A 61142-nucleotide genomic window follows, 5' to 3' on the forward strand; every position below is an offset into this window, starting at 1 on the left:
AAACACTGTAAAAGTAAGCTACAGTTGCTCCAGAAACATGGGCAGCATAATCAAAAGCCACAACAACCAACTACCGCATAAAGAAAAAGAACAAGAAAAGTTGCGCAACTGCCGCAAAAGAGACGACTGCCCACTCTCAGGAAACTGCCTCACCTCTTCAATAATATACAAAGCCACTGTCACCACAAACGATGATCAGGAACACTATATCGGACTCACAGACTCAACTTTCAAACAAAGATACAGGTACCACAAGTATACACTCAAAACAGCCAAGCACAGAAACAGCACAGAACTTTCAAAATTCATATGGAAACTCAAAGATAACAACAGAAGCTACGATATCAAATGGTCAATCATTGACAGGGCTCCCCCTATTCGAATAAAACTAAACGCTGTAACCTGTGCATAACAGAACAACTCCATATAATCTATTTAGACAGCAAATCAACCTTTAGACAGCAAATCAACCCTCAACAAGCGAACAAAATTCCTCTCAAAATGCAGACACAGCAGCAAATTCCTCCTCATTAATAACTGACCTGGCATTGGCCGCAACCGCTCATTTGCATATGCATACCCACCTGCTACGAAAAAACAGCCCTATTCCCGCCAAATCCTCACTCCTGATGATTGCTTAGCGCATGAATAAGCCTGTAGAGTGATAACTACAAGTTCCTTGATTCTCTGTATTACCGCCCTGCAGAAATGCATTGAGCACTATTCTTTGCCTGCATTGAGAAGCAATTCGCTTTTCGTATATTATATATATATATATATATATTATATATATATATATATATTTGTATATATAAAATATATATAATATATATATAATATATATATATATATATATATATATATTATATATATATATATATATATATATATATATATATATATTGGGAATTTCTGTCAATATTATATTATATTTGAAGTTTTACTTTGCATATCACTTTTTCTTTCACATGTTATGCCATGCCCTTGATTATGATCTGACATTCAGTAGCCGAACTGCCTTGAATATCGTCCGTACGGTTTACGTTACTTCTCGTTATTGTATTCAAATAAAAGTCACGAAACACTTACGATAATAAGCGTTTGTATCGCTTGAACAAACTACATAAACTTACCTCTTGTACTAAGTTGAACTTATGTTGTGGTTGTTAATTCTTCAACCTGTTGGTATTGGAATGACGGTCTGAGCAATGAAACGGCACTTTATGAAACTTGCCTGTCAACTGCGCCATGAAAATGCAAATAACCTAAGAATTATTGGCTCTTTTGAAGTAAATTCATTAATCTTAAAATAGAGAATTTTTGTTGGCCATATGGCCAGTACTTTTGGACGAATAAATTGGTTTTATAATTAGTGCAAACAAAAAGTTATGTCCTGGAGAAGATTATCTCATTTCGCGAGCAAAAATAACTGTTGTAATTTTTCGTACATGGCTTGAAAACGCCAAAACACAAATAAAGCATTTTTAGAGTATATCAGGATGTTCGGTCACATATCCGTCGACAAGCGGTCCGTGGTTTTTAGTTTTAAGACGAAAAATCGCAAGTTTTCCACTTTATTTGCTTTTAAATGAAATAATTTTCTTGCTTATCCTATGTTGTAGTGTGAAAGACAGACTCAAGTATATCTCATCGGATAGGCAGTACATTACGTCAACGTTCAACACAAACAAAGACCTTATACATATGGCCTAATCACTTTTTTCAAATCTCAACTGATACATGCAGTCAACCCCCTACGAATTACACCTCGACCATGAGAAAATCGGCCATATTTGATTCTGCAAAACGTTAACTTTCACTACCTAATACGGATAATGGTCTAACCAAGCTTGCACATTGATTAAAGTAACTACAGCCCTGATACACCTACGTAGCTCCCCGATTGCTTGATCATTATAGAATTACTGGTGATAGCAATGAAACTGGCTTAAACTGATGGACGTGGTTTCGTCCAACCTTCGCACTAGCAACACATTCTGCAGCCCCAAATTAGTTATTGGAACAAAAATTGTGGTTATTTCTTTTTCACAGGTTTTACTGCTTTATGTTTTCGAGTTTGGTGTCGCGCCTCCATAAATTTCAAAGTAGCAAAGCATTAGACACTAACTCATTCCTCGTCTGACAGATAGTTAATGAATACATCGTTTATCCCGTGTAACATAGTGACTTAAATTGCCGGGTGTAGTATTTTGCGACGTTGATTAAATATTATCAAATATAACTTTGTACCGGCAAGTGTAACAGTGAAACGAATTTCATCAAGTGGATAATTTCTGTTTGGTCGATCTTCAAAACAATTGCCCAAAAAGTAGATTAATTTGCAATTGATCGAAATATTTTTAAATATTCTTTGCTTATATATGCTATGTTTGTTTGTATTGATAAGTCAGCATGTAGGCTACAATATCGGAGATACATCAGTGTAGCTGAGACTCAGCCGACGTATAAGAGTTAGAAGAAGAAGAAGAAGAAGAAGAAGAAGAAGAAGAAGAAGAAGAATATGGGCTAAGGCGACAGAAAGAATCCGAGTCATGTATTGACGTGGCCTCCGTTTTCCTCACGGAAGCAGGTACTCACAGTTAACTCGGCAAAAAACAAAGGCAACCAGAAGCGCCATCTCTGCCAAAAACACATTTGGAACTAATTCGGGATAATTATATAGTTAAGTAATGTCGTTTTAATCTGCAAATGTAAGGTCATGTGCTTTTTCTTTTGTTTTTATGAGTAATTTGTAATATTGCAACAATTAGCTACAGTGCACTTAACACTATTGAGAAATTTGGACAATATCAAGATCCAATTCTCCCAAGTCAGTTCCAATCGCGTTCAAAGTGAACTCAATCCCCATTGAAAAGACTACAAAGCAGACTTGGCTAAGTTATAGATTCAATCATTGACGCTTACGCGAAAATTAGCCTTTGAAATTCAGGCAAAATAATGAAGTTGAGTCACCAGTCTGATTAACTGACCCTAAAATTAATACATTTGTGATATTTGTGTGACTTCGATTACGTGTTGCCTGAGTTTGCATCATGTAGCATATAGTAAGTACAAGGGATTAGAGTCAGCAGGTGGACTTATGAGGGACTCCGTTAATAGCTTGTACCTGTTCCAACCAAAGTACGTGCATCAGTTAATCCGAACCCCCGCAACCACTACACACAAGCTGATGTAAAGAAACAGCAGTAGATCGTGTTAAAATGAAAAGAGTAGTTTTTATTCTATTTTTACAGCGCTTAACACTTTATGTTTTGCCGATTTAATTTGGGCGAATCGAAATTTTGACAGGGCTTGTTTGGAATGAGTTACTTTATAAATTGCATGAGGAGAGTAGCCATGCATTATAACTCATTTGTCACCCAGCAGATATTATAATTAAGATATTCTGCTTGCCTGACAAAAGTAGAGTCTAAAAAGTCTGGTGGCTTATGGCTTAATATCATTCAATAAACATCAAATAGAAATTCTCAACCAGTAAGTGTAACCGTGGAACTAATTTTTGTTGTACAGAGTGACTAGTTTTTGCATCTGCATTTTACCATGGTCGATCTCAGTACAATGACCGTGATGTATCTTCAATTTTCACTTGACCGCGATAGTTGTTATTATTTTGCTACTTTTGTGCCAATGTATCTATGATCATCTTTACGTGAATCTGGAACAGGGAAGACAGCCTATCTTTGGTGTGAAACAACCGGTCTTTACTGTTCGTTTTTGGGACCTGAGCAATTTTGACTCCACTAGTGTAAAATTAGTGTTTATAAAATCTGGAGGTTATCTATTTCTCAAACTTGGAAGCTGTTGTAATTTTGCTGTAATAAACGTCCAGGTAACAGTGTCAGAGATATAAGTGGCGATGACCGAAGGGGTACAGATGTTTCCGTCATCCATTTGTTAGTTTCCTATAGACCAAGTCTTCTTTAAATTGGTGTTAAAAACAGAATTGTGAGCTATAGGTTACCGTATACCCTGTTATGCTTCTGAAAGTATAGGACTCCTAAACTTCGGAGATATGTCGTGTCTAACGCCATCTGAACATCGGTAGTGTTGCTGCCTAAAGGAGGAAATATTTCAGATAGTTATAGAATCTGGTTGTACGTTTACTAAATTATCAATGTCAGGAACTGAGCATCGAACCGACGATTGACAAGCAATTTGATACTGTAACACTATTACATCACTCAAGTTTCCCCGACTTCAACAAATAATTGTACTCTTCTGGAGATTATTTCCATCAGTGGGAGCTAACTGGCTTTCTGTTTTGTGTGAGCTAAAAATTAGGCTCATTTCAATTACGCTGAAAAATGTACAACTGTCATTGTGACAGATGGGAGTGGCAACTTTATTGATGACGATGCCGTAAAGGTTATCCGACCATCGTCATTCTGATAGCTCTTGTCAACTGTTTGACCTTTTCATTCTACACTGAAATAAAAACTCAGTAATTGATAGAGAACGGACCGTGGTAAGCAGTTGATGAGATCTTGAAGATTCATTTTTTAGAAATCATTGTAGCTGCAGTTCTTTTCACTTCATATACTCCTAGTACAAATAATGGTTGATATCTTATGAGAGAAGAGGACTGGTGCAAACGATATTTTGCTATTACTGTCGATTTGCAAACAATCGTTGATCATCTACTTATTTTAAACCACTATGTGATAGTAACATTTATCTATTAAATGTAATTCTTTTACGTGTCTACTTAACTTCGTTTTGTAAATGTAACATGGAAACATTGAAAATGACAAACTACCACAAAAGAGGGATAAAACTGCAGCAATTAAAAATCAATAAAATACTGACCGGCCAGCGGAGATAAAATACTTTCAAACACTGAGGATAAAACTACTCGCGTTAGGGTTCAACCCTTCACCAGCACTAAAATAGAAAAGCGTGGAAATACAAGGGGTAAAAATAACCATTAAATGAGAGACACATCATACACATTGAATAGAATATTCATCCAAGCTTGTGCTAGTTTGCCAAGTTTAAAAATTGTGACCTGTTCCAGTTTATGGCGGGTACAGTCACAAATGGAAATAATTGCAGAGACTGCCATATCGGACCGACCGCGGTGGGTTGGTGTGCAGAAATGTTTGGCCATCGGGTTTGCGAGTTTTTTGTCGGTCACGGTGCGGAGCTGTTCAACAAACCTAGATCGTGGACGACGTTTTGTTTCGCCAGTGTATAACATGTCGCGCCGTTTACATTCAATACAATAGACAATATTGCCCGACATGCAAGTAAAACGACGGAAAGATTGAGTCTTTCACGAGGGCCCTGAATAGAATGACAATGTAGTAGTGAAAGTGTAAGGGCATTGCTACAACGTCTGCGGCCACATGATATGTGTCAGTTCCGTTGCTTGCTACCAAAATACCAGGCGTTAATCAGGTTCGTTTATCACAAAAAACATCCTTAACGGGGAATTATCATTTCACGCCCTGGGGAATTATCATATCGACAGTAGTTCTCAATGGTGCATCAGATTGTAACTTAACTCTATTTGCAGACAGCTCTATAACTCTTCAAAAAATCAAGCCCCAAAATTAAATCAGGAGTGAGAGTATCAATACGATGGTTTCAAACGGGTACGAATTCAAGTAAGTTTTACTTAATGTTCAACATAACACGCTTACAGTGGTTTGCTTTGAAGCATTGGCATTACACGAAGTAGACGTATTGTCTAAATTGAGGTGTTGCCGACACTGTCAGGTGTAATTATCGGCTGAGCAGTAATTCAAGTCGATCACAGTGAAATCAACTCTGCCAAAGTTGAAACATTGTCTTACAGCATGTCAGATGTAGTCAAAACAACACCTGAAAGTAAGTAATAAGACTTGGTAAGTGCTTGGACACATGCGGTGGTGTTGTCTAGACTATACGTCTGACTTCCTGCTAGACAATATTTTAACTTTTGCAGAGTAGGTTTTTTTATGATCGACTCATGTTACCTCTTAGCTGTTAATTGCACCCAACAATGTTGGCAACACCTCGATTTAGACAATATGTCTAGTTCGTCTAATGCCAATGCTACAAAGCAAACAACTGTATTTCCAACATAAGCAGTATCTTCATAAACCCAACAAATTAATTTTTCCTTCTCCGCCGTTTGTACACAACTATATCTGGATGCCAAAATCAGATATTTCTGCATCTAATAATCGCATGGAAACCATTGTAATACTAGCCCCTGTATCAATCAAAGAATTTACCTTTCTGTTACAGATAGACATAGGAATGAAATTTTCTTCAAAACTATTGTCTTTCCTTGAGAAACAATCTTTATCGGAAAATTTTGAGTTTCACCTTCAGTAAATGACATCCCATAAAGTAAATTTGCTCCAACGAGTATAACATATTCTACTATCGAAATAGTCTCTTGAATTTCTAAAACATTTCGAAATATTATGTAAAATACCTTGACGGCGATTAGACCGTATTCGTCGCAGTCAGCCTTTCGTCTTCAATATTTCTGTACTTTCCGTCGTCTCTTGCCGATCTGTTGTGAATCATTGTGTCGCGATTGTTCGTGCAAGTTCAATTTAATGACACTTCTAATACTTCCTTCACTAGTTCTCTTAATTGTAGGATTCTTTCTTTGATCTTCTCTGTTGATTCCTCTGGCTCCTCCTCTGGCTCCTGTTGTAGTTTGTTGACGACTTCGGTCGTCTTCATAGGCGCTTGCAAAATCGGCGGGGTTCATTCCTTCGACGAATGTTTGTAGTGGAGGTTTCAGTCCATCCATAAAGTACGACAAGATTTCTTTGTCGCTTTTTCGGGCTTTCTCTGCCTTCTGCTGTAACAGTGATGCGTATTGGTCGACTGTCTAATTGGACTGCTGTTTTAATTTGAAAAGCATTTTATCGTACAACCATGCAGGGCCACACTTATCAAATAGCTCCAGGACAGTCACTCCTAAGATTTCCATGTCAGCCCGTTGATCGTCAGGTAAATTGCGGAACCCACTTCTTGGCTTCACCTGATAAGTAGAGGCCAAAGCCTTTGAGTCTTTTGCCCAGCATCGAAAGTCCGCAAAGTTAGTATATCACTGCCACCATCGTAGCGCATTCTCATTTTCATGACCACAGAAGATGCCCGGTCCTAAACAATCGCTGTTTCCTGAGACGATGTCGTGTAGCTCCGGCAACGTGGCCGTGACATCGTGATGCCATTCAAGCACATTTATATGTAGTATTTTTCGTTCGTTATTAACTTTTCCAACTAGAGCTTGCTCTGTATACCCGAATTCTCCATATGCATCATGTATTGCCATCGACAAAAGTTGACAAAACTTGCTATATCAATTGAAAATACCCTGATATAACATTAGTGAAAGTGGTTTAGCATTTGTACATAACTAATAACTAATTATAGTATTTAAGAGACTTTCCTACAAAGAAAATATATATATATATATATATATATATATATATATTATATATATATATATATATATATATATAGATAGATAGATAGATAGATAGATAGATAGATAGATAGATAGATAGATAGATAGATAGATAGATAGATAGATAGATAGATATTGCTAGTGATGTTCAACAAAGCATTTTAATCTAATGGCATAACGTTGGAGAAAAGTGTCAATTTACAGACAACAGCGACATATACGATAATACAGAAGCACTTTCATTTCATATCTAGTGTCAATATCATAAAAACAACACTGTGAATATGTCAGGAAGTTTCCCATGGCCAAGAACTTCAAAGAAATTCAGCAATCTTTCCAAAGTAAGTGTTTCATATTGATCATAACAGCGTGTTCATGTCTATTGTGTGACAACACACCTTCAATTACAAAAGAGTAATTGTCTAAACGTATGTTAACTGCCAATAATGGCATAAAACACTATTATTTATTATTGATTAGAATACCAAGAATATTGTCATTTTGCTAGAAATCACGTATGTTGCCGTTTAAATGGTGAAGACTAAAACATGACCAGAAAAATGGGCATTGCCATTTTGCGTTTTGAGATAATTTACATTCAATCGCCCATTACCCGATGATTTTGAGCACCACACACGACTCTATTGCAAAGTGGACCCTTTCATAGGCCAGGTATGAACTGAAAATGCTCACGTGTTTCATTATATATTGATAATGAACAATATTCACCACAGATCAATTCTAAAGGTCATTAAGTATCCAAATATGTAATTAGCTGAAATAAAAACAATTAATTTCTTTGATTTTTTGAGTAATTTCATTGAATCACCACTCAATATAGCGCGTGTAATTGCCTTTGGCCAAGTCCTTCAAGCTATATATGCCAAACTGTGAAGCTTATTAGATATGCTAAATTATAAATTAGCTGACAAGAAAATGCGAAATGACTTTCAATATTGTTATAATCTGGTATAGACCAAAGGAAATCAATGTACATAGCATGTTTTGCAAACTTTGATTATATAAATCTCGGTATATATTCCTAATTAGGAAAGTTACTTAAATATGCAAATTAGGAATTGGCTGAAATAAAAATGTTAAATGACTTTCAATAATGTTATATCATAATATTTTTAATGTACATAGCAAGTTTCATTTATTTTGGTCAAGTCAATTCAAATATAAATCTCTAATTTTAAAAGTTTATTTAATATGCAAATTGGGAGTTGGATGAAGTAAAAATGCTAAATGACTTTCAAGAATATTGTATCATTATAGTATCTTCAATATATAGCAAGTTTCATCAACTTTGGTCTAGTTAATTCAGATATATATCCCTAATTAGGAAAGTTCATTAAATATGTATATTAGCAATTGGCTGAAGTGACAATGCTTAATGACTTTCAATAATGTTAATTCATAGTACCCTAATATTCATACCAAGTTTCGTCAATTTTTATCTAGACAATTCAGATATATATCCCTAATTAGGAAAGTTCATTAAATATGCAAATTAGCAATTATCTTTCGTGTCCATAGTCCACTTGGGCTACCATTTTCTGAAGTTGGTAGCCCAGTGACAATGGTTGGTAGCCCATGCATATTTTAGTTCAGGAATATCTCTTTTTCTTTAGCCAGACAAGAAAAAGATCTTTTCCAGATTCTTCCATGAAGTGAATTCTCTAGTCATTTGATGTGAATATTACACACATTTAATACCCCAGGAAAAAGGTGTAATGGACGTAAGTGATACTCAAAAGTTTGGTGACCTTCTGACAACCGGTTTCACTGTCAGAGTTGTGTGCAAATTTTGATAGTCGTCATGGCAACGATACGACATTCTCAGCACTGAGACATACTGTAGCAGGGCTAAAAATAGACCATGGGCTTTCTGCAGGGAGGAGGCATATAATTTATGTGTAATTGTGATTGATATATCTTGATCAAAATGTAACAAAAATTCTTTTTCATTGGCTATCATTTCCTTGCCTGTCATTCAAGTACGGCAGTACAAATATAGAAACTTTGTTGCAAAGTTCCGCCGCACAGTCATCTTCATAATTTGCATAACAAAGTCATATTTTGGCCTTTCTGTGTCCAGCTGGGTTTGACTGCATTTAGCTGGTCCCAAAGTGACAGACTGGACATGGCATGCCAAGTACTGACTGAATTTCAGGTCCCAGGCTTTGGTAGTCCGTTTGGGTTACCATTTCATGGATTTTGGTAGCCCAGAAAAAAGTTGGTAGTCTGTGGACGCGGGACTACCGCTAATTTCGAGCCCTGTCCAGGGAGCATAGAAACGACAGTGGAAGATGCTCTGTCAGACCGACCAACTGTCAATTATTCCAAATTCACTTACTTTGACCTGATCATGTCATTGCTGCTACACAATTTGCAATGCATGACAGTCCAACAAAACAACCTATCTAGAATTATTCATGTCACGACACAATTAATTCCAAAGCTGCACTTCACGAATTTAAATTTCTCTAACTTTATGGTAGTTGTTGTGTACATTCCTCAGTTTGTTCTTTCTATGTCATTGTATAGTGATACTTGAAAAATACATGTTGTTTGTTCATTTTAAAACTAATTTGTCTTGCTTCGTTTACTCTCATAAATGAGTAATTAATACTTATGTGTCATGTAATTATTGTAAATAGAAATATTTTGGTCTTCCATTATTTATATAAGCCCGTGTAACTTCAGAGATCCCATGCTTGTTTTTATATCATAGGTATGCAAATCCTATTCTTTTCGTAAATTTTATGGTGACAAATTCTATTATTCAATTAATCTTGCATTTTCAACTATTGCCTCGTGGACAACTTCAGTTTTACTTTAATTCGATGTCGTATATGTTGCCCGGTACAATTTCAGCGTCCTGTGCTATGATTACTGCGTTTATGACTTTATTTTGCGGCATGTTTGTGTACATAGATACCACGTCTGGTGACACCAGAATAGAATTTTCTGATATTTTTATTGATTCCAGCTTGTTAATGAAGTACTTTTGTATCCTTGGCGTATGTTGGTTGCTTTTGATAATTGGTTTTATAAAATAGTCTATAAACTCCGAGATTTGGTTTGTAGGCCAGGATCAGCCACTGATAATCGAGGTCCAACAAATAATGTTCCTTCAGGTGGGCTTTTTGTATTTTTAGTAGGAGATACGGTCGTGGTGTGCGTATATGTTTGGTTTTAGGATTTGGTGAGCTGAAAGTCGCCTTGTTGATGTTAATGATTTTATCGTCGCACATGTTTTGCAGAGTTGATTTTATATGATCGACTCATGTTACCGTTTAGCTGATAATTGCACCTGACAGCGTTGGCAACATCTCGATTTAGACAATGTGTCTAATTCGTCTAATGCCAATACTTCAAAGTAATGCACTGTCATGATTTCGTAAGTTAAATCCACTGTACGGATATGTCGCCCTGTGTTGTTTTACAGTAATAGTTCGCATTCAGCAGCAGTCTATTACTTGCTTTAATGTAATCTGTCTTATTCACAATTGCTATGCCTCTCCCTTTATCGAAGGGCTTTATTGTGATTTGTTTGTCTTTGGACAGATTATTCAGAGCGTGTTTTTCTGCTAGAGTCATGTTGTTTCTGATGCGGGTTTCAAACGGAATTTCTGCTATCTCAATTTAAGCTGCTTAGAGATAGTTTCCAAGCTTAGGGTTATCGGTATCATAATGAAAATGAAATTTTAAACAGTAGGGAATTTTTAACAGTGTGGCAAAATTTCAAACAGTAGAGAGAAATTTTAAACAGTAGAGAGAAATTTCAAACAGTGCGGAGAATTTTCATTGTCAAACACGGTAGAAACGTCCGTGTATTTCTCCTCTCCATTTTAATAAGTGTTTAATCTCCTGCTCGTCGGTCAGTATTTTATTGTATCAATTTTCACTTGATGCAGTTTTTATCTCCTGCATTTTTTACAAGTGTTTTACCCCCGTCGGTCGGCTAGTATTTTATTGTAACATTGAAATCATACTGTGAGTTTGTGGTTCCCAAGAGGGTGAACTGAGTGCAACGTATATGCGTTTTATTGTATTTGCCCTGTGCACGCATCCTTTACAAAGCTATCAACCATTTAGCCACATGAACCAATTAGACGAGCGCATCGATATCGTGAGTAGCATGTATTTTTTGCATATCCATTTTCTCATATGTCATCGATTTGTCTAACCATGGTTACTGCTTGGACTCTAATTGCCTATTGCAAACGCTAATTTAAAAGCGCATATAGTGATTATATATATGATTATAGTCGCATATACTCATTGATCATACTTAATGAAGTGAAGACAGCGAAACGATGGCATTTATTTAGAAATACAAGACCACTAACGCTAACAAGTCTCTGGTGAGGGAACAGGATCAACTTCGTATGTATAGATGCTCTCTCGCTCTCTTAGTTCCACATGAACATCTTCAGATATTCTTTTTCAACATAATTCGACGCTTTGAAACGTTATGAACATAACATCCAACAACACCGAAGTGACAGCAGTTGAGAGTATTTCAGAGTGGGGCACAGAACCCGCAACTGGTGCTGAATTGTCGGATTTCCTAGGAAGTTCGCTGGCGAGCAGTACTTCAATTTACAACAGTTACGGTGGAGGCAAGTATAGAGATCCCATCAGTGAAACAACAGTTTTTAATCGGCCAGAGAATAGCTCTTTCGCCAGCAGTGTGTCGATATCTTTGGGATACCTACCTAATTGGTCTACGACTCATTTTAACATGGGAGGAGAAAGTTACAAAGACAGAAGAGAGATAATAGTTCTGGTATTAACAGTTCTGTTTTCTTCAATTGGCATACTGACAATTGTGTCCAACTTATCGATACTGGTCGCTTTTTGCAAAACTAAGAAACTCCGAAAGCCGACCAATTACTTCTATGTAAGCCTTGCAGTATCCGACTGCCTCCATGGTATAATCACACTACCTTTAGCTGTGTACAATTGGTACCAAGATGGGTATTGGCAGCTTGGTAAAGCTGTTTGTGTTTTATGGCTCGCCATAGACTACTTCTTATTTTCTGCCTCGGTGTACAACATAGCAGCAATCTGTCTTGATCGCTATCTCGCTGTATTTCACGCACTCTGGTATCGACGTGTACGGACCAATAGCTTCGTCATTAAGTTGATTGCCATTGCCTGGATATTGGGATTTGTCATCGAAGTGCCAGCTATCACTCTGTGGGAGTTCATCGCCGGCAATTCTACCATCGATTACGACAAATACTGCAATGTGGAATATGAAGATCACATTATGTTCACCACGATTATCAATTCTATTTCACCTCTAATTCCATGTGCCTGGATAACTTTCACTTACCTGCGAATATCTCTGATGATCCGTACACGGAAGACGAGATGTGAGGTAGGAAGAAATTCACCCTACGAAAATAAAACCCATCATCTCGGCGATGGTAATACGATAGCCACTGCCAACAGTAAGATCTGCATTGACATATCTGATGCTAAAAATTTCAATGACAGTGTTCGACCCTTAAACGCATCGATCACCAGAGATGTACATGTAACAAAGACTGCAATACCGAGGAAAGATGTCAATGATTCGTCTTCTTCCTCCCTTGGCAGTAAAGTATGCCTACAGGTAACAGACAGTTGTAATGCTCCTAGTGACAGTTTTCCGGTTAGGGGCAAGCCCAGTCTAGATGGCGAAGAGGACTTCAAGCAAAATAAAACTGATTCAAGACTAGGAAAAATAAATGATCTTTTTGAGCTGGAGGAAATAGCGCCCCGAGAGCCTGATGAAGGTTGCAGGGTAGCGAAGATTGTTGACAAACCAAGTTCAACAGAAAGTGTCATAGCCTCCACGTCAGACATTGATGTGCAATCTACAGACCAGAAAACACGTGTCGCCATTTCTAAAAGTTACGAGTCAAAGAAAAGCAGCAGTGACAACAAGGCTGCCGTACTTTTCAGCATGGTAGTAGCTTCATTTCTCGTATGCTACCTACCATTGGTTGTGATTTCTATAATAAACGCCTCTTGTGGTGGCGTATGCATCCCATACAATGTTATCAGCGTTGCAGTCTGGCTCGAGTATGCCAATTCTCTTGTAAACCCCTTTTTGTATGTGTTCCATGATTTGAATTTCAGACTTGCTGTTATTCAAATCTTTTGTCCTAAGAAAGCCCCGCTTTAAGACCATTGCCAATGTACTATTTACTTTAAAGTCGGCGGAATATTACCATGGCGACGAATCGTTTACTCATTAATCTTATCATAATTGTCTAGACATTGGGATTTGCCATCGATATACCAGTTAATTTGGAAAAAAAAAAGAAAATTGGTTACCATGGAGACGAATCGTTTATTTATCAATCTAATCAGAAATGTCTAGACATTGGAAATTGTCATCAAGGTACCAGCTAATTTGAAAAACAGAGAAAAAAATTCGCTGTCGATAGATTCGCTCAGTATGGTACAGTGACATTGATATGGCTGACATCTTGTAATTCTTGTAATATTTAGAAGCGAGCATAACACGCTAGGCTATATCCATTTTAAGTCGATATTAGGTCTCTACATCACTTCACGCATAGACTCTAGAGCTAGAGTCTATGCTTCATACCATGCTCTTGTAAAACTATTCCGTGCCGATTTTGTTTGCAAGGTGTTCGCTGACCTTGATACCGTGTGAGGCTTGTAATAGTTGTTTCAATTTCCAGGTACTGTACTAGGAAGTGCCACATACTAAAACAATGTTCCTCTCGACATAGTCAGCGTCCACTGTTGTGTTGTCCATCTGTCGTCAAGTATCAGTTGCTACATTTAGCTAGCATATACTAATTATCTGTTATGCTTCGGAGCTTCTGATAAGAAGTACATTAATTTATAGATGTCACTGACTTCCTATACCATTTTATTTATATAATTACCGTTTGTCCACATCAACTGTCTATGACACATATTGTACACCTTGACTCATCTATGGATTTTTATGGGAAAAAATATTTTTGCAAAAACATCTATCAAGCGACATTATTATTGTTCTATGAGCACTCTGTCTCAAAATGTTTCTCGGATTGTGTGGATAATCATGTGACATACAGTTTCACTAGTTGGAACGGGGCTTCTGAGCTTTATCAATATGTCACCAACCTCGTGACAACCATCAAACCTAATAATAGTGTCATGACAATTAATGCCAGCTTTCATACGACAAATGATAATTTTTAATCAGCCAAAATCATAAACATAGTTAGAGTTTTTAATTTCAATAAAGGGAAAGGTAGTGTCCCTGTCTATATTTTGTCCAGTGCGGGAACTAATTCAAAGATAACGGGAATGTAAATTTACTTTACTTGGCTTAAAGGGCCCTGTATTTTTAACTCTCGATTTTTAACTCAGAAAAATGTAACAACTTAGCCGGCTATTGAACCACTCTTTTTTGGGAGTGGAGATTTAGCAGAGCAGTTCTCTGTGGCCTCTCCGCTAGGCGACTGATGCCGTATGTTGTGGGTTGGAACCCGATTGAAAACTAGCCGTATTTTCTACTCTGGGTTGGTAGCTCTGCTGGTGGACAGAATTGTCCCCGAGGTTATCGGGTTCGCCCGGTTAAAGCGATGTATTCATTGCTTCGCTTCGATAAAGTTTGTATGTGCGATGTGTGATAGTGAGAATGCATGCGTGAGTGCTTCACGAACTCTACAACGTGTGGAGCGGTCTCAGTCAGAAAAATGTAACAACTTAGCCTATGGTGTCCAATCCATGCCAAAATTACTACTTTGATTTTACAACTTGACATGCAACTCCCTTTTCTATTTCACTACTCAACATGCTATTCCGCTGCTCTGTATCCTATTCCACAACTGTGTATGCTATTCCGAATTCTATTTCACAATTCAACATGCTGTTCTGAATTTCATTTGACAACACAACATGCCATTCCAAATTCTATTTCACAATTCAACATGCTCTTCTGAATTTCATTTGACAACACAACATGCCATTCCAAATTCTATTTCACAATTCAACATGCTCTTCTGAATTTCATTTGACAACACAACATGCCATTCCAAATTCTATTTCACAATTCAACATGCTCTTCTGAATTTCATTTGACAACACAATCCGTGGCATTATTAGGCCAACCATATTTCGATGTAGAAATCAGAGAAAGACATAATAAATTATGTCTAAATTGCATTTTGTCACAGATTTCAGACCCAAGGAACTGACGTTTACAAGTTAATTTTACATAAATCGCTGCGATTTTGAGAACAAATCCGCAAATTTAAATTGCGCGAGGTGCGCGATACATTTTGCGGCCAGGCATTTTTCTAGTTTGGAAAGAGAAAAACGTTTGTGTGGAATCGGCTTTTAATTAATATTTACGAGTATTGACTAGCAATATTGCGCATGAAGTAGTTGCTCTTGTGCGACGTGTTCTGTCTTATGCGTGCAACAAAATCGAATATTGCAATTTGATACACTGCTCCTTATTTCGGATATGCTATTTTCGATATTGGTTTGGACCCGACAATGTTACATTTTTAGTGATAATCCCGTCTCACTGAGACTGATACATTTTAGACAAACATCCATTCGCGCCTATACTGTCGACGGTTTCCTAAATAGCTGGTGTCTACATGTGAAAAGCGCGCTCCTTCCTGCCCTTGTGATACTTTCTGATAAAACTGCAAAGTTACTGTCTATGCTGAGCCGCTGTTAACTCAGCCTAGGGCTGATCTGAAAGTCTTGCACAAGGACTGCTATGGATCTAGAACGGCTGTCAGTCAATGATAGTTACATAAAGGCATTTCTTGATCCCGGAAAAAGTGAAAAAAGAAAGCGAGAAAAGACATCGAGCTGTAGAGAACTGCAAATTAATTACGTCTTTATCAACCCCCATCAATTATTTTATTCCTAATAAGGAACGCATCTAGCCGAAAAGTAGTTACCCTGAAACTTTGTCCACTCTGGCAAACGCAACTCAATAAACAGCTCTATTGGGATGGGGGGGGGGGGGCATGGTGACCATATGCCGTCTGTTTCGGGAAACAAATCAGAGTAACTCTTATATGTCTGACTGAAACTTTAAACTTATTATGTTTGGCATAGCCGTCCGACTTGTGACGCCAGGTCACGGTCATCATTAAAGCCGCAATTTTCATTCCAGGTTCTCGCATTAGTGGAGTTCTCCTTCCAGTCAAACACTTGGCCAGTACGATGTTTGATTTCTATTACATTAATAAAATTATACAAACTGATCTCAACCTTTTGGCACCTTTGCTAATCCTGCAAACAGAGTTTACACGAGATAAGCGTTTGATTGACGGTCGGTTCAAATCGCCAACGGTCATTGATTCCCCAACACCAACGCTCGAATTTCCTAAAAAATCGTCTTCCAGTTGCGTTAGAATTTGAATATAACCACATAGTTTGATCGGCAGCAGCTTCGCGCTGACTACTTGGTAGTTTTCTGCCCTGTTCCGGCCGGAAGAAAACCCTAAAAAGTGGCATTTTCTGGAGCGTGTGCCCGCGTGTTGCCTATTTGGTGTCCACTTACACAGTGAACGCAACCACGGCTTCAAGCCCTTTTAAAAGGAGGCTCCGCCTTTACAAATGAAACATTGACAAAACGCATTAACTTCCTGTTCTACACCAAATTTCTATATTCGATTTATTCCTAGCATATTGCAAAGCGATGGTCTTTACGTCTTCTCACTTGTTTCGTGCGAACATTGCATATGTGCTGGATTTCGAGCTAACGCGTTTCGTTCTCTAATACCATCATCATATATAAGCTGGCCGCGTAATGCACGGCGTTACATGTAAAATCCGATGTTGGAAATGCCAACTCCAAAACGACAATCACAGAAAGAAAAATGACGATATTTCAGAATTGCTTCTTCGATTTCGACATTCAAATTCGGTTGGCCTAATAATGCCACGGATTCAACACAACATGCCATTCCAAATTCTATTTCACAATTCAACATGCTCTTCTGAATTTCATTTGACAACACAACATGCCATTCCAAATTCTATTTTACAATTCAACATGCTCTTCTGAATTTCATTTGACAACACAACATGTCATTCCAAATTCTATTTTACAATTCAACATGCTCTTCTGAATTTCATTTGACAACACAACATGCCATTCCGAATCCTATTTTACAATTCAATATCCCATTCTAGACCTAGCTCTGCGGAGCAGGGCAGTGTTACTGGCTATCGAACAAGATTCAAAATGGCGGACGCGAAATGGTCCCCTCGCACAGAGAGAGAAATGCGAACTTTGCATAAGTCTAAAAACGCAGCTTAGCACATTGTGTATCTAAACAAGATGAGCGTGCTCGAAAAATAGGATCTATCACGATTTTCAATTAAAAATTGGCTGTTTTTGGAAAAGAAACTGCGCGTTAAAATCAGCAGTTTTGTCTATGGTGCACCGTGGGAGGCTTATCGTGTGAAAGACCAGGCAAGATTCACGTCTGATACGGATATGGTCCCATCGCATAAAGAGAGAAAAGTGGGCTTTGTGTAAGTTTAAAAGCACAGCGTAGCACATCGTGTAGCTCCACCGAAAACAATCTGTTTTTCATGCAAAATCGTGATCGATCTCCTATTTTGAGCACGCTCAACTTGTCTAGATACACGATGTGCTACGCTGTGCTTTTAAACTTACACAAAGCCCACTTTTCTCTCTCTATTCGAGGAAAGCTCGTGTCTGACGCCGTCATCGTTTATCTCATTCAACCAATGAGCACTCGGGGAAACACAGCCTTGCAAACAAAAGAGCATCGCGATGTCGAACCTCGACAGTCTACGTTCTGAGAGGAGTGAAACAAGAGAAAATTGTGAAATATGTAAAACTTCTGAAGAGAAAAAATGTCAACAGAAAATGATCATCGTAGATTGTTCATAGCTGAGTGGTGGTTAGAAATAATGTTCATGACAGAGTGCTACATCTCGACGCTCTTTTGTTTGCGAGGCTTGTTTTCGCCCGAGTGCTCATGGGTTGAATGATAAGGGACTGGTCAGTTTCTTCGGCCTGGGGGGTGGGCGGTGGATTATTTTTTGACAACGTCAAAAAGTGACTGACCCCCCCCCTATTCCAAATTTTGAAAACAGGGTGACCCCCCCGCACACGACAACTGTAAAACAAAAGGTGGACATAAAATATATATATATATATATATATATATATATATATATATATATATATATATATATATATATATATATATATATATATATATATATATATATATATATATATATATATATATATATATATATATATATTTTATATTTTACATACATTTATGTTTTAACAGTCATTCTGTGTTTTAATGAAATTGTTGACATGTCAGTTGTAAGATAGGAATTTCAAAGTGTCAATCTTGAAGTTTGAATACAGTACATTTTGAATGAGCTGTGAATGTATTTCACATTTTCTATGCTTAACCAGACGTCCTGAACAGAAATGGATGTCAATCATTAATATCAAAGAGGAAAAAGCAGTAAATCAAAAATTTCGATGGGTGTTAAGACTTGTCAGCCATCCAATTAAATTTCCTGAGGAGCCATAGAGAGGCATTTTAGCCAAATCTGATGTGTGCAGTGTCTGTGACCTTTTCTTGGAACATTGAAACCTTAAAAGCACAGCTATTAATGACAAAAACTGCCTTTTTTAACTGTTATTTTGGTCATAAAAAAGCATCATTTTACAGAAAACATGAGACACAAAGGAAAACAGTTGCATCAATGACAACGAAAGATATCTTGTCATTTTTCTATCTCTAAAATAAGTCACTGTATCAAATATATATTGTGAAATATGCTTTCTCATACTGAATTCTCATAGAGAGAACAGAAACGTATCAGGAATTTGCCATGCTTTTCATATGAAATGCAGATTTCATAACGGTACACTTTCACTTAGCAAACATCAAGATATATCTGGCATATATATCTCTGATTTATTAAAGTATGGCGCCCGAAGGGTGCGGAGAAAAATATGAAACATCCTGATATCTCTGATATATATGTCTTGTATATTAAAGTCATGCACAGGAAGGGCGTGCTGAAAAATGTCTGATATATTAAAGTAATGTGCTCGAAGAGCATGCTGAAAAATAGTGAACATACAGATATCTCTGATATATGTATGCCTGATATGTTAAAGTTGGGCGTGCTGAAAATATATCTGATTATTAAAGTTATGCGCCCAAAGGGCGCGCCGAAAAATGAAACTGAATGATGAAATTTGTGGCTGACACGATGCATTTTAGGCAATGATGAGCCTGTGTCGAAATTCAAAAACATACTGACCCCCCCCCCCTATTGGGCATTTCAAAGAAATGGTGACCCCCCTATCACTAAAGTCAAAAACAGGGTGATCCAACCCCCCATGAATCCACCGCCCCCCCGGCCGAAGAAACTGACCAGTCCCTAACAATGGCGGCGGATATACCAACGCTTCCCTCGCATAGAGAGAGAAAAGTAGGCTTTGCGTAAGTTTACAAGCGCGGCTGAGCACATCGTATACCTAGGCGAGATGGGTGTGCTCGAAAACGAAGATCAATGCAAGTTTTGGATTCAAAATCGGCTGTTTTCGGCGGAGAAACCGCGCCGTATTTCCGAGGAGCTACCATCTGCTGCGCTTTTGCCTATATAGCAGTCTGCAAGGGTGTGGTGGGAGGCGGTATAACGCCGTTAACACACAGCCCTGCCATGCAGAACTTGGTCTAGAATGGGATGTTGTGTTGTGAATTCGGAATGGCATGTTGTGTTGTCAAATGAAATTCAGAAGAGCATGTTGAATTGTAAAATAGAATTCGGAATGGCATGTTGTGTTGTGAAATGAAATTCAGAAGAGCATGTTGAATTGTAAAATAGAATTCGGAATAGCATGTTGTGTTGTCAAATGAAATTCAGAAGAGCATGTTGAATTGTAAAATAGAATTCAGAATAGCATGTTGAATTGTAAAAGAGAATTCGGAATGGCATGTTGTGTTGTGAAATGAAATTCAGAAGAGCATGTTGAATTGTAAAATAGAATTCGGAATAGCATGTTGTGTTGTCAAATGAAATTCAGAAGAGCATGTTGAATTGTAAAATAGAATTCAGAATAGCATGTTGAATTGTAAAATAGAATTCGGAATGGCATGTTGTGTTGTGAAATGATGTTGTATTGGAAAATCAAAGTAGTAATTTTGGCATGGATTGGACACCATACTTAGCCGGCTATTGAACACTCTTTTTTTGGGAGTGGAGATTTAGCAGAGCGGTTCTCTCTGGCCTCTCCGCTAGGCGACTGATGCTGTATGTTGTGGGTTCGAACCCGATTGAAAACTAGCCGTATTACTGGTTTTGCTTTACCTGTCAAAGATAGTTTTTATTTCTACTCCCAAAAGTATTTCGAGATACATAATATTCAGCTTGTTACCTCAGCTTGTACATTTTATTTTTACTCTTGACAAGGAAACTATTGTCCGGCCCATGATTCAAATGTAAATAATATGATTAAGAAAATAAAAGTATTTACCTCTACATTTAAGAGAAGTAGATAGTGTAGAAACTTTTTAAAAAGTTTGTCATAATTATTTATCACACTAACAAGCAAAATGTATCGTCTCTGAACAGAATACCCTGATTTATACTCTTCGTTTTACATCACGGACTCTCAAACTTTCATAATTCTTTTCTGATGTACCAGTGGTAGGGGCTGTTGGTGTAAGAAAATTTTTCACCGTCTTAAATTTTCGACGGAAAGATTTCATAAGAGATGGTAAGTTTACAAGTCCTTGACCTCCTTTGTGCACTGGCAAGTGTCTGTATTTTCTCTGCCGGAATCCAGTGCCTGCCTTGCCAAAGAAACCTAAGATGAGCACCAGAACGAGCAATACTGTGCTATTTGAGGGATAAAAGCAATATGTCAGTGACCGTGGACCGTAGCTTGCAACCTGTAGGTGAGAGGAACACCCAATTCTTTTACACCACACTGCCCGTGAAACACACATGACCACCTCTACTTGTTTTTCAACCTTTCAATTAGTCCTTGGCAACTTTTATGCGGATAATTTTCAAATAAACCGGAGACATTAGGATATTCTTGCATGGACAGCGTAAATATACACGATGTTGGCGCTGTTATATAGTGTACACACACACACACACACACACACACACACACACACACACACAGAGTTTGCAAGGGACACCAACCTGAAATCAATTGCAAAACACGACACAGCAACAAACTTTTTGAGGAAGGCTGATTTGTCGTTCTTTTCACTTTAAAGAAAGCATGAACTTTTTCTGTGGAATTTTCTGTTTTGAATTCATTTCAGTATCCAGATCAGGTCCCATCGTATGCACAGGGAACAGAGGCTATCAGTAACTATGGAAGAGCTATAAATAAGACATTACAGATGCAGCCAACGAACAATGCACTTTGAAGGGTCCTTACTATGATCAGATATATTGTGTATGACAAGCAATGTGAACTGACTAATTTTCAGTCAAGAGGGTAATTAATTAGCTGTTCATAATTTGCCCTCCCACTAAAAAATTTTCGACCTACCCTCCCGCACTCAAACTTCATTTTTACCCACTCCCCACTTATTTTTGCCGTTTTCCCCTCCCCACTGCGAAGTTTTGAAGCTCCCCTGCCCTGTGGCGAAAAAAAAACTTGCCGATTTCCCCTGCCCTTGAAAAAAATTCCCCTAAAAATTTTGTCATTCCATTTCCCCTGCAGATATAAAAAGTTATAAGTACTTGCCCTGTGTCCCCATCCCCGGAAACACCATGGCTCAACTTAAAAAAATAAGCTTCCCCCGTCCCTGTTTTAAAAGTAGCTTCCCCTCTCCTCGTTTTTCGCCAAGCCCTGTCCCCAGGACAACCAACCGATATCTGCCCTGCCCTACAAAAAAACTAAAATTTGCTCCCCTGTCACTTAAAAACATGTCTCCTGCCCGAGCAAAAATAAAATTTCCCCTGCCCTCAAAACTTGCTCCTGGACAGCTTTTTCGATGAATAGCTCCGTTGGCTGCACCTGACATAAAAGAACATCAGTGACTATGACTGGCACGTGCGTACGTTTATGTCACAAATCTACTGTTAATGTAAAGCGAACCTTACAGCACTGTTAGTTTTTCCCTGTGTAATCTGATCGCTGTCACGTACAAGCGTCTCCATTGGTCTACTCAAAAAGTATATCTTGACGTCATTTGCATGTACATCGGGGAACTCTGAGTCCATCAGTCAGCCCGATAGGAGATTTCTTTAACAGAGCTATTGCCAGGATACTTGTCGTTTCAAAGATGGCAGATGGTGAGCATTCAAGCTTGGCTGCACTGTCCGATGCGATCGGCCACGCGGGCACCATCATGAGTACAAACGAAGTGAGAGATTTCTATGACCAATGGTCCAGTAGCTACGATGAGGTAAATATTGACCGGGTTCCTTGCTGATAGTATTGATTTATTAAGCCTCGGCGTCTCTTTTTACTTTGCTGTGGAGGAAAGTATTTCAAAGTAGCATTCAGATTATGAATGCTTTCGTGTTTTTAGGAAGAAGCGCCAACCCGTGAGCAAAGCAAACTGAAAGTGCATCGGTATACTCGTAGTTGGAAGTGTTGCATCGTTTTCACTGTTCAAGGCTAATTTGCAGGATGGGGACGATACTGATACAACCTGTTTGGAAGTTTTTTAGCAGGGACCGTTACCATAGCACAACACTTGTCTACAGAGATTACAGAAAGAGACTGGACATAAATTACAGGCGTGAGGAGGCCCAGTGTTTATCAAAACGACGATGCACGAAAAAGGTGACCTCTTCAGTTTTCAAGTACAAAAAACAGTGATCCCTCCTGCGTGTCACAGTAAGCCGTGGCACATTTCGGCAAGCCAATAAACCAATTTTCACCTTCAAAAACGAAATGGAAATGGAGCTAATTTTTAATTTTCAAATAGTTTAATTATCTTGATTATTAACTTTTAGGCCCATCTTTAAATTTAAAATCTTTGGTCTGAGATTGATATATAGGAAACAGGTGTATACTGCCGCGGGGATGGCACTTTGCGGCCATTCAAATTTTCCTCAAACAAACTCTATTTCCCACAATGCATATTTCCGTTTTTCCAATTTTCAATTCACCAAATATCTTATTTTCCTATTTTATTTTGGGCGTGGCAGCTGATAGTATCTATCTTTGGCCTAGGAATGCATCAAATTGTGACAGTTATTTGCGCGGGTAACTCGTTCAATGGATCGAGTAACGAACATACAAAGAACAATAGTGTTGCGGCCGCCGGAAAGGAAAGTCCGATATAATCAGTTTGACCTGACCTGCTGAAGTTTTGCGCGCTTCCCGTCAATGTCGCAAACTTGAACGTTGTGGAAAATTGTGACAGCCATCAGCCAAATCAGAGTGCAGTATCCACATTTAATTTTATCTGATTAATTTATTCAGCTGTCGATCTTTGTATGCAATGATGTTCTCCGCATAATGATCTAAGTACCCCGTCATAGTTTTTAACCCATATGCCGGCTCACTTTATAAATTGCACCCGTTACAACCCGATCCAAATCTTGACCTTGAAGGCGTTTGATATCATGTTTGAGACAGTATCGTCTTACACTTCGTTCAGAGATACCACTTGCCCTGGGCAAAACATTTTGGAGATGAACACCTATTTCGCGGTGACTTCTTTATCAACCATTTCTTGAATTTCTTGGGGTTGAACGCACGAACTTAAGACTGTCAGATCACTGCAGTCTTTATCACCCGACACACCAAATTTTGTTTTGGGGATTTTAATTCCCGCAATCTCCGTTCAACGTTGCCATCTTTGAAACAGTACATTTCTCTGCCGACACGATTGAATAAAATTCTTGACCAGTGTTATGGAAATATCCCAGCTGCGTATAAACCAGTGCTGTGTCCTCCAATCGGCACCTCGGACCACAACACCATTCATCTTATTCCTGCATATCGACCCAAAATACGGACGGACAAAGTCGTTAAGAAAGAGGTGAAAAAATGGTCATCAGAAAGTATTGACGAGCTGAAAGGTTGTTTTGAATGTACTGATTGGGATTTGTTCATTAGCACCAGTGCTGATGTCAACGAAGCAGCAACTGTCATTTCTGATTACATTACTTTCTGTCAAGACATGATTATACCGAGGCGTAATGTGAAAATATTTCCAAACAATAAGCCATGGATTTCAAAATCCCTTAAAGTCACTCTCAACCAGAAAAAATAGCTTTCAAATCTAACGATCGCCTTGAACGTAAGCGCATTCAACAAAAACTTAGGAAAGAAATCAGAGAAGCTAAAAAGCAGTACAAGGATAAAGTAGAAGCACAGTTTACATCAGGAAATATGTGTGATGCGTGGAAGGGACTGAAGACATTATCTGGTCTGAATAAAGCCAAGTCAAATTGTGATAGTCTGACTTTTTTGGAACAGGTACAAATGGCCAATGAATTAAATCAGTTCTATTGCCGCTTTGATAAGCTCGATTTCAGTAATGAGATTGATAACACCAGATCTGATCTTCAGCAAAAGCTTGGAGATAAGGGTGATTTCGATGTTAGTGAGGAAATGGTCCTATCAGTTCTCAGAAAAATTAAAGTAAAAAAGCATCAGGCCCAGCCTGATAATATATGCGGTAGAACTTTAAAATCTTGTGCCCATCAACTTGCCGGAGTCTTCAGTAAATTGTATACCTGGTCTTTAAAAGTTCATTCAATACCCTCTATTTGGAAAACTTCAATTGTCTGTCCCGTTACTAAAAATCGTAATCCCAGCTGTCTGTATAGGATAATGCACGACTGGAGTGCAATCGTTCAGATATTGAACGGCACGAGGGCCGTAGGCCCGAGTGCCGTTCAATATCTGAACGATTGCACGACACGAGTGTATTATCCGGCTTACAACACGTCAACAACACCTGGTGCAAATATTAACCAATCGGGAACTACGTAGCGCTTGTGAGTAACTAATTAATGACCTTAACATGCACACATGTATTCGGCTATTTTTATTGGTTGAGAGTTGTCACGTGCTAGCCATTGAAGAGACACCTTGGAGATTTCTATACGCCACGTCATTCACTTCACGGCCTTCGAGGTTTCAACATCATGTCAGATAGCAACGACGTCGAGTTATTTATAACGAAAAACACATTCAAAATAGAACCTGACAAGCGGGAAGATGCAAGCGAGGATGACTGGCTTTTCCAGGACTTCGATGAACTTCTTGATGGGAAGAGCTTGCAAGAGTCTGCATTGGCAGAAACTGCAATTCCACCAGGTTTGCCAAGTCCGCCCCGCTCGCTCATACCGAGCCGACACTGTCTAATGTACCCAATAGTGTTTCTGATACCTCTCGTTTAAATATAAAAAGTGATGCTGAAATACAAGCAATGGCACTCGTAAGAATTCCCAAAATACCCTGTATAAAAACAAATGGGCTGTGAATACCTTTCGATTTTGGCAAAGTGAAAGAAATAAGCTGGCACAGAACCAGTCTTTAAATATAAGTGTAATCCAACCACAGTTAGAAGAAATGACCAAAGATGAGCTAAATTACGCGTTGTCGCGTTTTGTTTGTGAAATGAGAAAGAAGGATGGGAGTGATTATCCTGGCCAAACAATTTATGAATTAATAATGAGTCTGCAAAATCACTTATCTGTTGAAGGTAAATCCTACCGCTTTTTAAATGATTCGGCCTTTAAACAGCTCCAGGATAGTTTAGACTCTGTTATGAAAACTAGAAGTAGCATGGGCATTGGTATACAAAAACGTCAAGCCGAAGTCTTGACACTGGCTGACGAGGAAAATCTCTGGGAGCAGAAGTTGATCGGGGACAGTACACCCCAAACTTTATTGGATGCCCAAGTAGTCTTGTTTGGCATACATTTTGCCTTGCGAGGGGGGCAAGAACACAGAAATTTACGTCCCGGGCAAATAGTAAAAAGTTTTGCAAATCTGTCGGAAAAAATTATCTTGAGTACACAGAGGACGTGTCGAAAACAAACAGTGGCGGCTTGGCATGTAGGAAAGTGCAGCGAAAGATTACCACGGCATTTGAAAATACCGACAACAAAGAAAGATGCATCGTCCGTTTATACGATTTGTACAACAAACTTTGGTAAGTTCTTGTCCAATGTCATTTATATTCTCAAGTTCCTTAATCAAAAAAGTTAAAATGTAAGAAATTGGCGATTTGTTATCAAACATCGTCGGATTTTCTTGAAATTTGGTAAACATAATGAATTTGTCAATACAAAAAAATCAGCTATTTTTTTCACATGACCAAAACCGGCATTTTTTCCGCCAAATTGACATTTGAACATGAAATAAATATTCCACTCAAGCCTCAACTCAAGCCATAATTTTGTCTTCATTTTTTGTGATTATTTATAATGTACGGTTTTGGCGGGAAAATGAAAGTTGTAGATCACGTGACAATGCTATTTTCACATGTACCATAAAAGATCATCATTATGAACCAAGATGTACACGGTGGCGAAATTTCAATCCATTTTACACATAACTCATTGAAAATTACTGCAGTTATTGTGCTAATTCATTTTAATATCGAACAGATCTGGACCAGTGTATTAACTTTAACATGCGCAACTATTGCTGTTTTCGCCATGTAGTAAATAACTGTTTTGTGTAGTCCTCCAGATCGTCCACAAGACGTATACTACTTGCAGCCAGCCAGGAAGATACAGACAAATTGTTGGTATTCCACTACGCCAATTGGAAAAAATACACTTGCAAAAACAGTGGGGAGATTGTGCGAGAACGCTGGGATATCAGGTTTTTACAGCAACCACAGTTTGAGGGCAGCTGCCGCCACACGTCTTTACAGCGATGGAATAGACGAGCAGCTTATTGCTGAAAAAACTGGTCACCGGAGCGCTGCCATCAGGTCCTATAAGGTAAGCTGGTAGCTAGACAAAATTGAATACGAACCAACATGGAGTCGATAAGCCCGTAAGGCTGATACTGCGCAAGAACCAGTAACGTACGACTGCACAATTAGAGTACAAGACAACCTATAACTACTGCTAATTCAAATTGTATGCCAAACTATTATAATTTAATGTATTCAGTATCACTCAATAGAATCGAAAGGCTAAGTACTGTAATATTAGTATATTCCATTAAATGTCTATATTCTTTATACCATTACAGCGTACCAGCATTGAGCAGCAGTTTGAAGTTAGCAAGGTGCTTCAAGGAAACTCGAAAATACCGAAGACCTGGGACTTCAAACACAGCAAGCAAACTATGAAGAATGAAGCGGTTGAAAGCGAGAGTGGAGAAAATGAAACCATCGACACGAAACACGAAAGTCTACAAAATTACGTACACGTGGAAGCTGTTATCCCAGAAAATGGAAGCTTTTCTTTCAAAATGACTAAAAAATGATCGTGTTTAACGAATAAATTACATGTAATAAAGTCGCATGTCATGCACCTGTTACAAAATATTTGTTTACGCGTGCTTTTTAGTGTTTACTCTGGTGCAGGGCAATATCTAGATAATGCCCCCGTCAGGAGCATTATCTAGATATTGCCCTCCCGGGGATAAAATTTGCATAAAATGGATGCTATATTACACAGAATGCCCCTCTTGAACAAAGACAGTTGACGTGTGTAGTGTTGTAAGAACGACTATCGTCCGGTAGCACTTACCCCAATCGTAATGAAGTGTTTTGAGCGCATTGTCCTCAGGTATCTCATGAATTATACTGACCCACATCTTGACCCTTACCAATTTGCATACAGAAGTAACAGGAGTACAGACGATGCCACACTTGCCCTATTACATAACGCCTACAGTCATCTTGATAAACCAGGTTCATTTGTACGCATCTTATTTATTGACTTTTCTTCTGCATTTAACACCATACAACCTAATCTGATGGCTGAAAAATTGTTAAATCTCGATGTTCACCCTAGACTTATTCTTTGGATCATTGACTTTCTTGTAAACAGACCCCAGACCGTTCGTTATCAGAAAGCAGTCTCTGACTTTCGCACTACCTTTACAGGTGCTCCGCAAGGTACTGTTCTTTCACCCATTCTTTGAACCCTTTATACAAATGACTGCACTTGCAGTGAGTCAACTCCACTTATTAAATATTCTGATGATTCCGCCCTTGAAGACTTGTCTAATTCCGATGATGTATATTTTAGGGAAGTGGCCAAATTTGCATATTGGTGTAAGGCAAATCACCTAGATCTTAATGTTAAAAAGACAAAAGAGATGGTTATAGATTTCAGAAATAACCCTCCAGAAATTCCAAGCCTTTCCATTGATGGTACCAGGGTGGAACGTGTATCCGAGTACAAATATCTAGGTACTATTTTAGACGATAAACTTAATTTTAAAGCACACGTTGACTCAATAAATAATAAATGTCAGTCACGAGTATATTGTTTACAGAAACTGCGCTCACTTGGTGTAAGTCTGGAAAGTTTAAGAAATTTCTATCGCAGCTTTGTAGAATCTGTCCTAACTTTTACATTTGTAGAATCTGTCCTAACTTTTTCATTTTTATGTTGGTTCGAGGGTTTAAGTGTGAATTGTAAAAATGTTTTAGGCAGAGTTGTTCATGTGTGTAGTAAAGTTATGGCGCGTAATCAAGGCCAATATTCGAACTCCCAATTTTCAACTATACAACTCAACATTCAACATTCAACTCCACATTTTCAACTATACAACAGTACTCAACATTCAACATCCAAACTCCACATTTTCAACTATACAACTCAACATTCAACATTCAAACTCAACATTTTCAACTATACAACTCAACATTCAACATTCAAACTCCCAATTTTCAACTATACTACTCAACATTCAACATTCGAACTCCACATTTTCAACTATACAACTCAACATTCAAACTCAACATTTTCAACTATACAACTCACTCAACATTCAACATTCGAACGTAACTCCACATTTTCAACTATACAACTCAACATTCAACATTCGAACTCCCAATTTTCAACTATACAACTCAACATTCAACATTCGAACTCCCAATTTTCAACTATACAACTCAACATTCAACATTCGAACTCCCAATTTTCAACTATACAACTCAACATTCAACATTCAAACTCCACATTTTCAACTATACAACTCAACATTCAACATTCAAACTCCACATTTTCAACTATACAACTCAACATTCAACATTCAAACTCCCAATTTTCAACTATACAACTCAACATTCAACATTCAAACTCCACATTTTCAACTATACAACTCAACATTCAACATTCAAACTCCACATTTTCAACTATACAACTCAACATTCAACATTCAAACTCCCCATTTTCAACTATACAACTCAACCATTAACATTCGAACTCCACATTTTCAACTATACAACTCAACATTCAACATTCAAACTCCCAATTTTCAACTATACTACTCAACATTCAACATTCGAACTCCACATTTTCAACTATACAACTCAACATTCAAACTCAACATTTTCAACTATACAACTCACTCAACATTCAACATTCGAAACGTAACTCCACATTTTCAACTATACAACTCAACATTCAACATTCGAACTCCCAATTTTCAACTATACAACTCAACATTCAACATTCAAACTCCCAATTTTCAACTATACAACTCAACATTCAACATTCAAACTCCCAATTTTCAACTATACAACTCAACATTCAACATTCAACTCCAAATTTTCAACTATACAACTCAACATTCAACATTCAAACTCCCAATTTTCAACTATACAACTCAACATTCAACATTCAAACTCCCCATTTTCAACTATACAACTCAACATTCAACATTCAGACTCCCCATTTTCAACTATACAACTCAACATTCAACATTCAAACTCCCAATTTTCAACTATACAACTCAACATTCAACATTCAAACTCCCAATTTTCAACTATACAACTCAACATTCAACATTCAAACTCCACATTTTCAACTATACAACTCAACATTCAACATTCAAACTCCCAATTTTCAACTATACAACTCAACATTCAACATTCAAACTCTACATTTTCAACTGTACAACTCAACATTCAACATTCAAACTCCACATTTTCAACTATACAACTCAACATTCAACATTCAAACTCCCAATTTACAACTACACTACTCAACATTCAACATTCGAACTCCACATTTTCAACTATACAACTCAACATTCAAACTCAACATTTTCAACTATACAACTCACTCAACATTCAACATTCGAACGTAACTCCACATTTTCAACTATACAACTCAACATTCAACATTCGAACTCCCAATTTTCAACTATACAACTCAACATCCAACATTCAAACTCCCCATTTTCAACTATACAAAGCGACATTCAACATTAAAACTCCACATTTTCAACTATACAACTCAACATTCAACATTCAAACTCCCCATTTTCAACTATACAACTCAACATTCAACATTCGAACTCCCAATTTTCAACTATACAACTCAACATTCAACATTCAAACTCCCAATTTTCAACTATACAACTCAACATTCAACATTCAAACTCCACATTTTCAACTATACAACTCAACATTCAACATTCAAACTCCACATTTTCAACTATACAACTCAACATTCAACATTCAAACTCCACATTTTCAACTATACAACTCAACATTCAACATTCAAACTCCACATTTTCAACTATCGAACTCCACATTTTCAACTTTCGAACTCCACATTTTCAACTTTCGAACTCCGGGATTCGTATTCTCCCTAGGCATCCCTAACTTGCTTCATTGTAGTTACCCACGTTTTTCCTTCCTGGCTATACAGAACGCGTCATAGTACGTCACATGACGTTTCGGAGTTTTAGAGTTATTCGTATGTGATGTTCTAGAGGGTCCAAAAATATGAACCGGAAACACTTGTGATGCTATAACTTCAAGATTTACCGCCGACATCCGCCATCACTTAGGCCTAATTCGGTCGCTCTCATGTCGTCTAATGACAAGAGCATGCGTGCGTGGCTCGCCATGGCTTATTTTAAAATAAGGGTGGACCATTTGATATCCTGGGGGGGGGGGGCTTGGAAGATTGGTGGAGAGCCATTACTTTTTTTCCCACGTGCTTCACCATGAATTATTTTTTTTCTACAGGCATATGCTGGCAACTTTTTTTTTCACTTTCCTTCTTCGAGATATATTTTGTTTTACCAAATTTCGGTGCAATGTTTGTTTGCTTGGTTTTCACACCCAGTAACAAGATGCTGTTCTATCGCACACTGAGACTATATTCAAGAAACTAAATAAAGATATGTAAATACATGTACATTTTTGATTCACTTTACGCGAACATATTTGTAAAATTATGTACATTTATGGCATTTACTTATCAGTGTTGTCCTTACATTGAAAGTAGCTGGGTAATTTAAGAAAGTAGACGGGTGGACTGCGAGGGAGCGAAGCGACTGAGCGGCGAGTGAGTGTAGCGAACGAGGGGGGGGGGGAGGAGAGCGCGAGAGGGGGGTGTCCCCCCTCTCGCAAGGCGAAAAATGAAATTTTGGAGTGGAAATGGTTTTCTCTGGTGGCATCTTAGGTGACATTTACAGACTGAAACAGTACTTTTGTTGTGTGTCTTAGACGTGGCTCACATACAACAAAACAAACAAACATGATTTTGTTTTGTTTGTATTATTTATGACACACTTATGGTTTTATTTGCAGTGAAGATGTAACATTTAATCTTAAATCACCTGCTGTCTGCTCATTTCATTGCCCATTTCCCATTCTTCATTACCACATAGTAGTTTCCCCAAAACCATCAAACTCATTCAATTCTAATCAAAACACATTTGCTTTTGTTAAGAAAAACATTGGTAAGATAATTCACTATAACAGTGTTCGCATTTACGAATAAAACATGCGTATATAGAAAACTCATAACAATGAAAAAATGAGTAGAGAGTCGATCCAATGCGTAATAATATTACGCATTGGATTGTGTCTCTACGCATATTTTCATTGTTATGAGTTTTCTATACGCAAACGATAATAGTAAAATATTTGCAGGCTGTCGTCTCTCTTCTTGTGGTATTTTGACGAAATCCATACATTCAGATTTACACATTTCTGGAAAACACTGGTGAGCAATTTCAATTTCAGCATACTTCCTCTAATCAGAAGGTCATGTATACTGTACAATTGTTCATATTCAATTATTGTTCCTCAAGCTTGAAATGGTTTATGCTTTATAAAACTCCAGAGCTACTGCTTGATTTTTATTGATGCTGCAGTGTGCATCGAACAATTGCCAAGATTTTTTTTTTTCCGAGTCGCAATGGTCCATAATTTTTTTTCCATCAGCCACTTAAAGCCAGATTTTTTTTTTCGAGCAACTCCACCTGGCATCTTTTTTTCCCCCAAATCTTCCAAGCCCCCCCGGATATCAAATGGTCCACCCCTAACAACTCGCTTGTTAATTCCCACGCTATTACAGCCAAAACACATCTCAGACATCTAGACACTAAACACACCAAAGCACATACACGACGAGATGGCTGATGTGTGAAGCCACTTTCCCTTTATTACACCGTGACCACTATGTTCATCATCATGTATTTCCCGTTGAGCGGCTTGCACTAGCTGGACAATACGCTCACTACACATTCCAATGCCTCTTAACTGTGACAAAAGTCTAACAAGACTCTCACACCTACGTGACACATCTCCCCGTCTGTCGGCTGGTCAAGGTCAAGTAGCAGCCTAGACAAACTACCACTGACGTGGTCACGAACGAACTCGGTGTCGTCCATGTTCAAAATTAACTGCGAGGTCACCATGTGTTTGGGACTCCCTAACAAAGTGATGAGTAGTTTCATGTAAAATGACACCGACGATTTTTCAAAGTCGTATTTGACTATATGAATGCTCATTTTGGCTTGTGTTCGCTGGCTAGTGGTCTAGGCATAGGGAATTCAGGCTCCAATGATGATGATCATGATTAAACATTAAAAATGAAGGAAAATAAAAATATAATCGGAGTCAGTAAAGTTGTTGTTGTTGTTATTGTTGTTGTTGATAGTATTTGATGAATAGAACAAAGTATGGGTTGCAAATTCAATACAGCCAAACTATACACATGCACTGCAAAATTCAATACAGCCTTTATAGTATACTATACACATGCGCTGCAAAATTCAATACAGCCTAACTATACATGTGCGTTGCAGCCTAACTATACTATGCGTTGCAAATTCAATACAGCCTAACTATACATGTGCGTTGCAAATTCAATACAGCCTAACATTAGGCTGTATTGAATTTGCAACGCACATGTATAGTTAGGCTGTATTGAATTTGCAACGCATAGTATAGTTAGGCTGCAACGCACATGTGGGGATATGTATAGTTAGGCTGTATTGAATTTTGCAGCGCATAGTATAGTAAGGCTGTATTGAATTTCGCAGCGCATACTTTGTTCTTTTCTGCAAATACTATCAACAACAACAACAATAATAAAAAAAAACAACAACAAATTTACAGAGTCCCTTTTATTTTTCTCCATTTTTAAATATTTAATCATCATCATCATCATCATCAATATCGCTGTATTGAATTTTGCAGCGCATGTGTATAGCATGGAGGTAGCTTACCTCCATGTGTACAGTGAGGCTGTATTGAATTTTGCAGCGCATAATTTGTCCTTTTCTGCAAATACTATCAACTACAACAACAACAACAATAACAACAACAACAACTTTACTGAGTCCAAATATATTTTTATTTTTCTTCATTTTTAAATGTTTAATCATCATCATCATCGGAGCTCGAGGACCCTATGGTCTAGGGGGACCTATGACTTCGAGAGTCGAAAATGGGGAATACGAATCCAAAATGTTGAGTTCCATAGTTGAAAATGTGGAGTTCGAAAGTTGAAAATGTGGAGTTGTATAGTTGAAAATGGGGAGTTCGAATGTTGAATGTGGAGTTGTATAGTTGAAAATGGGGAGTTCGAAAGTTGAATGTGGAGTTGTATAGTTGAAAATGGGGAGTTCGAATGTTGAATATTGAGTTGTATAGTTGAAAATTGGGAGTTCGAATGTTGAATGTGTGGAGTTCGAAAGTTGAAAATTGGGAGTTCGAAAGTTGAAAATGTTGAGTTGTATAGTTGAAAATGTGGAGTTGTATAGTTGAAAATGGGGAGTTTGAATGTTGAATGTTGAGTTGTATAGTTGAAAATGTTGAGTTTGAATGTTGAATGTTGAGTTGTATAGTTGAAAATGGGAAGTTCGAATATTGGCCTTGATTACGCGCCATAGTAAAGTCGTCGGTGAAAAGCAAACAAGCCGAAATGAATTATACACCTGTAGGATCAGAAAGAAAGCCAACACAATAATAGATGACAAGCGTCATATTTTAATTGGATTTTTAGATACTATAGACTATAGTCTATAGAAGCTATTGGGATGGGTATCCGTCTGGCGTCCGTCGTCAGTCTGTATGTATGTATGTATGTATGTATGTATGTATGTATGTCTGTTTGTGAGGCGTTCGTCCACTCAAATATCTTGAGAACTGCAGTACTTACTGATTTGATATTTGTTGCGTAGATTAAAAATATGATTTTGAGAAACTGTTTTTTTTAATTTTTCGATATTGTTGAAAATAGGCAAATTAATGCCAAAAAAGGTGTTTTTAATAAAAAATCTTCTTCTTCATAACCGCTGGTCAGACAGCTTTGTTATTTGGTATACAGGTCCCTAGGGGTAACCCAACTTAGATTTGTTCAAATTGTGATGAAATATGCAAATGTGTATTTTTAAGGAATTTTTTTGTCAGTTTTGGTCAAAATTTGACTTACATTGTACCGGTATGTAATTCTTCTACTGTGTAAACCCTATCAATTCACCCAGAAAAAAATAATTAATATGATTTTAAATAATTGAATAATTAGGAAATCATCAAAGCCAAAATAATTTCAGTGTATAATTATCAGAAAGTTCAACCTTTTTTGACAGTTCATAGTGAAATGCTTACCATCTTGGAGGATTAAAACATGTAAAGGCAACTTTCCTGAATCCCAACTTTGACATATTCTGAACCGTCATTTATTGTGCCCTGTATGTTATCTAAAAGAAATTGTTCAAAATAGTCAATAGAGATAGAGATAGAGAAAGTTCTAATTTCCATTTATGGTTCACTTGGTAAGGATAAAATAAAATTACTTTTTGAGGAAAAAAATAGAGTGGTCAATTAAAAGAGTGGTCAAAGTGATAGGGTTTTTATGGTAAAGCTTGGCTGTAAGATTCCTCATGTGCTATTTATAACAATTGTGCAATCTGTGTAAACAGTGCAATGAAAGTTACATGATTCCTTATAATGCCTTTGATGACCTTGAACTTCTTAAGTTTCAAACATTTGTCTGAGTCTTTCTCTGAGTATGTACAGTCTCAACTTATTCAACAGAACTCACTTACAATGTTAATGAAAGATATCCACCTTCTTCATCAATACATGTGTCACAAAAGGTTATTCTCTACATAACACAGCAGAGCTCTGTCAACTGTTGAGTTGCTTGTTTTTTCAAACCGCTGGTCAGACAGCTTTAATATTTGGTTTACAAGTCCCTAGGATGACCTAAGTGAGATAATTTCAAACAGTCAGGAAATACTAATTTTGTATCCATGTCTATTGTAGCTTCAGGGACTTTGGCCCTATGTTTTGAATTATACTTCCATCTGGTCGCCGGTTTCGTGTACGAAAGTCGAAAACAAAGAGAACAAAAACAGTTTTATACACAGTGCAATTAACATTTTAAACAATACAAAATGAGAACTTTTAAACTTGTCATGTGTTAAATTTATCAGTCTTGCAATTACTTTTATGTATTTTTATAACCACGTTTTAATTTCTCTGTACAGAGATAATAAAGTTGTCTTGAATCTTGAATCTTGAATCTTAAATTCATCGCCTGAAGTGCACGCGCACTCTACCAATCAAAGAACAGCTAAATTTCTTGTCTTCCAGTATGTGAGACGATGTTAGGGACCGGTCAGTTTGTTCAGCCTCGCGCGCTCTCTGCGTACGTGTGTAGTACGCTCACTCCAGAACTTGCAGAAGCCGTCTGAGATAGCGTTCTACATTTGCACTATAAATCGGAAGAAAAAATGTTGACATTGCACTAAAACGGTCACTACTCAGTCATGAATGTAAGATGTATAATAATAAGGTTATCACGAAAATACCGCAAAGGATGCACTATGACATCGGCGCCGTGCATCTGCCTCCGTTTCGCGCCGAGCGATACGCTGCGCCAATGTCCTCGTGCATCCTTTGCGGTATTTTCGTAATAACTTCATAGCCGGACGCGCACACGCTTAAGAACATTTCTGCGCAGATTTAACTCCAGCCAGCCGCAAATGGGTTATTTTGTAGCGCATGTATTTAACATCACCTGTCATTGTTGAAATTGCGCTTTTACCTAATTTTTTGACCCAGTCTCTTAGAAATACATGTGACCTTAAACCTTGTCATATTTTGACCCCCTAGGAAGCTGGTTTTTATTCAATATGAGCGCAAAACTAACATTTCTCTCCCATTTACATGGCGCATATTACCCATTCACCTGGGGATATTGTAAAAAGTAGCGTGGTGACACCCTTTTATTAAAAGTGTAAACTAAATGGTATTATGTCAGGATTTTATTCGCCAAGTTTGGTCAAAATGACACCATTCAAAGCGACAGGAAGAAAGTTCGAAAATTATGTAGTGATATAATTTCGATATCGTCATTTTGTAATCGATACTTATGTTAAAATTTCTTTACAAACATCATGAAAACTATACATTCGATAGATATAGATCTTAATTCTTGGTATTTATTAAAATTAACTCATTTGCTAAGCGTTTTATAATTGCTTTCTTTAGTTTAAGTGATTTACATCATTTTTATTTATTTCTAACGACGCCAGTTTAACGTCCGTTTCCATGGAAACGAGCGTTTCATTTTTGCACTTGCACAACTTCCAAGAATATTTGTGCAAAGTTTCAAGAAAATGACACCACAACCTAATTTTGACGTAATTCGTAGTACTTCACCTTAAAGTTACGCGCCCGAAGGGCGCGCCGAAAAATGAAACTGAATGATGAAATTCATGGCTAGCACTATACATTTGATGCATTTTAAGCAAGTATGAGCCAGTGTCGAAATTTAAAAACACACTGACCTCCCAATTAGGCATTTCAAAAACATGGTGACCCCATCACCAAAGTGAAAGACAGCGTGACCCCCATGAATCCACTGGCCACCTTAATTCCAATTCGATACAGTTATTTCCGCCATAGTATGAAAAGATACTGGGCCACGCCCTAAATGAAATGGGAAAATCGGACATTTGTATATTGGAAATTGAAAAAATGGAAATATGCATTGTGGGAAATAGAGTTTGTCAGAGGGAAATTTGAATGGCCGCAAATGCGTAAATTTAGCTAATTTTGTCTTGTAAAAAACATATTCATAGTTTTCTCATATACTAACGTATGTAGTTAATCGGTATTTTCGATGAACTTTCAAATTCAAATTTCTTTCACACATGTGCTCTTGTAGCCAACGTATTCTATTAATTCAGTTGAATTCAATTGTCAGGATTCTACAAATGCACTTTGCTAGTTTCGTACAGGAAAAACGGGTTAATTTGAATATTTTTTCAGAGAATGCCATGTACAGTGAATCTACATTATCCGTGACTGTCGTTTGTGCCATATCGGCCACATCTTGCTCAAAAAATATGAGCCGTCCAAAATAATTGCGCAAAAAATCATGACCCCTCAAAAATTATTGCACGAAAATTGGCGACCCACTCCCGAAAAAAACACCACCCCCTGTAATTTCTGTCCAGTCCCTAATGCGTGTTCTCTCAGATTTGGAATTCCAAAGCAAAGCTAAAGCATAGACGTTAAGCTTGGCTTCGCAGTCTCGATTGTGGTTGACTGAACCGAATATGTACGAACATTCAAAGATGTATGACCGTCATGGCTTTGATCTTCAATTTGTGTACTCTGGATGTTTGCAAGAAGCACCCTTGTCCTTGAAGTGACATTCTTCGGTGAAGGTCAGTAGACACATAGGACCTTCCCTGGCGGAGCCACAGGTGGATAATATCAGCTGAGGTGGACTGCATGTGGAAATTACCGTGGATCAGTTCATTCATTGGCGTGCTGATCCATCTGTTTTGTAGCTTTCTGGCGAAGACGTTGAAGAATTTATTTTGAAATAATGAATGCTCTAACTAACATTCGAAGCAAACTTTTCAAAGTAAACTAGGTCAGTAGCATGAACTTTTGCTAGTCGTGTACAAAGCAATTATGTGATTGGCTAAAAAGTACTCAGAGGGTAGATTTCAAGTAAATCTAGTCGATTCCATGCAGAGTATGTGTGTGCCGTTAATCAAACATAGAAAGCTTTTCAAGCGATTTGCTGGACGATTTTGCTCACTGACGAATTGCGAACATCACCGGGGATAATTTGTAGCCATACAGCTATAGAAGAAAGGCGCTAGCGGCACACTGCCAAAGTCTCGGCGACAGATCGATAGCAAGAGATATCTTGGAGTTAAGTTCAGCATAGAGTGGCAAGAAGGGTTTTTGTCCCTGAGCTGACATACTTTAAGGTCAGTGTCGATATCAGTCAGGATGACTTTCCTGTTGACCTGAATACCTGGCGGCCACAGGTAAATGATATCAGCAAGAGTAAAGAATTGTGAATCACTGAATTTTTTCACTAATGATCCATACCTACTTACGATGGTTGGATGAAAAGTTCTGAGCCTAACTATGCAGCAGCGATGCCAGGTCAATGAAGCTTGGTTTACATTTATTTCAACTCTTCTTGTGTTCTTGGACTAGCCAGAAACGGGACAAATATTAACGAAGAGTGCTATTCAATTGAGGCAGTTACGGGTGGCTATCAAAAAACGACGAAAGTTGAGAAAAGGTGTCTTGTTCCATCAGGACAATGCTCCACAAGTCAGTCATTGCCATAACAACAGTGCGTCAGTGCGGCTTCAAACTCGTTTCAAACCCTCCAATCTCCTGACCTCAGACTTTCATCTCTTCCCCAACATTAAGAAACAGTTAGCTGGAAACCATTTTGACGATGATGATGACGTCATATCAACCGTTCACTATTTTTTGACCACCAAGACGAAACCTTCTACAAAGCAGGCGAGCCTCGTAGAGGGCGTCAATGTTCGATCGGTCAGAGTGGTGATAGCCATTCAGCCTTCACCAGTGAGTCTCGTTACTTCACGAGCATACATGAACACGGCATATTCCAAGGTTGATCTATCAGAAAACATATTTTCAAATCAATGGTATGATTATAATCTGGAGTGAATTCGTTTCCACACTATGATACTAGTACTTCGAAAGCCTCTACCTGCGTACGGTATTGTATACATGTATTAAAATTGAGACTTTGACACGGCCTAGCTAGTTTCCTGGACCGGTTCCGGCAACGCCGTCATTCCCATACTCTATTAGGCTGAAGCATGAATTATTGCGGTTCTCGGGAGTTTTGCGCGCGGTATCTCACCAACAGACAACCGAGTCAAGAGGATACAAATATCGCACCTTAGTTTCGTACTAGCTCTAGGTATCATGGGTGCTGCTAACGTGTCCTTTCTTGACTTTTAGCATCTTTACTTTTGTCAGACTTAATTTGAGTGGAAGCCTGCTCTGACATGTCTGATGAGATTAAGGTCGTATGCGTCTCGAAAGTGAAAAACTTAAACTTTTGCTCAAATTTTCTTGAGGAATCTTTCAACCGTTCTCTTTCAAAATCAAGAACAAAAATCAGGGGTCACCTTACAAATTTTAGTACTAGAGAAACAAATTACCAAAGATTTACCGATATTTTAAATTCAAAATGGCCGCCATCCCTGTGTTAACTCTATGGAGAAAAGATAAAATTTTCGATTTTCGAAAAACTAAGCCGGTTAAAGTTTTTCTTTCTCCAAGAGCTTCAAAATAAGCCCCCACAAGTGTTAGATCAGAAAAGAATTGTAAAAGTTTGAGAGTCCGAATATCTGTGCCCGATAACCTGACATCCTTTCTATTTCAGAGAGTAGAAAATGTCTATTGCGCACCTCAGGACGCCGCCAACGCCTTGATTGAAGTAGTCACAGACAAAGCTGCAGCCATACTTGACTGTGGTTGCGGTACTGGACTGATCGGAGACACGGTAGGGTAGAGTTTCTTCCTCTGTTTCATATAGCCCAGTCTGTCTGACTGTCTTGTCTCTGTCTCTGTCTCTGTCCTCTCTGTCTCTCTGTCTATCTGTCTGCCTGTCTGTCTCTGTCTGTCTGTCTGTCTGTCTGTCTCTGTCTCTGTATCTGTCTCTGTCTCTGTCTCTGTCTCTCTCTCTCTCTCTCTCTCTCTCTCTCTCTCTCTCTCTCTCTCTCTCTCTCTTACACCTTCAACTTGTGTATTTTCTTAGTTCGATTTTTTTATCAATTCTGACCCATGATGTAAATTGATCATGAAGTGCGTCTTTCATCCAGATTACTCAAATTTGTTCATTAACGGAGTAAAGAAAGTTTGGAAAAATTTTGAAAACGATGAATAAGAGCTATCGCTTCATTTATTGCCAACATCATCCCTGGTTCTCATTTTTGTTTTACAAGTTGTTTGTGTCATTTTTAAGATTAAACTGTGAAGTGTTTGGTTTGATGGGTTGTTATTATGGAAAGACATACAGAAGTTGCAACGATATACTTAAGTTTTCAACTTGAAGGCGGTACGTCATGGGCGTGTTTGCAGTAGTGTGTTATGGCTCCTACAAGAGTGACGTTACAACTCCATCGGCCAAAGTATCTGCTTGCTATAGAGTCAGTAAACTGGCACTGATGGCGGGTTGCATGACAGAAAATAAAATAGAATATTGGCAAAAGATGTAGGATAAAATGCACGCTGGGAGCAGATTTCTCCCAGATTTCTTTAGACTCACATTACTTGATTCTCAAAATGATATGATTCCCTGGTTGCCCAGCTTGTAGAGACACAGCTTTGTTTTGTGAAATTTCAAAATATGATGTTTTTTGCATTTACCCATTGGTGCAAGATACGGGGCAGATTAGTATTGATTTATGCAAATTATATTAATGAGCATTGTTTCGGTATTGAAATTTTATGCTTATGATTCTTTATGAATGTGGAATATTCATCTGTCCCGAATTGTGCATGATATAGCATTTATATGTCAAAAATTGATCGCCTTCAGGTAAATTGTTTTCTGAGCTAATGTGTTCGTGTAGACACGTTTAGGAAATAATAGACGAGATTCGTTTAAGGAAAATTATATCGAAACACATTTTAAAAATATTAAAAGTCTGATTTTAGGGAGTATCTAAAATTAACGCCGTTGCAAACAAGAGCGCATTCACTTTCATTGTAATTCAATATTTTCTTGTTTCTTTCTGATATTTTATCCTTTCGACAGCTCCATAAACGAGGATATGTCAACATCCATGGCGTCGACATGTCAGAAAAAAGCCTTCAGGTTGCAAGAGACAAGGGGGTTTACGTAAACTTGATGGCCGCTAAGATGGGACCTGAGCCACTAGAGGGCGTCAAACAAGGTGATGGCAGGCATAGCGTATTAATGCTACAATGGCGATCTTGATACAGATGAATTTTATTTGAGTTGTACCGTAAAAATGTAACTCACGCGTTTTAGTCGTGTTTCCTTTGCAATAATTTGCTCTATTTTTGTGCCCTTCACAGTCATTTAGTAAAATACGTGCGCCTTCCTTTTTTTTATAAAAGATGCTTGTCTCATACCATCCGATTGCCTTAGATTTTAATGAATAGCCAGGCTGATGCTAGTCGTTTTGTTTTTCTCGGCCATCGCGTTTACCCCATGACCATGATCTACGTACGCAACAGCCTGCAAGAGTACAATTGCTTCAATTCCGCGATCACCTGACCACTGACGCCATAGTCTGCTGAGAAGTGTTTCCTTCAATGTCTTCCATTTAATATATACTGTATTTATTTGCCCACAGACTCGGGGCAAGCCTGTTGAATAGCCTAAATGCATATGTTCCACTCCATGCATGGAAGTCGCACTGCCCACAACGGTTCGGTCGCCTGAACTTGCGTGTACGTAAGATGAATACTATTCTACTGTTCTCGTTGTCAACAAGTATATGATGTTGTGTTGGACCGTTTTCCTTGAACCTAAATTAAAGGCACTCGGCGTTCTACAGACTGAGTGACCATTGAGCCTATCTACAGACGGGTTGAACTGCTGTTAATTTGCTTTAATTTTTTGTAGATAGTTACGATGCTATTGTGAGCAGCGGTTGCTTCATTAGTGAGGGTCACTTGGACGATGGTGTTTTGACAGAATGGATAAGAATCGTCAAACCAGGTATGGCTCTTGTTTCCGCTTTGTTCTATTTCCTCAGAGTGGTTTAAATTTCAAGCTCCTCACTTGTGTGAATTGAGAGAGAGAGAGAGAGAGAGAGAGAGAGAGAGAGAGAGAGAGAGAGAGAGAGAGAGAGAGAGAGAGACTATTACTAGAAACATAAAAGACACTTTTTCAGAAAACGACGTCCAAGCAGAAATTTCGTGAGAGGACAGGTGTATGGAAAGGTGTCCTCCCAATTTTGCGAAGGACTTTATTAAAACTATTGCAAAAGGGACCCATGGTATGACATTGAAGTGAGCATGTTGTTACGTGCAGAGAAAACGAACAAAAGGGTGAACTCAGCAAATAACGTTTAAACAGAATTTATTACAAAAATAAAACTAATTGCTAAGTCAGGGATAGAGTACAAGCTTTAAAAGTGTACAGACTACTTATCTCAGCTGGGACGGCAAAGCTCCAGTCTCAGAGTTGTAACAGTCAGTCGGATGAATGAACAGTCCTTGCAGGCTTGAAGCTGCACAAAGTCCACAGTATAAATCCAGCGTTGGCAGTGAAGGTCTTGAAAAGTCTTGAGAATGACTACTGCTGGAGTTTAGTAACACACAAGAGACACGATCCCAAAAGTCTGACTGGAAGCTGTGCACGTCCCTTTTATAAAGGCATATAAGAACAATCTAGAACTTTTATTGACATGCTAATTACTGTTCTAAAATTATCTCCCTTACACAACTAATCAACTTTCCAGAACATTCCAAACATGACTAATTGAATTCAAGGTTGTGAGGTCATCAAGGGCAGTGACCTTGAGAATGTTCTAGACTAATTGAACTCAGGTCATGATGAGTGTGGGGGAAATGACCTACATAACACACCCCCTCTTCAAAAAAGAAAATTTTTCAATGAAAAATCTTTCTTTTACAAATGTAATCTTGAAAAGGATTTAAGTACTCAAATTTTGTTTTACTCTAAAGTAAAATTTCTTGAAAGTGAACAACAATAAAATTTCTTGAAAGTGAACAACAATAATTTCTAAATACGAGAGAGACAGTCTGCAATTAAATTGTCTCTGCCTTTGATATGTCTAATGTCAAGATTAAACTCCTGTAACATTAAACTCCATCTCAGCAATCTCTGATTTTTGCCTTTAAATTTCTGCAGAAAAACAAGAGGGTTGTGATCAATATAAACCACTATTGGCTGATTTGAAGAAGTAACATAAACTTCAAAATGCTGTAAAGCTAATATCAAAGATAACACTCTTTTTCAATTGTAGAGTAGTTTCTCTGGGATTTGTTAAATTTGTGTGAAAAGTAGCAAACAGGATGTCCCATGACTATCTTCTTGCAATTTGTTGTTGGAAAACTTGAAATGGCACTGAATTTGGCATAAAGTATGCACGGCAAAGTCCGGTTATTTTTACTGAGTTCGATAAAGTCATTGTTCGGCAAATACTTGGCTTCCTCCTGGAGATATTCCACTTTCGCAGGATTCAGTCCGTCTGGATGTTGTTCCACTGGATTACTGTCGCAGACATCTTCGTTGTGGTAGATGATGTTTGTCCTCGTTGGAACATCTTGGAACAAATGTTCATGGATTGGTTCTTTCAGCTGTTGTTTGTTGTTCTGGCTGGAGGTGTGCCAACTTTGTAGACTCCAGCTTCTCCAGGATTTCTGAGTTCTGAAGCTTGACCGAGCCCAGCTTTGAGTTTAGAGTATTTTCACTCAAGTCAGTTTCAGTATCACTATCTTCATAATGGCTTGAACTGACTGCACTGACAGGCTGAGTTATAGTAGGATTATCCCTATCCAAATATGGCTTAAGCATATTTATGTGACATAGCTGTTTTTGTTTTCGCCTGTCAGGTGTTATTATGATGTAATTTAAATCACTCAATTTCTTATCAATTTGGTATGGCCCAAAGTAACGAGCATGGAGTGGTTTGCCAGGAATTGGAAGTAGAACAAGAACCTTTTGACCTGGTTCAAACTTCCGTTTTGAGGTGCTTTTATCATATTTGGTTTTCATTGACTGCTGAGATGACTCAAGATTTTCTCTGGCTAATTCACATGCTTTAGAGAGTTTCGTACAAAAATCTGACACATATTGCAAAATATTCAGACAATCATCATCGTCTGATAAGAATTTCTCTTTAACGAGCTTAAGTGGGCCACGGACTGTATGTCCAAATACAAGCTCAAATGGGCTAAAACCAAGAGACTCTTGAATTGACTCTCTAACAGCAAAGAGCAAAAAATGAATTCCTTCATCCCACTGCTTCTCTGTGTCAAAACAGTAGGTCCTAATCATGTTTTTCAAAGTTTGATGAAATCGCTCAAGAGCACCCTGACTTTCTGGATGATAGGCGGATGACCTATACTGTTTAATGCCTAGCTGATCCATTACTTGTTGAAAAATACCAGACATAAAGTTGGAGCCTTGATCGGACTGGACACATTTAGGGAGGCCAAATAAAGTGAAAAATTTGACTAAAGCTTTCACTATAGTCTTTGTCTGTATATTTCTCAGTGGTATGGCTTCTGGGAACCGAGTTGATGTACACATAATTGTCAACATGTACTCATTTCCTGATCTTGTTTTTGGTAGGGGCCCAACACAGTCTATTAGTATCCTACTAAATGGTTCTTGAAATGCAGGAATTGGCTGTAAAGGGGCCTTTGGAATGGTCTGATTTGGCTTTCCTACCACTTGACATGTGTGACAAGTTTTACAGAAATGTGCTACATCCTGCCTGAGATTAGGCCAATAAAAGTGACTGAGAATTTTATGATAAGTTTTCCTGACTCCTAAGTGACCAGCCCAGGGGGTTTCATGGGCCAGGCGCAATATTTCAGCACGGTAGGGCTTTGGAACCACAATTTGATGTTTTATAGCCCAATCGTCATCAACCAAAACATCTGGAGGTCTCCATTTACGCATGAGAATACCAGACTTTGTATAATAGGAAACAGAGCTATCTGAAGTTTTACCTTCATCATCTACCCTGTCAAACAAAGACAAAATATCTGGGTCTTTGTGTTGTTCTGCAATGAGATTTGATCTAGAAAATGTCTGACTTTGGTCAGCAAGTTTTACTGGAAGTTGCAAATCCACGAGGGATAACGGAATGATCCGTGTCAAACACCTGACTGAGAAAGGTGTCATTTAAGTCAACATCTGTGACATTATTTTTGAGAGTATTTTGATTCTCGGAAGTTTTCTTTGACATGGCTCGAGTAATAGCACATGAAGGAAATAAATCGGGTATCTCTTGTTCAATTGGCTCTGGATCCTGATCTAAAGTAGGATTATCAGTCACAAGTGGATTAGTAATGACCTTGTCCCCAGCAAGGTCGTTTCCAAGAAGAAGGTGAATCCCTTCAAAAGGCAAAAAGGCCTAATACCTAAAGCCACAGGTCCAGAAACAAAGTCCGAAGACAAATAGACATTATGGAGAGGAACAGGAATGTAGTCATTACAATCTACCCCCTTAATAAGAACTTTAGAACCTGAAAATGACTTTTCAGAAAACGGCAGGGTATCTGCCAACAAAAGAGACTGGGAAGCCCCGGTATCTCTTAAAATTTTGACAGGGGTAGCGGAAGAGAAATCACTAGAAAGTGATATAAAACCATTATGAATAAATGGTTCGAAAATACCCATAATGCTATCTTGTGAAGAATTGACCTTGACCTCATTAATTGGGGATAAGAGGGGTTTAACCTCAGAAAATGTGTTGCACACATTATTAGACTCTAATTGAGTTGATGAAGAAATAAAGCCGGTGGGCTTAGATCCACTTTGACCACTTTGACCTTCACGTTTTCTTTTCAATTTGAAACAATCTGACATTAAATGGCCGTCTTTCTTACAATAATTACAAGAAAGTGTACCAAACTGTTTGTCAGAAGGAGATTGAGACTTGGGATCTGATGATGTGGGAGTGTTACTTGAACTGTGTGAACTGTTACCATTTGATTTCCTTCTCTCCTTTGAGAAATTCTTGGATGAAAAGGAGGAGTTAAATTTACCTGCATTGTTTCTGTAGGAAAAGGACTGGGATGGTTTGCTGAGAAATGAAGATTTGTGGGTCAATGAATAATCATCGGCCAAACGTGCAGCGACCTCCAATGTATCTGCCTTTTGTTCATTGATAAATGTTTTGATGTCACTCCGGATGCACCTTTTAAATTCCTCAATCAAAACAAGCTGTCGTAATTTGTCATAATTCTGACTGACCTTTTCAGAAGAACACCAACGATCAAACAGTTGTTCTTTTGTTCGAGCAAATTCAACGTAAGTTTGATCTTTCACCTTCTCACAATCCCTAAATTTCTGACGGTAAGCTTCAGGCACCAATTCATAGCCCTTGAGAATTAATTCCTTTACAGAATCATAATCTGAAGCCTGCTCTACTGACAACTGAATGTAAATTTCTCTGGCTTTACCCACCAAAGCACTCTGCAAAAGCATAGACCAGGACTCCTTAGGCCAATTCAGGCTCTGAGCAATTTTCTCAAAATGGAGGAAATATTTATCACCATCCTTTTCTTGGAAAGGGGGAACTAACCTGAAATGCTTAGTGATGTCAAACTTGTCTGAAGGGAAGAATTTTCCTGACTGTCCAAGCTCTAAACGTCTCATTTCTAACTGTAGTCGATGTTCTTCCAATTCTCTCTCCTTTTCTCTCTGTCTTTCTTCCATTTGTAATTCTTTCTCTCTCATTTGTAATTCTAGTTTCTTGATCTCCAAATTTGTCTGCATTTCTAATTCTAATTTTCTGAGTTCAGAGGTAGACTCGGGCTCATAATCTTTCAGGGTGGATTCCTCAAATTGGCCTAAATCAACTAGATGTTTGGCAATACGGTACTGTATTTCCCTCTTGCGCATAGATCTTTTGACTTCTACTTTAAGGAAATTGGCCAGTGTTATGAGGTTGTCTTTTCTGAGGGAATTAAATGTGTCCTGATCAAGGTCATCCAAAATTCGTCTGTTTAAATTCCGCCATGATTAAATTTCGCTGAGTTCACAGTATACAGTAGTTTTGAAAAGGCTGTCAAAATGTTGTCAAACGGCTCAAAATATTCGTCTCCCGGACGAGCCCCCAATTTTGTTACGTGCAGAGAAAACGAACAAAAGGGTGAACTCAGCAAATAACGTTTAAACAGAATTTATTACAAAAATAAAACTAATTGCTAAGTCAGGGATAGAGTACAAGCTTTAAAAGTGTACAGACTACTTATCTCAGCTGGGACGGCAAAGCTCCAGTCTCAGAGTTGTAACAGTCAGTCGGATGAATGAACAGTCCTTGCAGGCTTGAAGCTGCACAAAGTCCACAGTATAAATCCAGCGTTGGCAGTGAAGGTCTTGAAAAGTCTTGAGAATGACTACTGCTGGAGTTTAGTAACACACAAGAGACACGATCCCAAAAGTCTGACTGGAAGCTGTGCACGTCCCTTTTATAAAGGCATATAAGAACAATCTAGAACTTTTATTGACATGCTAATTACTGTTCTAAAATTATCTCCCTTACACAACTAATCAACTTTCCAGAACATTCCAAACATGACTAATTGAATTCAAGGTTGTGAGGTCATCAAGGGCAGTGACCTTGAGAATGTTCTAGACTAATTGAACTCAGGTCATGATGAGTGTGGGGGAAATGACCTACATAACAATGTTTCATGACAAGTTGTCGATGTGAGAATAAAGGTTAGGCAGTACTACCATAACACTACTCCAGGTTGGACGACACACTGATTTTGAATGGGAAAAACACGTTGGAAAATGAGAACTATTAGCCTTAGAGCGTGAGTGTGACCCACATTGTTGTCAGATTGTGCATCTTCTAAAGTTCCTTCACGTGATAAATTTCGGACACAGTGCACTGCAGACTTCTTCCTTTCCGTATTTACTTTTTTCATTAGGCGGCTATATTGTCATCGTTAATAGAGTGAAGGCTGCAAATATCTTAGAGGGCGCTACTTTCCAGCAGCTCATCGCATGTAAGAAGATGGAACTTATCTACAAACGCAACTGTGATTATTACGTGCCGGGTAACAGAAAGCAGGAATGGGGCACTGGCTTTTCTTATCTGCTGAAAGTAATGCCGTAATTTCTTTGTCGTGAAATAGTACAAATATTTTGTACACGTTGCGATGATAGAGGTGTTGGGTTGGTTGTATACTTAGTAATCAAAATTCAGAATTGCAGAGCCTATGTATGACTTAATTGAGATGGCAGATTGTCTATTCGACAGAATAACAAAACAATTGAAAAAGATATATTAACAGAATGTTGCGACGGTAATTGTGACAGAAAATAGTTGGGTTCTAGAGGTATAAGTTAGCGTCAAAACCATTTTCAAACTTTTTGTGATTAGCACAAGCCCGTTTTAAGTTGAATATCGAAACTGGATTGTCCGTCAGAGAAAAATCAGACCAATCATTGATCCATACCCGAGTTTTATCGCCGACTTTTGTCAACAGTATACGCTGGATATTGTACACAACGAGTTTGTTTGTTTAATATACCTGTCGTCTGCGTCAAAACCATGATATATTATCCAAAACTAAAGCTTTTGTCGATATTTTGTGTTAAATATTTTATTTTTCATTTTAGGAATACTGTACCTTTTTTAGACCAAGTTCGTACATGTATTGTCAGATTATGTATGCAGTAATGTACCCCTCCCGACCCGTAATACACGAAAAGGAACTTTACACATGTAACAAAGTGCAAATCTTCCTTGAGTCAGTTATCAACCAGGAGGGGGTACCTATTGCCATTTTTTTATAGTTTTGGCAATGCCAGGGAAATCTATAGATGTTGAAAGCATTTTGGGCCATAATTATGGATAATCGTATACATTATCAGTAATAGTCTTGGTGTTACGTCACAAAGTTCCCTCGTATAAACAAAGCTGTAATATAATACTGGTCAGAGCTTCACCTCATACTTTGATCGTCAGTGTGTGTTATCTCTATGTACCCAGTCGATATAACACATCTCTGCAAAGGGATACCCTGCAGGGGTCAGCGAAAGGCTAACTTTTCGAAATAAAGATTATTGCTAACTACAGAAAGCAGCCGGGGCCTGGATGTCTATCGACAAAAGCGATTCTCTGTGGCCATCTTACAGATGGAGAGAGTTAAGGTAGTATGCACCTCGAAAGTGAAAGACAAATCAGCATCAACATTATAATGATGCACCGCCATTTTACTTAGTGGTCTTACAAATATAAGATTTTCAGTTCAGGTGAAAGGAATACATTAGAAATCTAATTGTTTGTGCAAAGCTTATTTCAAAGAAAGTGATACAAGTCAGAAATGTCAAGGTTAGGTCCCAGTAATAATTAACAGGGGCAGGGTGGTGGGGCAGTGCTTTTCACTTCACAAATTTATTTTTCGGCTGGATGTTGACCTACTTTTTGTTTGACCTGTTTTTGTTGATATCTTTCACACGCATAACTCTGACATAAGCACATGGGATGGAGTAATCCGGTGTTGAACTTTTAAGTGCATGCAGCAGCCATGACGTCATAGCTGGCCAACGGGTTATGTGATCGGCCCATGATCAATTGAATTTCAAAGATGGCAGATCTTGAACGTTCTAGTTTGGCAACTGCGGCGGCCGATCTAATCGGCCAAGTCGGCACCAGCATGAGTACAAACGAGGTGAAAGACTATTACGACAAGTTGTCGAGCAGCTACGACGAGGTAAACATGAACCTGGGACTCCTTGCTGATAGTCTGGTTTCGTTAAATATCAGCGTCACTTGCACAATTTCGTAGTTTGAGGAAGCGCAGCCAACCCCATGAACATAGCCAACTCAGACCACAGGTCGATTAGGCATTATTTGTGATGATTTTTCCTATTATTATCATAAAAAATGATTATGTATATTAATAAATTATTAACATGAATGTTACAGAATATTAAAACTTTTTTTACCAACAATGTCGTCTACTTTGTGTAAATACCGTTTGGAAACCCCATTTTTGTGATAATTATGATTATTAATAAATTACGATTATGATTAATAAAATCATATTTTACACATTGTAATCTGCTTATGTGAACAATCCTCTGGAAACCCTTATATAGTTTCACAATCTATGCCAAAATATACAAGTGACACCATTGCCCAGGTTCAGTCTACGGCGAGAGTTACTACACAGTGTATATAATATATACACTTTTTAGTAACTCTTGCCGTACAGCTATGTACAGCTTTCCTCTACGGAACGATGGCTTTTTTCCTTCTCTTAATGCCGCCTGCATGATACCGCCGAGTTTTCATTTAACTTGGTAGTCTTCTTGAATTAAGTCCTGCGTAATAAATATGTGCGTACCTTTAAGAGTTTTTCTTGCTTTCACTTTTACTTTTTCTTTAACTATTCTACTGTAAAATTTGACGATGATATGGCGTGGCATGTTCAACTTCTTCTTTCGTTTCACTCAGTGAGCGTTTTCAAGAACGTCCGGTACATAACCGGGAGCCATGTTGAATTTCTTCGTTAGAATTTCTTCTATTATCTGCTTACAGTTTCCATTCTTTGTTTCTTTAATGCCACCGAATCGCAGGTTATATGCTCTTGAATATCTTTCTTGGTTCTTCTGCTGTTCGCTCAGTTTCTCCACACTGTCCTTCAAAGCTACGTTTTCTTTTTCAACGCCTCAACTTTTGCCGTCGTGGCTGCTATTTTCTGATTCAAGGCATGGTTCGTCTGTCAGTGTTCTTCCAGGTGGTCTTCAAACTTTTCATTTCTTTCTTCCAATTCTTTCTCTACTCTGTCGACTCTATTTTTTGTGTCAGTGTGCTCATCGACTAACCTCTTCAAGTTGGAATCCATTCTCAGTATCATTTCTTTCATGAACCTACGGAAGTCCTGTTTACTCTCCTCTATTTGACTTGGGTCTGTGCTACAGGTGTTCTCCGTTGCAACGTATTGCGTAATGGAAGGCTGCTGCGTGTCATCCGATGTTGCACCCTGAGCACCTCGTTTTTTTCCCTTCTTTTTTGAACGAGTTTCAGCAGACGTTTTTCTCCCGTTCCTTTTTCTGTATGCACCAGTAGTGTTGGTCGGTCTCTCTGTGAGTTCTGTATCGAGAGTCACTCTATTTGTCACAAAATCTGAATTTTTCTCTGGAACAGTCATGACAGACGTATCACTCGCACGCCATTGCAAAAACGCCCCGTGATTTTTCTTGGTTTGTTTATGGCGCATAATGTATTGGAGTCTCATTCTTCGAGTGAACTTGTTTGCGTCTTTCAACAGATTGATTCTTTTTGGACGTTTTGGTGTCAGAATAAACTTGAGCCTTTTGTTGTGTGCATTTGTTTCTTTCTTAGTTCAATTGTGTGATGATAGATTTTTTATGACTCTGAGATTGTTGTTGGATTTTGTTTGTAGTTTGTGTTTATTAATGGTATGGCGTTTTATTGTGTTTCTTGATTTGTTTTGTTTCGTGTGTGCGTTTTTCTTGCTTTTGTTGTTTTCTGTTTTTGTGTTTCATAGTGTATTGTTCTTTTTGTATATGTTTAACCATTGTGTTACGGTAGTTCTGTTTTTGGAGAGAGTGGTGGCCTTTAGAAAGGCCGTTTGGTTTGTTTTGTTGAGTATTGTATTATATGCGTACCTGTGAACGTTTCTGTCTAGATTGTTGTTTCGCCTTCTTCTTTGCTGATTCGATGGATCTGGTGAGAAGGTGCTTCGCTTTCATCTTTTCGGCTTGGTTTGGCAGAGCTTCGATCTCTTGTTTCAGGCTTGTGATATGAGTTTTGATGTGTGTCGGTTCGTCAAAGGATGTTTTGCCGATAAGTTCGATGTCACTCATGGTGTACGTCGATTGATATGTTGCTTCTTCCTTTATCAAAGGGCTTTATTGTGATTTGTTTGTATTTGGACATTATTCAGAGAGGGTTTTTCTGCTCGAGTAATGCTGTTTCTGATATGGGTCTCAAACGGAATTTCTGCTATCTCCATTTAAGCTGCTTAGAGATAGATTTCAAGCTTTGAGTTATCCGTATCATAATTAAAATGAAATTTTAGACAGTAGAGAATTTTTTAACAGTAGAGCGACAAACAGTAGAGAGAAATTTCTAACAATAAGCTTACAGAAGTTTAAAAACAGTAGAGAGAAATTTAAAAAATAGAGTGAAATTTTTAAACATTCGAGAGAAATTTCAAACAGTAGAAAGATATTTCAAACACTGTAGAGACAAAGTTTAAACAGTGCGGAGAATTGTCGATTTCGTCCATAGTAAACGTCAGTGTCCTTCTCCTCTCCATTTGTACAAGTGTTTTTATCTCCCGCCGGTCGACTAGTACGGTATTTTATCGTAACATTGAAATTAAATTGTGAGTTTATGGTTCCCAAGGGGGTGAACTGGGTGCAAATTATACGCGCTTTATTGTATTTGCCTGTGCACCAATTCTTTACAAAGCCATCAACCATTATATACATGAACCAATTAGACTGGTGAGTAACATGCACTGTTTTTGTTTTTGTCTGTTTTTTTTTTGTATTTAAAATTGTTTTATTGGTAACATTTTTTTAGTAACATGAACTTAAGATAAAAATGAAGTACAGTGCTTAGTTATCTACAATTTTGTGTAAAATTGAAATCCATTTGTTGCAATGTCTCTCTAATTTGTCTTTTTCCAGAGCTATTTCGTACTCTAGATGGTAGTTGAATTTCACTTGCAACATAAAAGCTGCAAAGTGTGGTTTACTCTGTTTCATTTTCATGGCATAGATGTGTCTTTTGGCTAACAGTAGCAAGTGATTATGAATGTCAGAGTAACCGTCAACGCCAAAGAGCACTTCATTTAAGTTATGTCTCGTGAACAAACTGAGAGATGCCTCGAAAAATGTGTTTTGTTCACAGTATGATTACAGTTGCGTAAAATAGTCATGACACCTCTACTATTGTGTGTCCAATGAGAATAAAAGCAGTCGCCCGAAGCCTGGGATGACCAAAATTTCTCATTATCTGACGTGCTTTGTGTTTCCTGAAGGAAAACAATATTTGGCTTCTTATGTTTTAACCATGTTAACACCTTCTTTCTTTTTTTAAATTCCCTGAGACCTCTCACTTAAGTGATAAGAATTTCAATTTCTGCATGTTTGATGAAATTGAAATGTTTTAAAAGCACACTTACTTCCAATCTGTTGGTTGTTACCTTTTTGGGGATAGAATAGTAAGAAACAAGGATAAGAAAAGGACTAAAGGAGAAAAAACAATTCCTTCTAAATCTAATAAAAAAAGTTCTGGCAAAAGTTAAAGATAGTTGTTGTCGCATGACTTGAGTGAAGATGATGTGGCAGTGTAGCTCTCCAATCTGCTGGTCGAATGTTCATGCAGTCGCATGGGTGGTCTGAGGCGCGGTTCTTAAACCACATCGAGTGTTGGTGGGGGTCCTGAGTACTTGACTCCGTCGATGTACAGCATTCCATTCCGGAAGATTGGTTTCTTTCCGTCCTTGTAAGCTTGCGCCATGATCTTGTGGTACAGGCGTTTTTTCTTGTAATCTGCGGGGAGCAGGTCTTGTTTGATTAGTTGTAGATTTCTGTTCCGACTAGGGCTTGCTCGGCTTTGCGTAATATCTGTTGACTTTTCGCCAGTAGAGTGAATTTCACAATGATAGGTCGTGACCGATTGTTGGTGATGCTCCCTCTTACTGGGGCTCGGAAGGCTTTTTCTATTCCATGATCACTTACTTTGAACTTGTCCGTTAGCAATTGTCGGGCCACCTCCATTGGCTTTTCGTTTCTTTCTTCCTTTACACCGTAGAAGCGGAGGGAGCATTCTCTTAGTCGACGTTGTGCTCGAGTACTTTCCTCCTGAGTGTTTTTTTAAGTTTTCTGTGAGTTGACAGACTTTCTGTTCGAGGGAGGCGATCCTGGTTTCATTGTCGTCGGCTTTGGTAACCGCATATTCACTCGATTTCTCGAAGTCGTTTTGCCTCTCCTCGAGTTTTGTTACTCGATCTTCGACATCTGATAATACCAAGAGTTTGGTTTTGATCGTGGTGACATCTGTTTGCAAAGTTTCCAGTCTGTTGTAGAAGCTTCTTCCCCGTCGCTGGCCTCATGTTCATGAGGGGTGTCGTTTTGGGCGTCGCTTTGGTCTGAAGCAGGTCCAGTGAACGCTGTGATGCTTTTTTGCTTCTTTTTCTTGCCTTGCGGTGGTTGGATTCTCGGCATTTTCGGTCTGCGGGGTGACTGGGTATTCACGGAGGTGATGATTAAGTATTGGTACTCAGACTTTCTGAGATGAGCTGAAAACTTTGGCAGATTTGGAGAGCTGAAGGTTTAACGCACTTGCCTAGTTGTACATGGTCACGTGACTCAACATGCACTGTTTGCATATCAATTTTCTTATATGTCTAACCATGGTTACTAATTAGCTATCGCAAGCACTAATTTAAGAGCCCATATAGTGATTATATAGATGATTATAGTCGCATATACTAATCAATCATAGTAAATGAGGTGAAGACAGCGAAACGATTTCATTCATTTAGAAATACAAGACCATGCACTTAAGCCAGCAAGCCTTTGGTGAGAGGAACAGAATCAAGTTCGTATGTAATAATGCTCTATCGCTCTCTCAGTTCAATATGAACATCTTCAGGTATTATTTTCAATATAGCTAGACGTTTTGAAAAGTTATGAACATAACATCCAAACAACACCGAAGTGAAGACAGTTGAGAGTACTTCAAAGTGCTTTCAGTGGGATACAGAACCCGCAACTGGTGCTGAATTGTCGGGTTTCCTGGGAAGTTGGCTGGAGACTAGTTCAATTTACAACAGTTATGGTGGAAGCAAGCATAGAGATCACATCAGTGAAACAACATTTTTTAATCCGCCAGAGAATAGGTCTTTCATTAGCAGCGTGTCGGTATCTTTGGCATACCTACATAATTGGTCTCCGACTCAATTTAACATGGGAGGATGAAAAAGTTACACAGACAGAAAAATTGTGCATAGCTCTCTCTCATAGACTGCAATATATAGTGAATCGACATTTCGGTGAAATTCCAAAATCAAATTTCTTGCACAACCATGGACTTGTAACCACTCTAGACTGACCAAGAACATGATCAATAATCAAGCGTACATAAATACACAGATTTACCTAGTTTTGTATTGGACAAAAATTATTCATAGTTTCATCATAGACTACAATGTATAGAGAATCGACATTTCGGTGAAATTCAAAATTGAATTTCTTGCACAACTATGGACTTGTAACCACTTTAGTGTAATCAAGAACATTAATATCAATAATCAAGCGTACATAAATACACATATTTGCCTAGTTTTATATCGGAAAAAAATTATTCATAATATATGAACACAATATGAACACAATATGAAACACAAATATGAACACTAGTACAACTCCTTATTGGTTCTTTATTGTATAGGTAAATAATCATATGTAACCAATAAACAAACAAACATAGATAAACAAACAAACAAGGAGCCTGAGCGCCCTGTGATTTGACCGCTTGCTTTTACCCTCTGTATGTCCACGTTTCTCCTTTGTGTTTTTATGCTGAGGAAGGCTTGATCCCGAAACGTCTGTGTTTATCTTCTCTCCATATTTACAAGTGTTTTATCTCGCGCTGGTCGGTTAGTATTTTATTTTATCCATTTTATCGTGCTGCAGTTTTTATCTTCTGCATTTTAAGAAGTGTTTATCTTTCGAAGGTCGGTTTGTATTTTATTGTTACTTTATAAAATTGAAGCATGAGTTTATAGTTCCCGAGAGGGTGAAACGAGTGTGACGTATATGCGTTTTTATCTGGTTGTATTTGCCTGTGCACGCATCCTTTACAAAGCTATCGAACATTAGCTACATGATCCAATCAGACAAGCACATCGATTTCGTGACTAAACATGCATGTTTTGCATAATCCATCTACTTTGACAATTCAAGTTCAAGCATCCGTTCGACACACATACGTCATCAATTTATCTAGCCACTGTAATTGCTCGAATTCTAATTAGCGATAGCAAACACTAATTTCTAACCGCATACAGTCATTATATATGATTAAACATTGATCATACCTAGTGAGGTGAAGACAACGAAACGATGGCATTTATTTAGTAACACAAACCACTAACGCCAGCAAGCCTCTGGTGTGAGAAAATGAATCAACTTTGTACTCAGCGGCTCACTCGCTTTTTCAGTTCAACATAAACATCTTCAGGTATTCCTTTTCAACCTAGCTCGACGCTTTGAAGCGTTATGAACATAACATCCAACAACACCGAAGTGACAGCAGTTGAGAGTTTTTCAGAGTGGGACACAATACCTGCAACAGGTGCTGAATCGTCGGATTTCCTAGGAAGTTCGCTGGCAAGCACTACTTCAATTTACAACAGTTATGGTGGAGGCAAGTACAGAGATCCCATCAGTGAAACAACAGTTTTTAATCCGCCAGACAATAGCTCTTTCGTCAGCAGCTTGTCGATATCTTTTGGATACGTACACAATTGGTCTACGACTCACAACATGCAAGGAGAAAGTTACAAAGACAGAAGAGAGATAGTAGTTATGCTATTAACAGTTTTGTTTTCTTCAGTTGGCATACTGACGATTGTGTCCAACTTATCCATACTGGTAGCTTTTTGCAAAACTAAGAAACTCCGAAAGCCGACCAATTACTTCTACGTCAGCCTTGCAGTATCCGACTGCCTCCTCGGTATAAGCACGCTACCTTTAGCTGTGTACAATTGGTACCAAGATGGTTATTGGCAGCTTGGTGAGGCTGTTTGCATTTTATGGCTCGCCATAGACTACTTTTTATTTTCAGCCTCGATTTACAACATAGCAGCAATCTGTCTTGATCGTTATCTAGCTTTATTTTACGGACTCTGGTATCGACGTATACGGACCAATCGCTTCGTCATCAAGTTGATTGCAACTGCCTGGATACTGGGATTTGTCATCGAAGTGCCAGCTATCACTCTTTGGGAGTTCATCGCAGGCAATCCTACCGTCGATTACGACGAACACTGCAAGGTGGAATATGAAGATCACTTTGTGTACACCACTATTACCAACTCTATTTCGCCACTAATTCCATGTGCCTGGATAACTTTCATTTACCTGCGAATATCTCTGATGATCCGTACACGGAAGACGAGAAGTCAGATAGGAAGAAAATCACCCTTCGACAATAAAACCCATCATCTCGGCGATGGAAATACGACCGCCACTGTCAACAGTGAGGTCTGTTTTGGCACATCTGATGCTAAAGATTTCAATGACAGTGTTCGACCCTCAAGCACATCGATCACCAAACACGTAACCGGAAAAGATATCTATGATTCGTTTCCCTCCTCCCTTGGCAGTAAAGCATGCCGAAAGGAAACAGACTGTTGCAATGCTGCTACTAGTGACAGTTTTCCGGTTAGAGGTAAGCCCAGTCCACAAGGCGAAGAGGACTTAAAGCAAAATAAAACTGATTCCAGACTTGGAAAAATAAATGATCTTTTTGAGCTGGAGGAAATAGCGCCCCGAGAGCCTGATGAAGGTTGCAGTGTAGCGAAGATTGTTGACAAACCAAGTTCAACAGAAAGTGCCATAGCCTCCACGTCAGACATTGATGTGCAATCTACAAACCAGAAAACACGTGTCGTCATTTCTAAAAGTTACGAGTCAAAGAAAAGCAGCAGTGACAACAAGGCTGCCGTACTTTTCAGCATGGTAGTAGCTTCATTTCTGGTATGCTACCTACCATTGGCTGTGATTTCTATAACAAACGCCTCTTGTGGTGGCGTATGCATCCCATACAATGTTATCAGCGTTGCAGTCTGGCTCGAGTATGCCAATTCTCTTGTAAACCCCTTTTTGTATGTGTTCCATGATATGAATTTCAGACTTGCTGTTATTCAAATCTTTTGTCCTAAGAAAGCCCCGTTTTGAGGCCATTACCACTGTACTATTTACTTTAAAGTCGGCGGAATATTACCATGGCGACGAATCGTTTACTCATTAATCTAATCATAATTATCTAGACATTGGAATTTGCCATCGATATACCAGTTAATTTGGAAAAAAAAAGAAAATTGGTTACCATGGCGACGAATCGTTTATTTATCAATCTAATCATAATTGTGTAGACATTGGAAATTGTCATCGAGGTACCAGCTAATTTGAAAAACAGGGAAAATAGGAAATAATATCAAAAGTTAAAAGATGAAAATATACTCATCTGAACACGTTTTGGCATATTTGAAGGGTAAGCACACTTTTGTGCATGAAATGAAAAAAGACTTCTTTTTTATTCGCTGTCGATAGATTCGCTCAGTATGGTACAGTGACATTGATATGGCTGACATCTTGTAATTCTTGTAATATTTAGAAGCGAGCATAAGGCCAAAAAAAAAAAAGAAATGTTTCTGGTCAGGTCTTGCAGTCACTGATCATTCCCCCAAAGAATTTTCTCTCTCTCTCTTCAGCCATTTTGGTTTGGTGTCAGCCACGGCCGCCGGCCACAAACAGAAAAAAAAGGGTGACGCGCTGTTGTTCAAGTGACGCGCGCGCTGACCAGAAACATTTCTTTTTTTTTTTTTTGGCATAACACGCTAGGCTATATCCTTTTTAAGTCGAGATTCGGTCTCTACATCACTTCACGCATAGACTCTAGAGCTAAAGTCTACGCTTCATACCATGCTCTTGTAAAACTATTCTGTGCCGATTTTGTTTGCAAGGTGTTCGCTGACCTTGATACCGTGTGAGGCTTGTAATATATGTTTCAATTTCCAGGTACTGTACTAGGAAGTGCCACATACTAAAACAATGTTCCTCTCGACATAGTCAGCGTCCACTGTTGTCTTGTCCATCTGTCGTCAAGTATCAGTTGCTACATTTAGCTAGCATATACTAATTATCTGTTTTGCTTCGGAGCTTCTGATAAGAAGTACATTAATTTATAAATGTCACTGACTTCCTGTACCATTTTACTTCTATAATTACCGTTTGTCCACATCAACTGTCTATGACACATATTGTACACCTTGACTCATCTATGGATTTTTATGAGAAAAATATTTTTGCAAAAACATCAATCAAGCGACATTATTATTGTTCTATGAGCACTCTGTCTCAAAATGTTTCTCGGATTGTGTGGATAATCATGTGACATACAGTTTCACTAGTTGGAACGGGGCTTCTGAGCTTTATTAGCTCCGCTGTCAGTGACGCGGAGCTTATCAAATAGGTTGATTTTCCGTCGTCGTCCATCGTCCGTCGTCCGTCGTCGTCCGTCGTCCGTCGTCGTCCGTCAACGATTGCCTTCTCCTCTGAAACCGCAAGTCCAATTGCTTTGAAATTTTATATGCAGTTCACTTGAGGTGACCTTACTTCAGTTTGTTCAAATCGTGGTGAAATTTGCATATTTGTATTTTTGGGGCATTTTTTGGTGTTTTTGGTAAAAAATCTTCTTCTCTGAAATCGCTTGTCCGATTGCTTTGAAATTTGATATGCAGTTTGCTTAGGGTGACTTCAGTCAGATTTGTTCAAATCGTGGTGAAATTTGCATATTTGTATTTTTAAGGCAATTTTTGTCATTTTTGGTAAAAAAATCTTTAAAAATCTTCTTCTTCAAAACTACCAGTCAGATAGCTTTGATATTTGGTACATAGGTCCCTAGGGATGATCTATTTCAGATTTGTTCAAATTGTGCAGAAATATGCAAATTTGCATTTTTAAGGCAATTTTTGCCATTTTTGGTCAAAAATGTATTTCTCAAAAAGTACTGGTCTGATAGTTTTGAAATTTGGTATACAGGTTTCTATCGATGAACTAAGTAATATGTATTGAATTTCTGATGAAATCTGCAATTTTGTAATTTTAAGGCAATTTTTGCCATTTTTGGTCAAAAATGTATTTCTCAAAAAGTACTGGTCTGATAGCTTTGAAATTTGGTAAACAGGTTCCTACAGATTAACTAAATAATATTTATTGAAATTATGATGAAATCTACAATTTTGTAATTTTTGGGCAATTTTTACCATTTTTGGTGAAAAAATGTTTTTCTCAAAAACTACTGGTCTGATAACTTTGAAATTTGGTATAGAGGTTTCTACAGATGAGCTAAGTAATATATATTGAATTTCTGATGAAATGTGTAATTTTGTATTTTGGGGGCAATTTTTGCCATTTTTGGCCAAAAAATGTGTATTTCCAAAACTACTCATGCGATAGCTTTGAAATTTGGTGT

At 38.2% G+C, this 61142-nt stretch overlaps 2 protein-coding genes and 2 long non-coding RNA genes across 4 annotated transcripts in view; 3 read left to right on the plus strand and 1 right to left on the minus strand.

Annotated features, from left to right (window-relative positions):
• Positions 1-1255, minus strand: part of LOC139148692 (uncharacterized) — a 2253-nt gene extending 998 nt beyond the window's left edge. Inside the window, exon 1 of the long non-coding RNA XR_011555970.1 lies at positions 1134-1255. This is a non-coding gene — a long non-coding RNA (uncharacterized lncRNA). The remainder of the gene's footprint in view (positions 1-1133) is intronic.
• A 21309-nt stretch (positions 1256-22564) lies between these two features.
• On the plus strand, positions 22565-50842 carry LOC139148694 (methyltransferase-like protein 27). Its single transcript, XM_070720177.1, has 5 exons — positions 22565-22881; positions 40583-40702; positions 41960-42098; positions 42797-42892; positions 48817-50842. Exons 1-5 carry the CDS (start codon positions 22759-22761, stop codon positions 49002-49004), a joined length of 666 nt encoding a protein of 221 aa, XP_070576278.1. The 5' UTR covers positions 22565-22758; the 3' UTR covers positions 49005-50842.
• On the plus strand, positions 26438-27704 carry LOC139148693 (uncharacterized). Its single transcript, XR_011555971.1, has 3 exons — positions 26438-26598; positions 27133-27397; positions 27654-27704. It is a non-coding gene; the product is annotated as an uncharacterized lncRNA (long non-coding RNA).
• Positions 50843-57160: 6318 nt separating the features above from the next.
• LOC139147034 (muscarinic acetylcholine receptor M2-like) lies at positions 57161-59698 on the plus strand. Its single transcript, XM_070717885.1, has 2 exons — positions 57161-58642; positions 59687-59698. The coding sequence occupies exons 1-2, from the start codon at positions 57161-57163 to the stop codon at positions 59696-59698; spliced, it is 1494 nt and encodes a 497-aa protein (XP_070573986.1).
• The last annotated feature ends 1444 nt before the right edge of the window (positions 59699-61142 follow it).

This window comes from Ptychodera flava, chromosome 13 (genome assembly GCF_041260155.1).
Source record: "Ptychodera flava strain L36383 chromosome 13, AS_Pfla_20210202, whole genome shotgun sequence".
Lineage (NCBI taxonomy): Eukaryota > Metazoa > Hemichordata > Enteropneusta > Ptychoderidae > Ptychodera > Ptychodera flava.

Bases quoted from the DNA above. Each gene is read 5' to 3' on its own strand.
- LOC139147034 (XM_070717885.1), top strand. From the start codon at position 57,161: ATGAACATAACATCCAACAACACCGAAGTGACAGCAGTTGAGAGTTTT.
- LOC139148694 (XM_070720177.1), top strand. From the start codon at position 22,759: ATGGCAGATGGTGAGCATTCAAGCTTGGCTGCACTGTCCGATGCGATC. The intron at 40,703-41,959 runs GTAGGGTAGAGT...TCCTTTCGACAG, and splicing joins CTGGACTGATCGGAGACACG to CTCCATAAACGAGGATATGT. The intron at 42,893-48,816 runs GTATGGCTCTTG...TTTTTTCATTAG, and splicing joins GATAAGAATCGTCAAACCAG to GCGGCTATATTGTCATCGTT.